The sequence below is a fragment of the Tubulanus polymorphus genome, chromosome 12, assembly GCF_964204645.1.
Source record: "Tubulanus polymorphus chromosome 12, tnTubPoly1.2, whole genome shotgun sequence".
Lineage (NCBI taxonomy): Eukaryota > Metazoa > Nemertea > Palaeonemertea > Tubulaniformes > Tubulanidae > Tubulanus > Tubulanus polymorphus.
In genome coordinates this window covers 9,389,707-9,461,795 of record NC_134036.1, presented here as the reverse complement: position 1 = coordinate 9,461,795, position 72,089 = coordinate 9,389,707, and the positions used below count along the sequence as shown (strand labels likewise).

The 72,089-nt window shown below is 37.1% G+C and overlaps 1 long non-coding RNA gene across 1 annotated transcript; it reads right to left on the bottom strand.

Moving 5' to 3' along the window:
* Positions 1–29,934: 29,934 nt before the first annotated feature.
* On the bottom strand, positions 29,935–45,864 carry LOC141913909 (uncharacterized). Its single transcript, XR_012620664.1, has 3 exons — positions 45,812–45,864; positions 30,033–30,097; positions 29,935–29,954 (listed from the first exon to the last, which is right to left on the bottom strand). It is a non-coding gene; the product is annotated as an uncharacterized LOC141913909 (long non-coding RNA).
* Between the last annotated feature and the right edge of the window lie 26,225 nt (positions 45,865–72,089).

Sequence of the window (72,089 nt, the reverse complement as noted above, 5' to 3'; positions counted from 1 at the left end):
TATGGTACAGCGAGGAAAAAAATATCATTTAAAGAAAAAATGGCTAAGCTTCATAGTAAGTGATTCTGCAGCATTTTGTATTAGATGTTGATATTTTTTTCTATTGTTCATTACATTATGACTCTACCCTGATTATGATTTTGGAAAGTTGCTCTGATAATTAAAAATGACTTATGGCAAAGATTGGCAATGATTTCTTAATTCCGCAATTGGTGGTAACCTTGTGAAATAATGCCAAAAAATCAAGTCAATTGTATTTGAAAGATTGTAAATTCAATGGAACTGTTGTTCTAACAAACTCCGGTGTATAATAGTTTGTGAAAAATATAATTCGCAATAAAAGGAATACTGCTCGTTATAGCAGACAGTCAATTTACCGATCAATTTTGTTAATTGCTGTGAAGTTTATTTTGACAATGTTCCATTGAATGTTTGTTAAAGACTAGTTGATAAAAATTCAAGTTGATCAATTCTCTAATTTTACATATGTTGACTGTTTTTTTTCTTTTATACATCCATCATTTTCAATTCATATTGTTGTTTCAATAAAAACCTTTCAAAAATTATATATGACTGTCTTTCTTAGCCATCTAATTCAAGAAAGGTTACTTGGGGTTCTTGGATCAAATTTATAGCAGGATGGTAATTTTATTCATAAAGAATGTATCTGGATCGAAATATTCCTCTAACATATCGTATATTATGGGTACCCTGTGTATAAATTATTTACAATAAGTGAAAGGAAATGAGTCTCAGGATAAAGTTTTTGTAAAAGAAGTGTGGTTCTGACAGCTGTATTATAAAGGTGAGTTTCTTGACTATTTCAAAGTTCATTTTCAAACTAACTTGAGTCTGTCCTTGAGTGAAATTGAAGTTTGTTACAGGACAATTGTTAGTCAAAATAGGGTTCCAAAAGTGGTAGCATTTGACATGGTGAAATATCGAATTATCACTAACAATTTCTATCTGATGACAGACTGGTTAATTTTTCTTTTGCCTAATTAATCATTTAATTTCCTCTGCATGCAACATACCAACAAATTTAAAACTATTCCATTTTCAGCAAGTGGTAGACATAGAATTTATTGAAATCATTGTTTCACAATAGACAAATTGCGTCAAACTAAATACATGTATTACCTTATATATAATTAATTAAAAGCAAAAAATGCTGATACCTTTATGTTTTAAATTGTAATATTACAAAATGTTAGTTGCATTAACAGTTTTTAAAGTACGCTCGTGCAAGCTGCACCATATAAATTTTATTTACAATAATTACTGGGTTGTACCTTAAGTTTTTATCTAATGAGTTGAATGTTCTTTCAATCAATCTAACAGGCTCTAGGAGAAAATCAGCGAAAAGTGACATGCAGTTGGCAGATGAAAGCAATGAAACACTTTTAACCGCAACCCCTTCTTCGATACCAAAAAATATCGATTTCCTAAAAGGTCACGATGAGTGCGCGAAGCTTATTCTTAGTATTGCTCTAGAGATGTTCGTGAATTGTTCAAATCACGATATCCAACGTACGACACTAGTTCGGCACTTTATGCAACTAATTCGAATAAGCGTAGTCCAACTGTCCGTAAATGCCAGTGCGGATTTTTTTCAAAAATATCGTCTCCGATACGAGGCGGTAAATCTGAAATAACAAGATTTTTCAATAAATAATACACTAAAAAGTCATAAAAATTATTTACAGATATTGTTCTACTTGCGAGCAGGGCTTTCATGCTTGTATTGTTATGAGAATGGCGATCGATTAAACTTACTTGAATAGCTTTGTCTGTCCCCTTTGAAAAACATTTGCTGTCTTAAAAAAAACCTGTAATATATAATATGATAGGGCTTACGAAATGTACTGGAGGCTTTAGGCCTAGATTGACTATAATCGCACGGCGTCGATTGCCACAGATTATCAGATTATCGCCCACTCTCTAGGCCTACCTGACAATATTACAACTCTTACTACAATTCATTGTGGTCACAACCCATCCCTGCTTCGACTGCCCCGAAAAAACAAATAACTGAGGGAATTTACTAGCCTGGGACGGGTCAAATTATCTGAGTTTGCACTCTATACATGAAATAGGCCCATCGATGAGCTAGGCCTGAAGGTGAATGCGGTTAACTGTTGATACGAATCTTTTTTTCATTATGGGTTGACATCTTAACAGAATTACTTCAATATAGGCCGCGGTCTGAGTTAAGAATTTGAAGTGGAAATATTTCCGGGTTTCAGCGAACCCGGAAGTAAGTAAACAAATTCAGTCGTATTTTTACATTTATTGGGTCAACATGCAGCAAACATACACCATTAACGGCCACAAACGTAATTCTTTACTTACATTAACAAATGATACCCATTAAAGCAACTGGAATCGTTTCAAAGACAACCAATTCATGATACACTCCGATATTTTAACTATCGTGTCTAGCGAGGATGATTCCACGTCTTGCTGAAGATCGTGATCGCGCGCAATAGATTTGTTCGCGGCCACCGAATAATATTGATTTCCTTAAAGGTCACAACAATTACGCGAAACTTCAAGGTCTCTTATTCTTAGCATTGTCTGTACGTACGTGAGGAAAAGATCTCTTCGTGGGAACGAAACCACTCGCCCACACCACTTGCTATTCCATCTTAATATTCTCGCTCTACCTCTATACATTTCGTGGACTTGTCTTGGAAAGCCCGTCGCGGAACCTACTTTACTCGTTGTCATGGAAACTCACCAACCTGTCCATTGTTGTGTTGCTATGGCTACAAACATGTCGTCTGCATCTGCAGGTGTTAAGACGGGTGACTGCTTTCACATAATATGAATGTAAACGCCTGACATGCGGCTTCGCTTTCAGATGATGAAAAAACTGGGTTTTTCGGTTACTTGGAAACCTAGCATTACAGGATGCTTTGCAACATAATCTAAGAAACAATGTTAAACGTCAAGTGCCCTCTAATTCCTACTTTAGAGTATAATATGTTGATTGATAAAACATTGAAAATGTTTAGGAACTCTGAAAAGTTCTGTTTAAAGGAAGAGGCAAGTTTAGCTTCTTCCATAGTATTTTAAGTTTATTCAGTTAAGGTTGAGAAAATGTGTACATGAGAATTTCAAGTGGTTATTAGTATTATGTCTATTTATCAGAAGGTATTGCTGTGGTTTCTTAGAATTTGCAGCCTCGTGTTTGCGAAATAATCGCCACGCCAGTTCATTTGACGTTTACATGACTTTTTTGTACTTTTGGCTTTTGTGCAAATCTAACTTGAAAAAACTTTGCTTGTTTGCAGTAACAGACGTAAACCCAAATATTGCGTCGGCACTTGCCAGGCTCGAGGAGCAATATACTAATGGAGACGAGGATCGTAAGTAACATCATATTCCACTGTAGGAACTTACTTTTTTGTAATGCGCTTGAACATAATAAATGGCACTTATTTTCAGTGATGGAGCGAATGCGCGATAAAATGCTGCAAAACGAGTTGATCGGTACGCGAATTGAATGCGATTCTAACACTTTCTCGTTTCATTTTCTGATCTAATAACTATTTGAAGTTTTATGCTTGAAGATTAGTTTGTTAAGTGTTTCCAGCTTGTATTCGTGAATAACCGTTACCTAATATTGCATTATAGAAATCAATTAAGATTATGTAAATACGTTTATAGCCGGACTTTCAAAAATGGTAATAATGACATCCACGCCGAAAAAGCCAGCCGAAAACGAGTCAACAGGGTCGACCAAGAATACGATACAAACCGAAAAAAGGATCAAAAGGCATAAAAGTGCGTAGATATATTATTATTATCCATGGACTGGCCCTCTAATCGTTGAACGTTGTGCACCTCCTAACCCGAAATCCCTACCCTAACTTTGTGCACCTTCTACTTACTGAAACTACTTACCCTAACCTTGTGCACACTCAGTGGACCTTGCGCACCTTTTAATCCAAAACCCCCTACCCCTGTGCACCGTTCACTGATATTAGCCCCCGGCGTTTGTGCACCTTATACTTACATTACCTCACAAACCCCGACCTTGTGCACCTTTTTACCCTAACTCGCTACCCTTGTGCAACGTATACTGATATTAGCTCCCGGCGTTTGTGCACCGTTTACTCCCTAGCCTTATGCACATTCTTTTTGAAACTTGAACTACTAACCCTAACCTTGTGGACACTTAGTGGCCTTTGCGCACCGTTTGACCCTAACCTTGCGCACCATCTACTTAGAAATCTTCCCTAACCCTAACTTTGTGCACCCTCTGCTTATTTTTCATACATTTTCACGTTCTTTATTTCTACAGCGGCGCAAACATGCTTGCCCCGTTTGCACGCGGCCAAAGACACACATGCCACAACACCTCAGGGTCGGCCACAAGTGGGGGCGTGTTCGATCCAGAAACTGGAATCGGAGAATAGAGGAAGACGTCACAAAGACGCAATACAAGACCCTAGCCCCATATAACAAGCGGAGATAAATGGTTCAGTGTAGAAAATGCGGATTTACTTCAAGCCATTCTAAATGTCTATCGCGAGGTAACATCAGATGCTATTGACTTTGCGAATGAACAAGTTATCGAATTACCATGTCTTTCGTTTTTATCTTTAGATCAGAGCAGTGATTCCGTGAAAGATTCAGATTCGGAAGTGAAAGATTCTGATTCAGAAGTGGAAGAAACTAGTCCCAAAGATAGAGATGAAAGCAATGGAGAAGAGAAGGCAGATGAAAGTAATGTGGAGGAGGGTGAGGTGACTGAGGAAAGTGGTGAAGAGGAGGAAGAAGAGAAAGAGGAACACAATGTTAAACGAATGATGAAAGTCCATCCGATGAAAAGGGTAAGTCCTACATATTTTACTCTTGTGTTTTTTCGTGATGACCTATTTCTTATTTGTCTGATAGATTTTGATGAGGAATTCCTACAATGGCTTCGCCCAATGGCTGAGGAGAAGAAAACTTCAGAGGCTTATGTGCGCGATAGTTGCCAGTTGCTAAATTTTTGCAATGGCAAACTAAAGCCTCAAAACGTAGTCGACTTGTTGGAAGCGGAAAAAGACAGCGGTAACACCCCGGGGTCACTGAAGGCCTATGTTCATACCATAAAGAATTGATTAATCCAATTCATTCTCGATGTGAGTATTAATGCATGGACCTCCCTCTACTCCCTCTAGGATGTTGCACCTAAAACCCTTCCCTTGTGCACCGTCTATTTCAATTCCCTTGTGCGCCGTCTACTTCCCATCCCTTGTGCACCGTCTTCTTGGAAAAATTTTCACCCTAGCCCTTCCCTTGTGCACCGTCTACTTTCCTTCCCGTGTGCACTGTCTACTTCCCGTCACGTGTGCACCGTCAAGTAAGAAATCCGGCACACCCGACATAACATGCTACATATTGATGAAACTTTTGATTTCCAGCGTGGACACAAGGTATCGGGTATTCGACAACACACATTGAATCGTGTCGAAATGCGTCTAGCTACGTACACCCAGAAGTTACGAAAGGATTCAAAAGCTAGGCAGCACGAAGTCCATGACAAGCAGCAAAGTGGGCATACATACATACATACATAAATACATACATACGTACATACATACATACATACATTGCATGCAAGAACTAAGGATGAATTTTTCCTGTTAACACATGTTTAATCTTTTTTGTAGAACTACTGCTTGACGGTGACGATGTGAAGAAAATACTGCAATCTGAAACATCGAAAGCGGCAGTAGAACTTTTGCAGAAAGGGACGGCTTCACTGCATGCAGAGGAATACTACACAGTACGGAACTTTCTCTTGTTCGTGGTTACAGCACTAGGAGCGAGCCGCCCTTCGCTTGCCATAGGCATAACATCTAGCACAATAAACGATGGAAAGGAAGATGCTGACCGTACATATACGATCAAAGTATAGCCCATTCATTGTTCAAAGTATCTGAACTATTCAGGGATTATTATCTATTTTCGTTTTCAGGTTTTACCGCACAAGACAACGGCAAAGTACGGAGCCGGTTTGATTCATCTTGAATCCGTACCATTTGCATTTCTTAGATCATTCGCCAAGCGATACGCCAAAGAACCGGACAAAAAGATTTGGCGAAACTACGAGGGAGGTCTTCCACCATCCCATTACCTCAATCGGTCAGTAATTTTATCAATCATTTTAGGAAATGAAATTCAGCAACTAATTATTCATGATATGTTCAGACCATTACATCAGTACGTGAAGTCAACAATTGGCAAAAGACAGGTGACTCCTGCGATCATCCAAAAGTCTATCATGACTGCTATGGCGGACAAGAATCCGGAATTGCGAAAACAATTGTCCCACTATATGCTGCACAGCGAAAAGACCGCATGTAGCTTTTACAACCTGAAGGATGGCCACAAGGGGACCATCGATGTAAGCAAGGCAGTTAAACGGACATTCGGGGTAGGCATATTGGCTGTAATAGACACAATTTTGTTTTACCAAGCATAACCAGTTCTTTCTTTTTGTCAGCTCGAAACAGGTGTGTTAAAGAAAAAGGCTAGAATCGAATCGGAGGCTGGAACGAGTGCCCCCGGTAGACACAGGCACAGATGTCGGCACCAAAGATCTCGAAGTCAACCAACCGAAGATGTCAAACGAGATCAACCAACCGAAGATGTCGAACGAGGTCAACCAACCGAAGATGTCGAACATGACAGTTCAGATGGAGAACAGAATGTAACCGCCTCATCAAGTACAACCGATGTATCGGTGGTAAGTTCATTTTTATTTGTTTTCGCCAACCAAGAAAGTTCCAGGATCATTCTTATCCATTTTATTTTGCAGTGCGTAAGAAAGCGAACCAGATACACGACCGATGAGGTGAAGGCGATTCGCGCCGCATTTAAAACGTACTTACCGGCCTGGAAAATAATGCTAGTCGCTGAGAAAATCAAAGACATACAAAGAATCGTGAAAAAGTATCGTGTTGAAAAATCGAGGCAGTACCTCAGAAATGTTTAAATGAATGAAATAGATATATCGAATTTCACTCTTATTGTTATCACTTTTCGGTCATCAAAGGAGGATTTCTAGCAAAAACCAGGAGACATCTGAAAAATGAGGAATTATAACGATTTTGATCCTAAAAAGAAAATCACTCATCCGGGATTCGAACCGGATTGAATAGGGATACTTCTAATGGGATGGACTTAAGGCACATTCTACTTAGAGGAACTGTCGTCGTTAACTAATCATGTATACTCCACGTAGGAGTACGAGTAAGTATTGTGCGGATAGAAAGGAACCGAATGGAACTTTGCCGCCTTCTGTTGTGCTACGCTTCTCCGTGGCGGTTCCTGAACTTCGCTGAAAAAGCTGAAACACTGAAAAGCTGAAACGCTGAAATAAAAATGCTGAAATTTCAGGGAATTTCCGAAAAACGCCGAAATTTCAGGGAATTCCCGAAAAACGCTGAAATCGTGCTAGGTACCGACAATACACGTTTTGAAATTCTTTCCGGGCCGGTGTCCGCTGCCGAGTCCTGAACCGTCTTTTAGACTCTACCTTCGGTTACAGAGACATGCCTTGAGGTCGTCGTCATGTTCGACTTGATCGATTGCGGATTGCGTGGATTGTTAGATGTGTTTTTTGTTTTATGCGCATATACCGGTACGATCTAACAATGAAATTATCACTTCATTTGAATAAATTCTTAATTACAGTAATATTAATTCTCAATATTTTTTCTTATATTTGGTGATTTCTTCCAACTTATCATTGCCAAGTCTCATACAAAAGTAGTAGCTGAATGAAAGTACAGCTAGTAAGGCTGAACCTGATAACCCAAATTAAGTGCTATCATGGAACTTATGACTACTTTGATTCTATTTTGGTGTGAATAAAGGTTCAACCGTCATAGTATACTGTACTTAGCATTACTACGATTGGGTGCCATATTTCTACAATCTCTTCAAGGAAGGAGTCTTGGAGTGTCTTTCGTTCCCGGGTAGGCATCCTCGCTTGCCAGGAGACCAGTATCGCTCCCAAACTCGCTTCCACCTGCCCCCTGGCCTCACGACGCGCGATTTCATTACCGGCGTTTTAGCGAATGACGTCATATATCAACACGCGACAATACTTCCGTTTTCGCTACGTGTTCGCTGATTGGTCTATTTACCGGGAAATTCCATAGATGCCAAATTTCGTTTGTAACAAGCGCTGTGATTGGCCCGACCTGATTCTGGTCGGCTAGTAACGACTCGAGGTCAAGCGGTTCGGAGAACAGCTTTAGTGTAGTGGGTTCGAATCCCTTGACAGGTGAAGATGCCGGGTAGGGTACGGGGTAAAACCTGGTTTACTTTCTCTGTCTACTTGCTGGAGACTACTATCTGCAATGTATTGCAAGTTTTTGATTTGTCTGGCTTATGAGAGTCGAACAACGTTTTCCCATACACAGGCTTGGCTTTAGTACTAGATGAAGGCTAGGCACTGCACATTGTGGATTGACTGGAACTCTAAACTCACAAAATTAAACGAGTCAACAAGAAAGATCCAATAATTTGACGTTTGTCTAATTATATTATTTAACAGCTTAAAATAATACTTAACACATGATAAGAATACACAAAAGAAATCAGTTCTTACATTATATCAGAATCAATAGTTCGCTTAACTCGGGCTTGAATTCTGGTTCCATTGCTTTATATTCTAATGAAATTCACTAGCATACCTTAGAATATTGCTTAGCATAAGATAAAAAATTTGGTACCAGGAAAACGGGGAAGTAAAGTGGGTGTACTGTACATCCCCAATTGACTTATTTCTCTCTGGTTGAATCAAGTTATTACTGAAATAGCATTCGAATAGCCATTTTGTTTTTAAAAATTGTGTCGTTAAGCTATCCTGCTGCAAATTTCGCAGTTCAAGTTAACTAGTGCCATCTGATTTCTCAGTATCTCAAATTTGCACATTCTTAGCCCGAGTCTAAAAATAGAAAAAAAGTGCATTTAAAGTAGGAAATAAAAGAATAGTGGCTAACACACTCTGGAGATATAGCCTATGGGGTGGGCCTAGTTTGAAAGCACTGAGGTCCGAGGGAACAGCACTTAGTAAATAAATACTGAAATCAAACTTACAAAACACCCAGTACTTGAGATGATGTACTTGACAAGAAGTGTGTCCAGCTGAGCAAATCAACTTTATCCATGACTCCTCCTTTTATAGATACCGTAGTAGTCTAAAAATAAGAATCGGTACATTTTTCTAACAGTTGGTATGTCATTTAAAAAAAAAAACCTATTATTATCACAACACAGCCCCACCAGAATGGTTTGCCCGATTTAGATTAATTGGTTGACGCTAATTAGTATGACCTATAAGTAGGGGCCTACTGCATGTCATTGGCGTCAATCCATTCATTCCACGGTGAATTAAAAAGAAATTTAGTTAGATCCCTTTTGTCCAAAAGCTGCATCATTTATATAACTAGCTGTCAAATTTAATTTACCTCCTTCAGAGAATACCATAGTCCGTCGCCCATCAACGTGTTGACAAAAGAAAAGTTGCTTATAATCCTGTTTTATACATGAACGATAGAAGTAAACCATATTCTTGGAATATTGAGCATAGTGTTTAAGTTGGCTTGCACGGTTTGTGAATGGGTTTTCCTCATCATGCTGCCTGCATGCATTAAAAATCCGGATTTCAAGCGAATTAATTTGTTCAACAAGTGGCCCTCTAGAAGTATACTCCACACATACTGCCCATGCATGTCTCTGTAACCGAAGGTGGAGACTAAAAGACGGTTCAGGACTCGGCAGCGAATACCGGCCCGGAAATTATTTCAAAACGTGTATTGTCGGTACCTAGCACGATTTCAGCGTTTTTCGGGAATTCCCTGAAATTTCGGCGTTTTTCGGAAATTCCCTGAAATTTCAGCGTTTTTATTTCAGCGATTCAGCGTTTCAGTGTTTCAGCTTTTTCAGCGAAGTTCAGGAACTGCAAGGTTGTCACCTGTGATATTTACTACAGCTCCAAAAATCTTCCCATCCCTATAACTGATGCCATTTGTTTCCAGGTCTTTTAAATCATTCACTAAAACACTGAGAACATTATCAAATCCAAACTCTTTTACATTCTTTTCGGTACACAAGAGCACTAATTGCATAGGATCTATCTTAGAATGATGGTGAGGCAAGAAATTTGCTGAGTTGAAATAAACTGCTAAAATTTTGTGCTTGGTCTTTGCACTCCCTAATGGATTAACTACTTCAAATGAATCCTGATATAAGATAATCTTTAGGGAGACTTGCAAACGTTGGAATAGCTCAATGTTTTTGTAAACACTTCCATCAAATATATCTCTATAAGTTTCATTGATTGACTGATGATAATTTTCCAACTGATCAACCACAGTCCTATCACTGAGCATGGCAGATAATTTGTCTTTGATTGGAACATAATGGCAAAATTGTTCTTTGTTATTTGAATTCACACCTAACCGAATTGATACTGGTTCAACATAATTAAAATTTTCTTTGAAAGACTAACAAGTTCAAGTACATCTATACAATTTTGTTCGCAGAAATCGAAAGAGCATATGAGCCTATCTCTTTCACTTCGATCAACACATGACAGTTTAACTCTCCTTCTATACTCAAGGTGATTGGTTGATACATGACTATTGAAAGTTGAATAGTTTCTAAATTCCTGAGAACAGCCTGGTACACCACACGGAAAGAGTAAATTAGGGACATTCCTATGAAGCCTATAATGTTGGACATATCTCTTCAACGAGGCAGACGTGTATGCACATTCTTTACACTGATATCGCATGGGAAAACTGAAAAAATTAATCAAAACTTAGTAAGATTCTCCACTAAGGCACTAGATAAAATATGATCGTCTTCATAAGCTAGGGGTCCAGGGACACCATGTCCACTCGGGAAGTGGTTTGAAATGCCGAACAAACAGAAAATTTCAATATTCAACGCCCCATGATGGTTGGACCATGACATATGCCTACAAGTTCTACAAGGACTAATGACCTTGAAACTCAACATATACAACATGTCATAAGCTACAACTTTGTAATTGATTGTGGTTAGAAAATATTCATAGGTACCAATATAAATAGGCAAATTGTATATAATTCAATATTCAACGCCCCCTGGTGTGGTGGTGAGAGAGTAGAGTTGGTGGTAGCCACGGCAATTTTTTGGGCCTCATTCTTTAACAAGAACTGTTTTATCAAATATATAGAGAATTCAACTAAACTTGTTATCACAACATAGGCCTACATCATATACTTACACTGAGGTTGCTCGATCTATCCTTATTTAATCCAAACGAATGCTAATTCGATCCACTTCACGTTTCCACTTCCACGCTTACCACGCTTTCCAACAGGTGTTTATTCAACGACAGTAGCGAGAGTAAGGTTACTCACTGTGATGTTCGAGTCCCGTAAATAGACGTTCAATATCATTACGTTCGAATCCCAAAATTCATTCAGTATCGTTGTGAGGTTCGAATCCCACGATTAATTCACCGATGTATATTAATCAATTACACTACAATCTTTTTTAAATACCCTCTGTGGCTTTGTATCAAACCATTAAAAATTATTTCTTAAGTAATGGCTCATGGTACCTTAGCCAACACTTGGCCTGTAATCAGTAATGTAACATAACAAGGATTTCTTGTAGATTTACAGAGAATAACAGCATAAACTGTAATTGTCAAATACTATTTTGTAAATTGACAGCGTGATTGTAAATTTTACATAAATTATGTACATTACAAGATATCTTGTTACAATTTTGCTGTAAAATTGCAGTTATTTTTAACAGTGTGGACGGTCCGGCGTTGGCGGCGTCCGCGGCTCTGCGAAGAAAGAACGAACGAAATAGATAGAGACGACGATGAGAGCTAGCGCGGGCAGGCCGGCCGATACTTACTTCTCGAGCGAACGTTTGGCGATGTCCACGGACGTCGATCGTTTTACGTTTTTCAGCGGGTCGGCCAGTTTGTCTAGCTTGGCTTCGTCGACGCCAATCTCTTGCCGGAACTCCGGCCTCCCGGACAGCCACCTGACAAACTTCTCCAGGCCGATCAGGTAAGAACGCACCGTCTCCGGCACCATCCTACACTAGACGAACGGAAAAAGAGAAGAGTTAGTTAGTATCGTACGTTACCGACCGCCGAACGCGCTATATAGATCGCGCCAGACGCACGATCGGTCTTAGCTTCGCTGAAAAGAAAGCAATTCGGTGAGTGAGCGAGTGAGTGATCGAGCTGTGACGGGTGGGAGGGCGGGCAGAGAAACGAGCGAGCGAAGAGATCCTTACCTGTAAGCGAGCAGCGCCTCGTCCAAGAGGTTATTGGTTCGGTCGGCGTCGTCCTCGTCGTCGGGGTCGTCGGCCGCTCATGCATAGCCGGAAGCGTTGCGACCCTCTTCTCAAGGCGTGAGTGGTCGGTCGGGTAAGGTGTATGTCTAGCCTGGTTACCCGAATTCCGCATGGTGGACACTCGCGCGTTTTCGACTTCAGGTTTCGTAAACGATTCTCGCGATAGAACGCCAGGTCGGCCCGCTGATGGACCTGCCTTATATGCCGCGGCACGTCGCTTTTCTCCTCCAGGCAGACCGGACACACGGCGCGTGGACGTCCGCCGGTGGTGATCGACTTGCGGCGGCCCGGGTTGCCTTTCTTGAGAGCCATCTCCTCCGCGTCGCTGATCTCGCCGTCGTCGTCCGGGTGATCGGCGGCTCGCCCGCCTTGCTGTTCGGCGGTACGGTCGGCTTCGACCAGCGCTTCATATTCGCTGGCGAAATAATCGTACTCGTCGTCGGTATCGTCGCTTAGCTCGGCCTCCGATCGAGTACGATGCGGCCTTGGATAATCGGCGATCTGAAACGAGAGAGAGATAGACAGTGATAGAGCAAGCGAACCGTAGTCGCCGTCCGCCGCCCGGCCGGCCATCCGAACGCGGAGTACTTACCGTTAAATCGCCCTCGGGCATGCGCGGCGCGAATAACAAGACATGCGGCGCGTTAAACTCGTTCGAATCGACGCTGCTTTCCCCGCCGCTGCTAAGGCTGCTGCCTCCGTCGTCCGGCGCGTCGACGTCGCTCTGAAAAACAAGGAAACAACGAATCGTTACTACTCGGGAAACGCCCGGCGGCTGACGTACGGGAGGGAGGGAGGGAGGGCCGGCTCGCGACTTACCGATGGTCCGTGGTGGGCGCTCGTCGCGCTCTCGCGGCTTTCTTCGTCGTCAATCGGTCGATAGATCGTCGCGTTCCATACTAGTGGCGGCCGCTCCGGCGATAGAGTCCACTGGATAGAGTCCGGCGGATCGTAAATGGTTTAAGCCGGCGACGGAGTGGCCCGCGGCGGCGGCGGCGGCGGCGGCGGCGGAGTAGTCTCGGCGACGATCGATCGCTGATGCGGCGGCGATGACTGCATCGTCGGCTCGGCCTGGTCTTCCGCTTCGGCTCGCGGCGACAGCTTCGTCGATTTCTTTTTTTTCTTCTGGTGATGCCGGTGCTTCGCCGTATCCGTGAACTGCGGCGGCGGCGGCGGCGGCGGCGGCGGCGGCCGCGGTTCAGACTTCACCGCTTCGGAGTAGAGCGTCTTCTTGTCGTCGTTGGACATCATCGATCGAGAGAGCGTTGGTCGATAATGAATCTGTTTTAGTCAGCCCGGCCTTCATATACGAATCTCGTTCACCGGGCCATTGTTGTATCATGTCGACTGGAACATGAATGCACCGTAAACTTGCCCGACATCTCAATAGACCACCTGCGCGATTCGCACCTCGGGATCAGGCGCGAGAATAATAGCGGCGATAATGCACCTGGACAACGTCACCGACTTTTATAACGTTGAGGAGTTTTCCAGTTGGCATGAAACGTTCTTTCAGACTGATTAAGTATTCACTTGCCCATCTGGCACGGAATCGCTCTAAAAGCGACGATAGAACTTGCGCACGTTTATTATATTCCGTATGGGTGATTCCATGTGTAGGATTACTAGCTCAATTTCGGCGTAGGTAAGCGTTGTCAACATTCGACCGTATAGAAGATGAGGTAACAGATGTAGATAATTGATATTGAAGTGCGTTTCAATAATTTATCAAAAGAAACTCAAGCCCTAGGCAATTAAAAAATGAGAAAATATATACGCTACCATTTGACAAGGTCGAGTCTCATTTATACAAAATGACATTCAGATGAAACTTATTTTTAGAATATTGGAAATTAGAAATTGCGAATGCACATTTTAGATATAATATACTTTTAGATCAATGATTTCCTGTCATTCATAATATCGAATCAACAATTAAATGAATAGTTCATGATTAAGATTTGCCACACCAGTTTATACTATAAACCAAATCAAATAATTTGTGTTTGTTATTATAATTTTGATTATGAATATCAGATGTAGTGAATATTTCCTTGTTTACATCCCTGGCATTTTTACCTCTGGTATTTTATGATGATCCCCTTCACAAGAAAACGATATTTTAAATCACGATATAACCGCTGATGAAGTAATTACAGCTATTTCGTTACTATAAAACATGGCATCTGGTATCTGGTGGCATCTGGTTAGCTGTTTCGGTGAATTATGTACGAATATTCTTGATCAAAAGTTGTGCAACGTTCCTTCTTGATTCGAACATTACAATTTGAGGCACAAAATAGTTTTAGACCTAAATATTTGACTTCTACAGTTAATTAGAGTAGAGTTTGTTCACACTTCTCCAGTAGTGAGCCGTGGTGGTATCCCAGTAGGACGCGATCTTGATGTGTGCACACTGATCAACCTATGACGAGCCTCCCATGATATAGTGAATGTTGACGACCGTAAGTTAACCGCGCTCACTGACGTAGCTTGAGTGCGGGAGGTTTCGAGACACACACACACAATTGACGAATCTGAGTGGATATAATCCACAAACTAAAAAACAACAACAGTTACTGTTACTGACATTTATGAGGGTCATAAACCCTGCAAACCAAACGTGCGTCTCAATGGTAACGTTATTTGATTATAATACGAAGATTTATCCGAAGATAGTACAATACATTGGTTTATCTATCAAGCAATTTGCTTGGAATGATTATTATGAATGAATATTAGAATAGTTTAACTTAGCCCGTGAACAGCATGTGTTAATATATAACACCCAATACGGTGTTCTAACTGCTGGACGGGTTTGTCGTGTCTAGGGGAATGACGCTTAAACCAAATCTTATATAGAATTGACCGCTATGGTTGAATGGTCACATTTAGAAAGGTGCGCTGATCCCAACAAACACACAGCTAGCAAAAAGCTATGCATGCATGCAGAATGCATGAATATTAGAAGCTATGAATGCAAGGTCGTGACAAACAGAAATTAAAGGCGCCGACAGAGCAGCAGAATGTGGTTGCAGCGATGAGGTCAGGAAACTGATTAATGCAATCGAGGCAAATGTACTGTCGTAGATAGGGCAGATGGAGCTGAAATCTTAACAGGTAACTGCTGTACAGAGGTAAGAATTTCTTTCCTCTGTATGGTTGATGAAGTGAAGAACTCCTTTCCACCAATACGCTTTGATTGATCTTTCAATCTCCAATCACCTTGATTCAGATAGGCTTGTTCTACATTAAGTTTTTGCTACTTTACAATTGATTGAAGCTCTGTAACAAACCGGTCAATATCGTTCTGCTTAAAATTAGTGAATCTTCTTAATTTTGCATTCAGAGATTCAACTCTATTGCCATCATAGATAGCATATCCTGAAAATTCAACGTTTTTTGGGACAAGACCATGATCTCTCAATATATTTGCAAAATGAGATTTGAATTGTGGGGAAAAATGTTCGTTCTCTTTCATAGGATAATTGTTCTCTAGTAAAGCTAAGCGTTCAGTGAAATTGATGCTTGTGCTATGAACTAACCCTAACTCTGATTTTGATCCAAAAATATCCTTGAAAATGACCTGCCGTATACTAACAGGCAAAGCAAGTTATGTCATCAACTTTTCAATATTACGTCGTTAATGAACCATACATCTTAAGTGGATCTTAAGTTTTCATCAGTTCTGTCTCATATTCTAAACAAATATTTGATAATTTAAAATCCATATCTTTAACAACGCTAGATAATACAATTTCATAAACAGGAGCAAATATTATTTCGAATATAATATCTTCTTGTATAGCATATTTATACAAAGGTGCATTATTATTTATCAACTCAACGTCTCATGGAATTTTATATTTGCTTCCATAAATAGTTACTACTGCGTTATGTGCTTCAGATCTTAATTTATTTTGGTTTTTTGATTGGATGACTTGAAATATCATATTATTTCTATTTTCTTTTGCTAACCATAAATCTTTGTAATGCTTAAATAAATCATAATCATCTAATGTAAACATTGTCTCCGGACCGATCTTTATTGTTAATTTTGTAATTAAATATCTCCCAACATTATCTACGACATAATTATTATTATTACCAGTTACTGTTATATCAGCTGATAGACAAATACTATTTGAAACATAAAAAGTATTTTGTGTTAATCGAGGAATTCTAACATATAAAGTTTCAACAGGATTAATATTAGATGGATTATGAGTAATTATATGATGAGATCTTTCTGCTTTAATTGCATTAGATATTCTAGAATTCTTAGAAGGATTTATAGCACTTCCACTAGCCATTTATTAAGAAATAAAATTACTTTTCATCAAATTCACGAATCCAAAAATAATTGCGCAAACAACTGTTATTAGAAATAATATTATATGTTCAGCAGCAAAGCTAATAATATTTCCTGCAGACTTCAAAACAAAACTAACAATAATTCCGGGTAATGCTGCAGCAGATTTTTAGATAGTTCCCATAGATATTTTGCTAATTTTTTTAACCATCTTTCACTTTATCTTGTGTAGAATTATGACTTGGAGGTTTATCCGATTTATTTGGGTTCGGTGTAGATTTTAATGAATTTGATATAGCTAAACCTATTGTTGTAAATATCATAGTTACAGCTGTTAGAATTGAAAGAATTGTGATACCTTCTAATTTAGATAATAATTTTATTCTATCTTTTAATGATATTTCAGAATTTGGTTTTATTAACAAATCTTTAAAAATAACGTTTAATCTATTAATATTATAATCATATGATTTTAATGATAAATCTTTTTCTTCTTTCTGTAATTCTAAATTATATTTTAAATCATCAATTTCTTTTTCTAAACGTAATTCATTTGTCTACATTCAATTTCATCAATTACTTGTTGATCTAAATCAGATTTTGATTTTGTTTTAATTCTTAATTTTTCTTTAGATAATTCATCTTCTAAAGTATCAATTTCTTTATCTCTAATCATTTTATTGTGGGCAATTTATCATTTTTTAATTGATCATAAAATTGTTCTTTTAATAATTCTGTTACATTAAAATCATCGTGTGTTTTATAAAATGAATAAGGAATTGCACCTTCATATATCTAAACTGTTTGCAAGATTATCTAATGAACTTGCTAAAAATCTATAAGAATCTAAAAATATCAAACAACCAAATTGAAATGAAATGTAATTTTCAGATGTCTTAGCTAATAGTTTAAAATCATATTTTTTAATATTTGCAAATCACAATCTTCATGAGCAGCTCCACGATATTTTGAATTTAAATGATCGTGATCTTTAAGTTTGTATCAAAGGAATGAAAACGTTTTTCACGATAACAACAATGAGTTGCATGAATTAAATCAACTTCATCTCCTTTAGTCATAATTATTTTTTTATTTTTATTTAATAATCGTGCAAAATCACTTTCTACCTAAATTATTTTTCTACAAAAATCATTAACTACATCTTCACCTCTAAAAGACATATATTGACTTTCATATGATTCAGGATAATTTGATTTTATATAGATTCCATAAGCAGCAGCTCTTTGATGAACTTTTTCAATTGCATTTATAATTGGAGGGTCTTGAATTGTATCTTCGTTTAATTCATTTCCTTTATCCACTGATTTTAAAATTCGCTTTTTGTTGTATATTTCTTTTCTATTTTCTTTTTTGAACAGTTAATTCTTTATTTAACCATTCAAAATCCCCATAAATTACTGTACTATGAAACTATATTTTTAGATTTATGATTAGTAAATTTCAACGTATAATCTTTTTCTGTTGGCATTATTAATTTACAAAAATCTTTATTATCACATAATTCTTTAGGTTTTATGCATTCTCAGTCATAAATTTAGACAAACATTTTCTACATAGATAAATTTTATGATGATTGTTGAAATAACTTTCTGTTCTAAAGAATAAATCTATTTGTTTTAACCACATAATGTTCATTTTCATCTTTTTTGTAATATAATAAATCTATAACATTTTCATCATCATAATATTCTGTTAAATATAAAGCTTCTAATGTATAATCTTTAATATTTTCACCTTTAGTCTCTGGTAATTGCATTAATTCGAATACATTTATTTCTAAGTTATTAACTTTTTCTATTCTAGGAATCATTTTCATAGTTACTGGATATTGATCAATGTTATATAATGTTCCATATCTCTGATAATCTGTTACTCTAAAACTATGCGTAATATCTTCTGTTGGGTGTAAACAACTAATAATTGACCATAGAAAACGTTTATTATCTTCATTTTGAACATTTATTACTGCTTTTGTTGTACGGTAAATGGTAATTTGATATAAGATGATGCTTTATCATCCTTTTCTCTCGAAAATTTTGAATCATTTTTAAAATTGTATTACTTTTAGATGCTTTATTCCTTTAAGTATTACAAATATTTAAATCTAAAAATATAATTTCATTCAATGTTAAACCAGAACCCTCAAAATATCTTTCTTCAATATGACGTTCAAATTCATTAAATATTTTTTTTCTAATTTCTCTTTTGTTTGTGTTTCCGAAATTTTTTCTTCAGAATATGTTTGAAAATTATACTCCATTTTTTCTTCTGATTTTATAAAACTTACTTCTCCAGAAATACAAATTTTTGGATATTCAACATCTGTAACAAAGTCCATTATTTTTTCCTTTATTTCAATATATTTACTATAATCTTCTATTGTTGTACCTTTAAAAAATCGAAATATGATAGCCGCAGGACCAAATTTACTACGTAATGTTTCTAAAATTTTATCTTTTATTTCTAGTGAATGGATATAATTCCTAACATTTTCCATATAAGGTTTATTTTGAATAGATTTAGTTTTTGAAGCTGGTTGTTTTACTGGTTGAGGTTTATCATCAAAATATTCTGTTCCTAAAATATTTTAATTTAAATTGTGTTGGTGTTTTTGTGATTCGAGATGTCTTTCATAATTCCTTTTTGCTATAACTTCATTACAAACATTACAATTTTATCTTTTTTCATATTTTCTAATTGTTCTTTTCTTTCATTTGAATTTTCTGGTGTTTCAAAATCTATAACATTTTTTTTATGATTTGCAGTTTTTTTATGATGAGATTTATTAGATTCATCGATGTACTTTTTTACAATATGGACAATGATATTGATTTCTATTAACATCAATTTTTTCTGTCTGGTACTCACAGTCTCCCATTTATGAGGGAAAAAATTACTAGTGGTGATGAGTGATTTGTCGTACTCTCGTACTCTGGTATGAAAACGCTTTTTTCCAATTCCTGCTGCTTCTTGCCAAAAGTTGAGTGGGAAATCAGACTTAAAGGAATGTCACTTCTTTCTGCAACAAGGTCCGCGGTCTTGAGGGAGCAGAGTTCTATTCGAGATCTCGATTTCCATACATAATAAGTTAGTGTTATTTTTTAGTAAATTGTCAAGGTTTTCATATGATGTAAGAATTGCTGAGGCGGGCCACCAAAATCATGTCCTTTTGGCCCCCCGCAATTCATCCAAACTTACTTAAATTCGAAGTGAGCTCTCAGATGTGTCATGTTCAAATTTTAAATACTCGAGAAATTGAAATAGGAGAATGTTGATTTTTGTTCGGTATTTCAAGAACTTAGGTGTTTAGTTTATCATAAGCGATTGGGCCCGAGTCCCACTATGACCGTTTTCGTGCAGCATACGAATAAGTGCCGGGCAAATTCGGGTGGTTTGAGGAGTATTACCTGGGCGGATACGGGCGGCTTGAGTGCTAACGGGTTTATAATATTTTCAGTCAGATTTCTAAGAGTTCATTTTCTAAGAATTCATTTTCATTTGATGCGAACAATAAATTGTGTGCGTAAATGAATGTACGTCATGGCTTGCACGTAGCGTCAGTCTATTGATTCAATCAGTCCACACACCTCTGACACTTAATCGAATCATGAATTCAACTCAAATGCAGTTTAACAGTTACATCGCTATAATGCGTGTAGTGAACAGATCTGGAGCATACCGAACTGAGTTAATTCTCGTGAATCATGAATTCAACTAAGATTCGAATTGGTCGAACGTATAACAGTTACATCGTTCTAATGTCGGTGGAGAACAGGTCTGGAACTTACCGTACTGTGTCGTTGGTCATTCTGCCTATCGTGTTTCTGTTTGGAGTCTTTGGAAATTCAGCTACTTTTCTTATAATGACAAGTCGCAAATTCCGCAGTTTATCTTACGCTAACTATCTTGTCATTTTGTCAGTCTGTGATTTATTGTACTGCATAGATTTTACACTGATGCCTGTTTTACAGTTTGTTTTATTGAATCTAAACACCAATCCTATATTCATCATGAATTCACTGATCAGTTGTAAGATATATGAAATGTGGATGGCAGTTGCGACTGCTAGCAGTTCATGGTTATTGGTAGCTGTATCTGTAGAACGTGCGGCAGTTGTTCTCTTTCCGTTCACTTCTCGTTTGATATGTTCACCTAGATTTGCTAGATTTACTATATTGATAATTAATACAGTGAGTGCACTGGTTCAACTTCCCGTTGTTTTGTCCATACATTTTGACGACCAGTTTTTCGGATGTTACTATAGATTAATTGAACAAATGAAATTTCTTACTCCACTTGGTGTCTACGTTTTCGTTTTTCCATTATCGTTTATTCTAATATCAAATTCTATTATAATAGTTCAGTTATTCAGAGGTTCAAAAATGGTGTCGTCTGTTCAGAAAAATACAAAATCGAAACGTACAACAATAATGCTTGTAACAGTTTCACTCGCATTTGCAATATTCACACTTCCAACCACTGTTGTTGCATTTTTACCAATCCTTACGGAACAGAAAGAATTTCTATATGGCATTTTTACAGAATTTGTTATGTGTAACTATGTGGTAAATTTCTACATATATCTTTTGCTGGGACGAGAAATTCGAGAATATTTCTGTATGAAAATCCGCTGTAGAAAGTCAATCAAATAACAGCCGATTTCAAATTTAATTCGTTTTGATTCACTTAACATCTTTTATAAGTAGAACATGGTTATAAGCGTTAAATGGTTACTGTGAACCGCAGCCTTTCAATCATTAAATCTACGTTCCTTCCCCCATATCCCCTAACCAACATAGTCATAGCATTTGAAACCTTAGTGTAGTCTGGTAACAGTGTGATATTCAGCTAATGAAATTCGTTTGTTGATCTGTACAGCTGCAAAGATATAATAAAACAGTTTGAACAATCGAAATTTTCTTTCCACATATCGTTGAATATCCTTTTTGCGGCAATGTCTATCAATATGGTCACGCAGTCCAAAGGTATACGAGGATCTAAGGTCAAGTGGGTTTTTTAAAACTTCCTTCGAAACTACTATTAAAACTGTGCCGTCCCGCAAGAACCAGGCGTCAATTCAGATAAAATGCAATGGATGGTAGAAGAGGCACAACGGATGAAAATACCTGGACATGGATACGAGGGTGGAATCGTTATCGAGGTATTGAAGAAACCATACAGACAGTTAATGATGGCTACTGTTTGAAACTTGTTGGTTTTGTTGACATGGGCGACGAATGTCAAAATCTGAAAAGAATAAAGGAGAAAACCACCAAGAGAGAAACTGCAAAGTACGTACTTCAAGTTGAATTTTTGGGGTTTTCTTGATTTCGATTTCCCATTTGCCACTATCCAACAAACCAAGCAAGTGCTATTGATTTATACGTACTACTGAAAAACTGAACGGAGTTATTGAGCTTTTACAACAGTTGTCATTACTAGTTAACATATTTCGCGACCAAAGAATAATACATGAACTCTCGGATAATCGTAATGAGCAACTGAATCATATTTTAGCTTGGTTGGTCCAAAGACTGGGAACATAGCGTTTTTGAATTGAAGGATCTATCGGACGTAAAAAATAGTAAAATGTTGCTAACTAAAGAATGTCGTCAAGATCTTTATTCTTCAATCCTAGGCTTTCTAGCATTGTGCAAAGAAAGGTAAATAAATAAGAAACTTGTTCTGATTCAGAAATAATTATGATTGATATACATCGTTAACAATTTTTCAGATTCAAGAAAACATCTGACATCAATATAAACCCGAGTCGGCTTAACAGCGATTCAGTAGAAAATCATTTTTGTCAGCAACGAGGAATCAACCATGGAAACAAGACCAATCCAACATATTTTGATAATTCGAAGGCCGAAAACACGATCATATTATCTGAACACATTGTTTCCAAGAAGTCAAATCCAGCTGTGAATCATTACAAATCTCAGCCATTCGCATTTTATTCCTCAAAACCTTTAAGGAAAAGAAAGGCATTGGATGATTTGACGAATAAATTACCAGGTAAGTTAGACCACAGGACAGAATCCAGTTCCTCAGTTACGAATTCAGATTTGACTCAGAAAATCAGAAATTAAACATCGAAAATAATTGGAATTCATCAAAAATGAACTAAATTTAACTCATTGAAAAATGAACTCATTTTAACTTAAGAGTATAAATCAATTATTCTTTTCCTCCACATTTAGTTTGTGTGGCAAACATGTGATTCAGATTTTAAACGATAGGGGCAGCACAAGCTTAATGAATTAAAATCTATCGATGAAATCTATGAAACTATGTCATTTTCATACAACTTTTTAACAACTATTACAAATAAATTCTTTGTCTTCATTCTCCTGCAAATACTCCCATTCATCATCATCATCATCAAAAATGTCCGCACAGAGACGATGGAGCCATCTTTTACAAACATTGCACTGAATCCACTGTTCATCCTCACGATAAACTTGTTGGCAATCACGACAAGTGTTCTCATTGCTTCTCGTTCTCTTTCTACGACTTGACGAAGGAACAGCACCGCTAGTAAACACATCAGGTGTTCTCATACTATCGGCGCGATTTATCGAATCCTTCAGTTTTTCATTTAACTTGCGAATGTTATCTCAAGCGAGAAATTTGCAATTATACGCACGACAAAGTGTTTGAAGCTCAAGTTTTGAAAACTTTGGCAAATTATGTGATCAACATAGCTCTTTCATCTATTTATGCGATTCCTGTTTTCCTACGCTTGAGTCATCAATTATTGACTGATATGAAAACTTTTTTCTATTTTCTGTTGAGAAGACTTCGATCCAATTAAAACTTTCTTCCTATGAGCAATCCTTTTTTTTCTTTTTTCTCCTCATTCAGGAAGTCTAATCCTAATGCTTTGTTGCCATTCGTGAATAGAAGTAGTTAGGGTATGTCACTATGGGGCCACAATGGAGGGAGGAGGAGTAGTGAGGGAGGACTTTCTAAGACGTTGTCTTAGAGATTTTTTTCTTAAGATTTTGTGTGTGTGTGTGTGTGTGCGTGTGTGTGTGCGTGTGCGTGTGTGATAATTCCAAGATGGCGTCTTTTAACAGCTATCCTGAAATCGTGAACGAGTTTAGGCGAAAAATATTTCGCAATAACAAGTGAAACCGTAAATCGTGTTCAGGCAAGTCATTTTCGGACAATAAAAACGCGATGTAAATCCATAAATTAATCATTCTGCTCAGAGACTTTGAACAATCAACATCGACCTGTATCAACATACATGATGGATTCGACTAGTGGACAAACTACCTTAGAAATATGTAGTACACCAAAGTCATCTACTCAATCTAGAAAAAGAAAACGCCCTTCGCACAAACTCGACTTTAGTAAGTGTCTACTTAAAAAGAAAAAACTATCTTGTAGCTTAACGTTTCAACTCAATTCTATGAGCCGTTTTCAGAAAATCTACTATTGATATTGGACAGCCACTTGTCTATGGAAACCAAGTTTCTACTTCTTTTCCGTATGTGAGATCGTAGTTTTTTTATAAAGACGCATACCGGTATAGAATATCTTATTGTTTTATAGGTTCAATCGTTAATGACAACGCAGTCACGGGCCCGTCGAAAGTTCAACAGAATACCTGGAACAATGACCCCGAGCCTCATTATCTAGGATTGCTTGTATATGCCAGTGCTAAAACGTGGCAGGGGGCAAAACGTGTAGATGTACGATCTTTCGAATGCTGTGAACGACGAAAACAACTGTACCCCACTAAAAACGGTATTGCTTTGGATCTCCAAGAGTGGGTACATATAGATTATTGTAAAGCCGATATCGAACACGAAATTGCGCGCGTTAAAGAATACATCGATTACGTGGGTGTGATGACCGTTGGTCGTTCGAACATATAGAATATATAGATTTAGATTTGATTTATTTGATGATTATCATGATACAAATATAAATACATAATTGTTACAAAATGTTTATGTATAATGCATGACAATCATCAGGACCTCGGAAATCATTAAGTGATTGTCAAGCCGAGGCCCTGGAGCAAATAGCAATGCAATTATGAAAAGAAGGAACATTGAGAATGATGGAATGATACTATTTGGATAATGAGAAGGATGCAAAATTCTATGTTATAGCATAAACTAGTCATGGGATTAATTGATGGTAGACTGTTATTGATTAATTAACGGGATAATTTAAGAAGAATAGAACTGTACCCTACTAAGAACGGTATTGTTTTGGATCTCCAAGAGTGGGTACATATGGATTATTGTAAAGCCGATATCGAACACGAAATTGCGCGCGTTAAAGAAGACATCGATTACGTGGGTGTGGTGACCGTTGGTTGTTCGGACTTTATCAAAATATATAGATCTAGTCACGATCACCGTATTTACGTAGATATCCAAAAATACGATCTACACGATGAGCTTTGTCGACGTTAATCCGACTAGATGCGGCGTTAAACTAACATTGGAACAATGGAAAAAATTAAAAGACATTAATTTTACAGAAGATATATCCGAACTGGCTAATATTAGACCGTGCTGGTATGATTCGAGTCACTCGAATCAGCAATACAGGTGTCCGTACTGCGCAAAAGACACAAGTGGGGTTAGAAAAGCACTCGAATACGGGATAATGATAACCCAAGTATAATTTCACAGATAATAATTAGATAATATTTATATAAGAGCTTATTAAAATGTTTAATACATAATAAACTTGCAACGGATATAATATTTTATATCTGCCTCATTTTATTCGGATTTACTCTATAATAATCTAGCATTTTGGTCGTTTCACAGACCCTGGATACAATCATCAAAGAATGTAATTAAGTAATTGAGCAACATAAACCATTGACCCGTCGTTACCATCTGCCATCTAAAATATCTGGTCAGTACCCCCCCCCCCCCCCATATGTAACGGAATGGGGGCAGTATGAAAATTACGCAATTAAGTAATTTAGAAACCAAACCGAAAAGATAATTAAGTAGTTATGATTCGTCCACTGCAAAACACCTGCCACGTAAAGTAGCTATTGCGTATAAAATACTCGTCAGAAGATCTCGAAATCCATAACCAAAAATGACTAACAACGGTGGAAGATGGATGGTCATCCCGGACGATATCGAAGCAGTATTGGAGTGCGACATTTGTCTATTTTCCGGACAGCGGGCCTGACTGCTGTGCGAGCGATGCCAATATCGGCATCCACTATGCAATAATTGCAGAGCAAGGCTAATCTGCACCGGCTTGGACTTGGGCCGCGAGAATGCGGAAAATGTGATACATTGCCCGTTCTGTCGAAACGTGATTTATTGGATCCGTGTTATGAATCGGCATAGACGAACGGTACGTAACCGGATAGAGAGGGCCAATTGGCGACGACAACAACAATAGTTGCAGCGCCGATGATAATTAATGACGACGAGGAAAATGATGACCGCGACGACGACGACGACACAGGCAACCCCCACTCCAAACAGTTCTTTTTAGAACTACTTCAATTTCCAAGAAAGAGCCAGTGTTAAAACGCCTCGCCTCGCTTTTTGCTTCAGTTTTTCTCCAAGTTTTAACAAAACTTTTTTTCCTCGGTGTGATTGTAGAAATATAATTTAAAAACGACTAAATTCATATACATAATAGTTCATTATAGAAGTTTAAAATATTTCACGATAAATTTTTTTACAAAATTATCATTATCAGTAGTTTTGTTTGACAATAGTTTTGTAATATCGCGTACATCGTTACCGTGACATAGGTGTAATAGTACAAATATAGCGTAATAACCGCATACATCGGATAATACATTTTGATACATCTTATTATTATATTTCCAGTCTATACAATTTTCATCCAAGTATTTTTCTAATATTATATCATAAGTTCGGGGTAATTGCCTGAAGGAATAAAAAAGATAACCAATTCCGTATCCGTTTATATATATAGCTAACCAGTGTTCGCCAGGCTCGTCGTGATTATCAGTGTTTACTATAAAACCAGCAGGATAGCTCGTTATATTCGGTAGTCTGTCGCATGGGTAAACACCAAAGAAAAACGCTTTCAGACATTCGTCTTTTTTCATAAATTCTAAAATTTGGTTTGTGTACAACATGGTCTCTATATGACGTTCTTTAGTTACTTGTAGTAATTCGTGGAAAACGGCGTAAACAATCGAATTCACGTTATGCGGTAAAGCTTCATCAAATCGCAGTAGCGATGGTGGGGTACTATAGGCCCGTGGTTAAATTGTGGTTGTGGTTAATCCAAGATGGCGGCGGTCATGTGATCCAAGATGGCGTCCGTCCAAGATGGCGGTGGTCACGTGACCCCTATGATTCAAAAATTGCGGTGGATGCTCCCGACAGCTGTTACCCGATTACTCATGCGATAATACGCGTTCGAATAGATTAAACAATACCAATTAACGACAGTTATATATTTCAAACAATGTTATTTATTTCAAACCAAGATATATATGTAATATAGGAATAGCGTTCTATTTTTTACATTTCATGCATTTGTTACGATTGTTGCTGAACGCCTTGACACACACATCGTGAATAACGCATCCACAATATCTCTCAGTTTTGCAATGTTCCATACATATCACGCACAATTTAACGCTGCAAACACGCGATAAACACTTAAAACACATCTGTAAATCAGATGGTTTCGAGGTCACCTTTGCATTTTCTACAAAATGTTCCGGCAATACAGGACTGATGAACGTCAGGCGACTTCCAACTTTTACAGCGCCGACACATTGTTGTTCGGATCCTACGCGTCAAGTTATGAATAGCATAACTATCTTCCATCGGGCAGTTGAAATTCTTTGAGTTAGGTTCACACTTTTTAACTGTTATCTTCCAACATACCGAACAAATACCTTTCTTACAGCATTTCGTCAGTTTTATGTCCGAAATATGTAAGACCAGTCTACAATAACCGTGACAAACTCCATATCCTGGTTCACAGTCGAAACTAATCATCATTATTTCGCTTAATTCTATTTCGCTGCAATCAAAAAATGATTTTTCTAAGGTGATCAAGGAATCCAACTTCTTTGCAAATATTAAGATGATGTTATGAAACAAATCAAGCACATTTACGTCAGGATATTTGTTCGTTGTTAGTTACGAGTTAGTAAAGTTTATGATGACATATGGTAACCAAAGAGTTGACCACACGCAGCACGACCAGTGTACATTTTGTGGGTCTTTTCTCGACCTTACGTGCCGTGTGTGTTTGGAGGTGTGCGTGGACACACCGACATCATGCTGCGGAAAGCAGATCTACGTTTAGTGTATAGAACGCTTATAGAACGCACGAGATTACGAATGTCCGTATTGCCGAAGAGATGACCGCGATCCACTGCCGTCGGAACAATGTCGTTCAATCCCGACGTATATGATTCAGAACGCGTATATATTTTAATATCTGATGTGTACGAAGAAAAACTGTCTTTTTCAAGACCAACCTAAAATTCCAAGAAAGAGTCGGACCGTTGCCTAGCCTCGCTTTGCTTTTTCTTCAAAAAATTTCTTTTTTTACTTCTTTTTTTTCAAAATAATTCCATTCCACAAGTCATTGATAAATATTACGCGTCAGAACTAGTATATCGTCGATATTTCGAGAGCAAAATACGCACAAGTACAACCAAGACGCGTCATTTAAATCATCTTCAACTAAGTCTACAATCAAGTCCTAGGTAAGTGTAAAAAACAAAAACTTTATGTTTTATTCCATTACATCAGTTTGAAATAATTTACATTATCGTCTGTAACAATCTCGTCATTTTCCTTGGTATTTTTCGAAAAATACTTTTCAATTTCATTCAAATCCATTCCGTGACGTAATAATAGTTGTACAAACATCGCGTAATAACCAAAGTATCAGACAAAACATTTTGATATTGGATAGATTTACAATTTTCGTGCATATAATTCGTTAAGATTTCATTATAAAAATTCGGCGTTTTGCCAAAATCCAATTTTAGATCCGTCTAGAAATTTGCTTAACCAATGAGTACCCGGTTCGTACGAATTATCGTTATTTACAATGAAACCATAGGGTTTCAAACCATTTACCGCACGCATCATATCGCATGGAAAAACGCCTTTAAATCGAGGTTTTATACATTCGTCATTTTTCATTAATTCTAAAATCTGATTAGTGTATAACATGATAAAAATGAACTTTAAAAAATCGAACGCCTTTAAAAATCAATGGTAATGTCTCTGTTTTCAGCGACTTGCAAAACTTCGCCAAACACGGCGAGTAAAACTAAATTTACATCGGTCGGTAAATCTTTATCCTATCGTAACTGAATTTTTTATGATGCACGTTGAATAAGCGATAAATGGTTATCGCCCAATACAGGAGATATATTGAAAATACACATGAACATACAGACGCTATCGTACAGTAGAAAATTAACTAATCAATGTTTGTTCAAATTTGGAGGGTACTGGCTTTTAGATTTTAAGGGAATGAAAATCGATTGTGGAAAAAACCCTGCACCGTAAGGGTATTTGCAGAAGCTGGAACTTAGATGACCGCTCCCGAAGCGAGACCTGGCAATTTTTATTTCATTGCAGACGTCTATCAAAATAAATATCAAGGCTTATTTTTAGCGGCTAAGATCGATGTTTTTGTTTTGGCATGCAGGACGTATATGGCAGCAGGTGACGGTCGAGATCGACATGGTGGTTCGCATCGAAAAAAGCAGATTATATTATTCGCTCCTGTTTCACTGGTTCTTTATCATGCATGAACATTCACAACATCACCAGACTCCCTGTTCTCTCATTCTGATTGCTGCTAGTAGTCGTTCTTTTTTCCCAAGTGATCACCCGATACCACAGAGCACTGATTTCTGATTTCCTGCTCGTCTGTTTGAGGTATGGATCAAGTTGCACATTTACTTGCTTGATATCCGGATGTATGATTTAAAAAAAATATCTGAAATGAACTATTCTAAACTCTATATTCAAACTGAATATGGAGCTACGGAGCTAAGGATATGATGAAATTACTTTTTATTGTGTTAACTCTTTATTCGAGCTTATGAATGATTAACATTGTGATACAACATCGAAATTATCAGATGATGGTTCGTGAGGACAACATCTTCCCATCAATCGTGAGCAACATCCACTAAGGGGTCCACCAATCAGCCAGTAGGAACCGAATTTACCGTTACAGAAACATGGCAATCCTCTCCTTTCAATTTCAACTTCTATGATTTAGAAATTGGGAATTTGTTAATAACGAAACCAAACTACAAATCTCGAACCAAATAAACCAAATAAATTACCTTCGACAGCGATGGCTCCAATGGCCATAAACAAGGCCAAGACGATGAGCAGGGTTTTGTACATTCTGAAGAAGGTAAATGATTAATTTGATGGTTAAATATCGAATCACTGATAAGTTGTCCGTAACGATAAGCATTAGTCACGGATAGTTTTCCGTGAATACCCACGACCCAGCGATCATAGTTAGTGTAGTTACGTTCAGGGAAAGGCAACATGTGAAATGAGGTTATAAACAATTCAGTTTATTTCCAATCCACCTTTCCAATGCATTTCTTTGAGAGAATCGAATGATTGAGATTTCATATTTTATTTTCGATCACTCATCATCGTACGATAACTATAATTTCCATTTCAAGCACGAGCGGAGCCGATGGCGCGTGTGCGATCATTTGAAGGCTTTAAGACTTTTTCTTTGATAAAATCCTCCGAAAGTTTATGAGTTGAAATGTATGAATGACATTCGTGGCAAAAAAATCAATACGGTGTTTCAAAATGTTTCATATGTTCAAAGAGGTCCCCCGGTATGCTGGTTAACACGTTGAAACACTAGATACACGATTAGAAAATGTGATAACGGTGTCAGAAATTGGTATTCGAAAAACGCCTTATAAAAATACCGATTTGGAAAACGCATAACGCCTAATTCATAGGAACATCCAAGAAATTTACCTAAATCCCTGCGTGAACTATGTACGCAACGTTACATAGTTCACGAAGGAGTGTGTGGAGCCCCGCTTGATACATCTTCGCTTGTACTATAGTTTCGACCTTCGTTTGGTTACACAACCAAAACACAGGCTTATCTATGTTGTTATTTCATATGAACATTATTATGACAAATATAGCTGCAAAGCAGCGATAACGGGTTTCTGCCTTGCTGGGTAAGGAGCGCCACCTAAGGGTCAGCTGATAACATGGCTATGTTGATCCACATGGGATACTACGGGAAAAGTACTAATGTACCAAGGTTAGGGGAAATGACACCGAGAATAACGAGATACGGTACTTTTACCATGCCCAAGTGGCCGGTAATTTGCCGGTTAGCATACTACTGAATTACAATCGAAATAAATTGCCCATGGGCAAAGCGTGGTTTACCTTGAAAGCTAGATGTTGTTTGGAGTAAGGGCAAGTAATAGGGAATTTGTTGTTCTAGATCAAAGGTCGAAATAAATTGTACCTTTCCAATGTTGAAATATAGATTATATTAGTTAAAAATATATAATCTGATAAATCTGTGAAGATATAGGGTTTATTTCAATTAAGACCCCCTGTGTCTTTATGTCTTTAGTACTTATAGTACATAAAGAATAAATCTTTATATCATTAGTAGTTGAAAAATAAAAATCTAAGTACTAATAAAATAAATATTTATTCCTTATGTACTTAAACTACTAAAGGCAATAAATACATAGGGGGTATTATTTGAAATATTATATATCTTCACAGATTTATGTAATTTCTCAACCACTTAATGAAGATTCAATGTATTGTTCATTATTTGGGTCATTGTTCCATAATTCAATGAATTTCTTTGCGCATAATATGTATTTAATTCATTAATACGTATTTAATACCATTAATACGTATTTGATACGTATCTAATACATTGATACGTATTTAATACGTATCAAATACATTGATACCTAAAACCCCCTTTTTGATTAACTAATAGTTCATACATTTCAGCTAATTTAACAGTCTTATTCGTGATTTATCATTTAGTTTATGAATATACAATCTACGCAATTTAATACTTAAACAGTTTAACAATCTAATGGATTCATTGTAATCCTCTTTAATTAATGATAAATGTAAATGTTTTTAGAATATGCTACTGTACTGGAGGTCCCAGGAGATAATCATTAATATCGGCCTAAATTTTCCTGCTTCGGGGCAGGAGCCCATGAATAAATGTTTAATATGAGGGCTTAATTTTCCTGTGATACATATTGATATAGGGCTTAATTTCCCTGCTTCTAGGCAGGTGCCCATGGGATAATTAATCACGAATATTGGGCTTAATTTTCCTGCTTCTGGGCGGGTTACCACGATATAATCATTAATATTGGGCTTAATTTTCCTGCATCTGGGCAGGTGCCCAGGAAATAATAATTAGTATAAGGGCTTAATTTTCCTGCTTCTGGGCAGGTGCCTACGAATTAATCATCAATATTAGGGCTTAATTTTCCTGCTTCTGGGCAGGTGCCAACGAGATAATCATTAATATTAGGGCTTAATTTTCCTGCTTCTGGGCAGGTGCCCAGGAAAATAATAATTAGTATAAGGGCTTAATTTTCCTGCTTCTGGGCAGGTGCCCACGAAATAATCATTAATATTAGGGCTTAATTTTCCTGCTTCTGGGCAGGTGCCAACGAGATAATCATTAATATTAGGGCTTAATTTTCCTGCTTCTGGGCAGGTGCCCAGGAAATAATAATTAGTATAAGGGCTTAATTTTCCTGCTTCTGGGCAGGTGCCCACGAAATAATCATTAATATTAGGGCTTAATTTTCCTGCTGCCGGCAGTAGGCAGGTCTTATTCATAATACTGATACGGTTAATAACCCGCACGTATTTTGTGTTTTAGTAGTCATATTGAGTAATAATGCAGCGCACCAAGAGAAAACAACGGGCAACCCCAGCCTTAAACAAGCGGAGGAAAGCGCCAGCTGGGGCTATCTCAGAGAAGGAGGCTCGGGCAGACCGCCTGCTGGAGACTCTCGAAAGAGCGGTCTCTTTGTTACCCCAGGTCAACGCCATCCCTGCAAACACCGCTGCAAATACACCTCAGCAGGCTGAAAATACGCCTCAGCAGGGGACCATAACAGTACCGCAGGCCTTGGATGTGGCAGCGCCGGAAGCAGGTAATATCATCCCCGATGGTATGGGTTTTTATCAACAACCACAGTTGAGCGGCCCGGGGTCTTTTCTGCCCTCCGCGGTGGCATTGGATGCGTTAGTGCCGGTTAAGATAAAAGAATCTATTTGGTCAGGAAAATGGCTGGATTTCGCGGTGCTTTTGCGCAAGCCCGATGCGGCGTATTCCTTTAACGTGCTGCCCGCCCCCGGTCAGGAAACGCCTCACGTATCTATAGCGACACCCAGGCTTACAGCCATTAAGTCGATCGAGCAGTGGGTAAGGGCATTCGAAATCGTTTCTACTGTCCTTTGCGTCGTCATCCTCATGACGCCATACCTCTGATCAAGTACGGTCGAAGCGTCCAGAACCTTGCGTCCCAGTGCGGGGATTGGGCGTTTTACGACCAGAATTTTCGTGCGCTCCGTGCGGCTTCAGATGTCGCCGGCAGGTGGGACGCCACCAATTGGGAGCTGTGGTTGGAAGCGAAGACTCGAAATAATAACTTGAAACGGCCCTTTCGAGCATCTTCGGGCCAGGCAGTCAATTTCTGCTACGCGTTTAATAGCGCCGCCTCGTCCTGTCCCCGAAAATCTTGCATATACGCCCACCAATGCAAGTTATGCAGAGGCCCACATTCAGCCGCTCGCTGTCCGCGTCGGAAAACGCCCAGCCCCTCGACTGGATATAAACGTAGCGACCCCACCTACAAATCATAGTTTGCCGACGCCGGTCAAAATTTCCGAACTTAGAAAATACATTTACGATTACAAGGCCGAGGATCGTGACATTATTATTGAAGGTTTTACTTCGGGTTTTCGCTTAGATAGTTTTTTCTCTGGCCCCTCATCTACCAAATGCGTCGATAACCTTAAGTCCGCTAGGGAGCGCCCTGACGTGATACGTGAAATAGTCAACAAAGAGCTTGCAACGGGTAGAGTTCTTGGCCCTTTTCAGACTCCATTCATGCCGGACGGTACCCCAATTCACGTTTCACCCCTAGGGGTAGTTCCTAAAAGCTCCGGGGGTTTTAGGGTTATTCACCATCTATCGTACCCGGAAGGCTCGTCGATAAACGATTTTATTCCCGAGGAGGCATCCACCATTAAATACTCGACAATCCAGGATGCGATTAAAATCATCAAGTCCCTGGGTGACGATGTTTTCCTAGCAAAGACCGACATAGAGTCGGCTTTCAGGATAATCCCTGTACATAAGTTAGACCAACCACTGTTGGGTTTCACTTTAGACGGTCTTTTTTACGTCGACGCAGTTCTGCCCATGGGCGCAGCCAGCTCCTGCGCGATTTTTGACCGGTTCTCGTCGTGTATTAAATGGATTGCGATTAATAAGCTCGGGATTTCCCACATTGTACATATTTTAGATAATTTTTTGATTATTGCTAATGGCAAATCTAAGTGCGACCGCGATCTGATAAATTTTCTTGACCTATGCGAACAGCTCGGCGTACCCATAAAGGAAGTCAAAACTTTTCGCCCGTCGCAAATCCTACCGTTTGCCGGCATCACGCTCGATACTATTTTGCACGAGGCACGTTTGCCGGAAGATAAATTGGCAAAATGCATGGCCCTGGTGGAAACATTCCTGTCTAAACGGAAAGTGACTTGCGAGAGTTACAGTCACTACTAGGGACGTTGAATTTTGCCTGCTCAGTCATTGTACCGGGACGACCGTTTCTCAGGAGGCTGATCGACCTCACCGTGGGCGTGCCTCACCGTTCGTTGCACATTTCACTGACGGCGAGCGCGAAGAATGATCTCCGGGTCTGGAACGTCTTCCTTTCATATTTTAACGGTCGATCATTTTTCATCGATGAGCGTAAGCTCACTAACGATCGTTTGAATTTGTACACTGATTCCGCCGGTGCTTTTGGTTACGGTGCCGTTTACGGCACCCACTGGTTCCACGGTTCGTGGCCTTTAAGCTGGAAGTCTTGTTCGATCGCGGTCCTTGAACTATACCGAATCGTTGCCGCACTATCAATCTGGGGGGCACATTGGAAAAATAAGACTATATGTTTTAATTCCGATAACCAATCGGTGGTCCACGTTATTAATAAACAATCTTCACGGGACAAGGCTATGATGACCCTCGTCCGCAAGATGGTCTCTGTTTGTTTGAAATTTAACATCGTTTTCATTAGCGAACATATACCCGGAAAATATAACATTTTACCCGACCTACTTTCTCGGTTCCAGTTTCGTCGATTTCGCATGGAAGCGCCATGGGCCGACCCTCAACCTACGCCGGTTCCCCAGTCTTGGCTGCCAGCAAATATAAACCTACTATAGACGCCCTGTTAGCAGCGGCTTTGACGACGGAAACCGCGAAGGCCTATGATCGGTCTTGGGGTAAGCTAGTCGCGTTTGGCCAGCAGTTGGGCATCACAATTTTGGTCCCAGTTTCAGAATATTCCATCGTCTTGTTCGTCGCACATTTGCACGAAAAGGGTTTGTCGGCCGCAGCTACTGCGTCGACATTGTCAGCAATTTCATATTTTCACAAGATAAAAGGGGAGGCCGACCCTTGTCGATCATTTATCATTCAGAAAATGTTAGCAGGCGGAAGAAATCTACCGCGGAGTTTCGACGTTCGTCTCCCAATTACCGCAGATGTTTTGGCACGTTTATTTGACTGTCTTGCTGTGACGGAAAGTCTTTCCTACAACCGCCTTTTAGTGAAATCGGTTATGACCATCGCGTTTTGTGGTTATTTCCGCCTAGGGGAGCTCTTACCGAGGACACTCGCCCTAACGCAGAGTGTAGTACAGCTCGAAGACGTGGCACTGACCGCCTTTGGTCTCCAAATAGTCCTAAAGAAGTTTAAGCACAGCGCACGCGTTGGCCCTCAGGTCATACAGGTTGATTTTTCCTCCCTTTCGACCAGGGTTACCGATGCCCGATCGACTATCACCACTTATTTACAGCGCCGAGGCCCGCGTCCAGGCCCGCTTTTTATAGACTGCAGTGGAGCTCCGTGGTTAAGGCGAGCATTCGACCGTCGCCTCGTGTGCCTGCTGGAATGGTGTAAACTGTCACCTAGGGCGTTCAAGGGTCACTCCTTCCGCATCGGCGCTGCAACCGATGCAGCATCGAGGGGAGTCCCCGACGCACAGATTAGGGCAGCAGGCCGGTGGAATTCCGATGCCTTCCGTAAATACATAAGGATTGCGAGGTGATCGTGTGGGCTCAGCCACAGGTGGGTGGCTTTGTGGCATTTTTATAGCCCACTTACGATTAATCGAGGACTTTTTACTCCGAACTAGGTCAAACAGCTGGGGCGTTTGACTTCTTAGTAATAGTGGTGTAGTTACTTGTATTCATAAATAGGTCAAACAGCAGGGGCGTTTGACCGCGTAGTATTTTTTCCGATAATTGTTTAAATCAGAAACTAGGTCAATCCAGCTGGGGCGGGTGACCTAGTTAATTTTTTATGACTTTGTATTTCTTTGTTAGATTGATGATATTGTAATTTTGTACGTGACAGCAAATTAGGTTGTCACGTGTTTTGGTATAATTTTTCAAATAAACGTCAAGCAGCTGGGGCGCTTGGCCTTTTCCATCTAACAATTTGTTCCGACTTATTTTCTGTTGCAAAAATACGTATTTAATACCATTGATACGTATTTGATACGTATCTAATACATTGATACGTATTTAATACGTATCAAATACATTGATACCTAAAACCCCCTTTTTGATTAACTAATAGTTCATACATTTCAGCTAATTTAACAGTCTTATTCGTGATTTATCATTTAGTTTATGAATATACAATCTACGCAATTTAATAATTAAACAGTTTAACAATCTAATGGATTCATTGTAATCCTCTTTAATTAATGATAAATGTAAATATATAATTGAATATGATTTATACTTTTCCAAATATTTATAATAAATCTGTGAGATATATAAATATTGAAACAGAAATATATATGATAAAACTATTTATGATATTTATGTACTAGACGTACGAGTAAGATTCGAAGAATCCAAGAATTCTTACTTTCTTCATTTAGCTCGTGAATATATTTATGATTCCTTAATTATTTTTCATTTTTATATTTTCATTGCATATTTCACAACACTTAATATTATTTATTCGATCTGATAGATAATTTATATTTTCTTTCAATTCTGTATATCTAATTTTACAAGAATCGTAGAATTCTAACGTGGGATCATTACGATCGATACCAGGTATATGCGCCAAAACGTTTTTACTTGAAGACATGAATTTGGTTAAATGAAACCCGCCTTTACCTTTGTTTTATAGTATAAACTGTGAATGAAAATAAACCTGTAAGGTTGATTTAATATTAAATTGATTTAATATTCTGTTGATTTTTATATATTAGATGTAATAAGTTTAATATATTTTCACTCACTCATTTATTTATTTAATTAATTTACTAATCTGATTCAATAATTTTTTAATCTTATTTTAATATATATTAATTATTTTTTGATAATTGATATGTTTAACTGTTTGATAATGTTTTGATTTATGTGATTTTAAGTATTTACCACCGCAATAACAATACACTTTTTCATTAGGATTGAATTTTCTAAATTCATTATCTAAATTACGTTGAACTGAAATGCGAATGAATTCATTATTCCTGAAGATGACAATTAGGATATAGTCGAAACGTTGAAATAAACTACTATCTCGAAGTTTCATTTTCGGACTTTTTATTATCATTGTGGGATTCTCTCCTCATCGCGTCAACACGGATATAGTGTTCTACCAATCGTAATAATAATAATAAATATAGCTGCAAGCAGCGATAACGGGTTTCTGCCTTTCTGGATAGAATGTCGTTCAGGGATGCGAGCCAAGATTTCACACGAAATCCGTTCGTCACATTTCGTTTTTTGAAAGAGTGCCACCTAGGGGTCAACTCACAGCATGGATATGTTGACCCACATGTGCTACTACGCGCATGTGCTACTACGCGCAAAGTACTAATGTGCCAGGTTTTGGGGGAAATAACACCGAGAAGAACAAAGCTACGGTGTTTTTACCATTCGCTAGTGACAGTTTAAGCGCATATTCGGTTATTATTGGTTCCAGAAAAATTCATTGGCCTATAGGGTAAACTATGCAGGAGGGAAGGCCTTATAGTGTTACTATTAGTAGAGGAGTGACTAACAAGTCAGTCAGACAAGTCATCCGATCAGATGGGGACTACAATTCACATATGAAATTGACGTCCAATAACCATTATAAAAACATAATCCCGAACGGAACATCACTCCCCATTACTGACTGTCTGTCACTGACCTCTGGCTTGCTATCATTCTTTATCGGTGCAGTGGGTAGGTATTTTCAACTGACTTTGTTCTTCTATGACAATACCATCGCCGCTGCGTCACGATGTGATGTACATGTACAAGGGACCTCCAATGTGTAATGTATGTGATGTATAAACTGACTTTAGACCGTTTAATATCACCGATAACAAGGTATCACCGACGCTGACATTTTCAGACGCTAACTAGTATGAGCCGCCTTTTGGACCGGAACAATTCAATTCATTTAAGAAAACGCGTACCGGTACAATAAATAAATAAACCGCTGTTGATTTTTCGAAGTATTGATATCCACGAACAAAACTATACTATTATAGAATGTTTAAAAGGAACTGCTTTTAATAACAGTATGAATAAACTTACTTCACAAACAAAGAAGTACATTTTTAACTTGTGAATGGTCGAACCCCAGTTATTCACAGTAACCAGTGATTTGGATATTCTCGGAGCCTTCCTTCTTTATTTATGAAATGACGTCACAAACGTTCAGATTTGCGCCAGTGTGCGCGCCAATGCGCGCCATGATTGATGATTGCTATTTCCACCGGTGTTATCTTTAAGTAACTTCAAGTTTAAAATAGGAAGCACAATACATCCATAGAAACTACGCGCAGCAAGAGACTGTTATATTATTATCAGAGTTTAACATTTCGTTTAAAAGTTGTTAGTAGTCAAATCTAACAGAAGATGATTTTTATGTGACGAAACTCAGTGGAAAATATGTTAAAATAATGATCAGCAGGGACCCTAATAATAATAATCAGCAGAAATACAATAGGGTTTCTGCGAAGGCAGCAGAAACCCTAATAAAAGACATAAATTTTTCAGATGGAACGTATAGTTTCTTATTTTTGTTCAAGGGGCTGGAGATTATTAAGTCTCTCATTGGTTCGGTAGGCCTAATCTATAAGCGTGATTGTGAACCGTTTTGGAAGATAATTAGGGTTTTCTAATTCTTCACAGAAATTGAGATTCGCGTGATTATTATTTTTTTTTCCCCTTTTCCACTCAGTTTTTGTTAAAAGTGCAAAGGCTTCCTTACCTTACCGCTGTTGCCGATACAATCACTGTCGAGCCGTAAACATCGAAAATTTGGCCCCGTTCAATCAGTAGCCATGTTGTGTTTTCTTCCGACATTTCTCTCTTCTTTTTGTTGAAGAGATATCGAATTATTCCCTCTCTTCTCCACAATCAATTTCTCAGTCAATTCTATGAATTTATTGCTCAGCGGGTCCGAGTCAAAGAGTTTACGAGCCCAGTGGTTGCGAGTCCAACAGGTTAACGGGCATTTGTTTGTTACCACTTTTATATTATTGATTTCTTGTTATTCCGGTTATTTCATTTAAGTATATTGCTGATCAGTTCATGTAACCAAAAGCGTCAATAAATTTTGAATTGATCAAGTTTAAATCAAGGTCGTTGGCCTATTATATAGTAGCCAATACCATTTTGAGTACGTAGTTGTACGTGACTGTACAGTGATCTTCATAAATTAACCGTACGTGAGTCCCCTATTAACGCCGTTCGTTAGTTCCTTGTAGCCAATACCATTTTCAGTACGAAGATGTTCCCCGAAAGTGACTGTACGGTGATCTCCACAGGTTAACCGTACGTGAGTTCCCTACAAACGCCGTACGTGAGTTCTTATAATCTGCAAACGCGCATGCGTGAAAGAATAGAGTTTGGGTTAGGTGAGGCTAGGCTATTGGTAAATCAAATTTCAAGCACCCTGCAGTTACGTTATGTGGCATAGTGGGTAAATCACTGGACTACTACTGGATTTTTTTTTCGTTTGGTTTCGAATCCCAATATTGCCAGTCTGAGCGTCAACGTACTCACATACAGCTAACCTGTAGAAATCACCGTACAGCCATGTACAGGTAACAACAGCGTTTTAGGTATTAAGTGAGTACGATAAGCCTACCATGCCTATGTACTACAAACAGAACTTTTTCCCTCTCGTCGGCCCTACAGTGATGTTACTATAACTGGTGCCATTATAACATGGATAGGATTTGGCCAGGAATAGCCTAAAGTCTAATTCAGTCTATTCACTAATTCACTCGATAGGCCTATTTTAGGCCTATTATTACAATACAGTGAAGTATTCACACGCAGAAAGGCTAATTGATTTGAACCATGCAATTGAATTTACGCAGGCCTTCTCGGCCCTGCTGACATTAATAGTCAAACCTAGATCCAAAACGTACATGTGGTCACGGCTTGTATACCAGAAATCATTGTAGGCCTGTACAATTTGCTTAACGTAGGTTTGGTATACCGATTTCTCCAATCTTGACTGATGGTACGTGTACGGTACAGCTGCATGCATTATACAATTGTTCCTATGGGAATATGGCCTATTGATTGGGCTTATTATTTCATGCTTTAGAATACTGAAATAAGCCTAACGTTCATTCAAATATCCAACATCGGTGAAAGTTTGATTATGGTATACATGTACTGTAGGTGTTCATGTTGTACGAATATTTTGCAGTACAAATGGGTATGATGCTGATTCCAATGTAGAATAAACACATGAAGTTTAATTGTCAAGGACAGTCAACACCAAGATATCTCTCTTCGACCAATCAACTCAAGCAAAGTGATTCAACACGATCGACATAACACTGGAATAGGTTTGCAGTGACTAACAGTTCATTTCATTTAGACCTATGTACTTTTTAGCGAATTTGGATTTGATTGTAATTGAAACTCTGGAACTGTGAACAAGAGACAAGTGAAAACACAAGTTATGCATGATTCTCATATTCAAATTTAATTCGAATTAAAATTTTTTTCATTACATCATATTTACAAAGCATATCATTGGTTCATACAGTATTAAAAAAAATTACGATAAAACAAATGTTATTATATAATTTTCAAAAAGGCAATGAATTTCTATAACTAAATGAACATTATCTTTTCCTTAACTCAGATCAAGAGTGACTCTGTTTTTTATGAAACACACGCAACTAGTGGAATAGGTTTGATTTACACACATCTTACAGGTATAAATTGTTTATCACTTTAGAATTTGTAATCCATAAAAGCCAAACATCAGCCGGAAACCCAGACCAAATCAATTCATGATTTATTGATTGAATCTACACTACAATATATGTATTTATTCAAATATTTCAATAAAAAGATTAACTTCTTAAATCTATTCCAAATCATAGTACGTTCTTATCTGTAAATTCACTCAATCTATCGACTCAGCAGGTACTTAAGATGAGTTCTTAATAGGACAGATCCATTTTAAGCATGTTGATAATACAGTATCATGATGTTTGAATGCCAAAATAAATGTCTGGTCGAATAAATTCATATTTGTAGATTGTATGTCCACGTATGACGTTTGCGCAGTGGTTGCATATTAGGTTCGAATCTGTCAATGCATTTTATTCTATGTATCGGTATTTCAATTTACTACAACTCCCATCATTCTGAATGGCTTTGCAGAAAACCCGACATCGCTGCATAGCGGCTATATTTTGAGAAAGGCTATTTTACCAGTCTTTGTGTGCTTTGTACCTACGAGCGTAGGTTGTACCATATCTATGCATTCCGGTTTCAAAATTCAAGAAAGCCCGTTTATAAGCGCGGCGTTTGTTTTCGCGTTTGGAGTTAATTGCTTGAACGGCGGACATTCTATCATCATCCTTTAATGCAGTTTGTAAGAGTAGTGTCTCGTTTCGTGAAGCGTAAAACACATGTATTCTCAAACTGTTCCGTCGATGATTATAATTGAGTTGGATTGTGAGTCTCAGTAGATGATACAGTAACGAAATTAGGTCATTTTATAGGCATTAGGCGTTATACGTTTTCCGATTCGGCACTTTTCGTTAGGCGTTTTTCGAGTACCGGTCAGAAATTGATTCAATCATGTAGATGTAAAATTGTAGAGGAAGGTGCTTAGGTTGGCGGGTTCTGTTGTGATAGCCATTTTCTATTATTGATGTTGAAAGGGGTTACTGTGGTCTAGGCCGGATCTTCGGTCATGGTTCTTGACATCTGAGAATGCTCCCGTATATAACTCGTACAACTTCTCGAGGTATCTATCCCTATTTATTTTCTCTTAACCAGACGTGTACAATCTTTTTCCCTCGTGCGCCCTCCCTTATATGAAAAAGACTCACTCTTTCATTTTTTGTGTTATTTTTCTCTTTAGTAACGTGTGCAGGCCATTTACCAAACATGTCCGCGCCATATTAGGTTTGGTAAACTTGTTTATTTACATTACTTCTATCTTTTGTTTATGTATGACGTGAGCATCACCGCCCGGTTGTCTGGTAATAGCAACACTAGCCATGAACTCCAGCTTCCGTAGATTACTTGTTGCTATAGTTTAACCGCAGATAACTGAAACGTTCTAATATATTCCCTGAAAGCTTGTTATTAATTGGGAATGTCTTGTTTTAACTCAAAGGTCAAAGGTAGGGGGAAAACTTTTAAAAAAAAGATATGAAAAATAATTCTAATTTCGCTTCGTTCCCATATAATTTAATTTCAATATGTTTCAGATTAGAAATTAGAATTATATCATATATTTTTTTTTTCATCTCCCTTAACCTTTGATTTGAAACAAGACATTCCTTATTACTCTGATAATTTCATATATATGAATTTCAAATATATGAATATCATATTTAAAGATATATCGTATTTATTAAAGTTGATATTTCTAAAATTAATTTTAATAAAAAGTTTGTATAATAAATGGGGAGTAAACAAGTACTCAGTGAGAATAACAAATAATTACTACCTAGAATTAAAGATACTACAAGTTTTTAATTTTAATTTAATTACAAATATCGAAACAACTACTAATAGATATAGTAATAAATTACCAAGTAATGAATAAAGAGAATTATGAAATAATTTGGATTTAAGGTGGGACAGTTCATGTATTATCTTTAGCATATACATTTACAAATCAATTGTATATTATTTTTTGTGAAATAAATGGAAGATAAAATGGATGGTGTTGATAATATTCCGCATGATATGAATACATCTAAATTAAATTGTAAATCTAGATCACATTAAGAGGAACAAATATTAAAATTTGAGAGTGATTTGAGAAAGAAAAGAAAAAGATATTTAGAAAATAAAATGGCATATTATTTGATGATAAGTGGATCTGTTACAATTGGATCTGTGATAATATTTTTAGTATTATTCTCACCATTAACACCTTTAGCTATACCAATCGGTGCTTTAGGATAATCTATCAAGTGCACCAACTGGTGTAAGTTCATAGTTTGATATTGAGAAGACTAACGAAAATATTTAGTCTCATATGAAAGATATTATTGAAATAAAAGAATACGCTGGATTATATGATTAGTTTGAATGGATATATTACAACTGGAGATAATTTATTGAAAGAATTAAGAGAATTTATTGATCATAAGTAATTATGACAGATGATTGTCCAAAAGCCTTTCAATATAATAAATTAATCAGATGTAACATTCCAGCAATAGATTTTAATAAAAATATTACATATGGAAATTTAGTTTTGAATTAATTAATTTAGAAATTCATGTTACAGAAACTGATTATTTATTGAAACTTTATTTTTAGAATGGATAATATATTTGATATATACGAAGTAACTTTTACTTGGGATGAATTTATGCTGGCAGAATCAATCAAATTTGGTAGTTCATTGTGCAACAACAGGAAGCGGTAAAAGTTGGAATAATCATTTAGGAAATTTTAACAATCAAAATTAAGACTGCTGGAATAAATAATATATTTAGATTAAATGATATGAATAAAAAAATAATAATTGCGCCAAAATAATGGAAGCATATAAAGATCAAAAACATATTCGATCAACTGAAACTAAAGCTTAAAATATCAAATTAAATAATAATAATTCTAAACCGTATTAATTACTACAGAAAATATTAATACTGGTCATATTCAACATGATATTATTGAAAGTAATAATGATAATAATGATAATATATCGCATGAAAATATTAAATTAGCGGTAACTTGTATAGGAATTATAATAGAAGGAATTATTTTGGATTTTCTGACTTTCGTCTGAAACCCTCTTGCAATTCCGTTGATTGTTATAATTATCGTTGCAGATTTTTCACATTTTTATCGTCACATAGAATTCATCTTCTCTCAGATTCGACTACTTACAGCTTAAATTTTGAAATCTGACAGTAATATAACAGACTTCCTCCTATTTTAAACTTAGAATTACTTTCAGACAGCAAACAGCGGACATATACTACGAGTGATCGGCAATCGGTATGTCCCTTCAGGTGTTCCGTACTCCTGCATACGGTACACCTAAAGGCGCATGTTCCGATAATACGTCCAAAAGAGGAATGCTCCGATATTGGGTCCAAGTCCAAGAGTTTACGAGTCCGGCGTTCGCGAGTCTGACAGATTTGCAGGCATTTGTTTGTTGTTACTTTTTTTGAATTATTGGTTTCCTGTTATTCCGATTATTTATATAAGTTCATTGCTGTTTTCATGTAGTCAAAAGCGCCAATAAATACATTTTGTATTGATCAAGTTGAATCAAGGTCGTTGCGTCGCGGGTGGCTATTAGAATTACGTTCGACTAGGTGTAGACAATTCAGCTTCAGGGAGAAAAGAAACGACATAAAAGTATCAGGTGATTATAGCCTACAACGGAACACACAGTTGACAAAATATGTTAGCCTTGGTCTTGTTTGTGCGTGCTTGGACTAAAATATACTGGTTGGTCAGAGTTGGGTCGGTTGACGTGAGAAGTTTGGAAACTATCAAAGAAACCAACTTTTTTTTCTATAACTTCATTGATTATTATTTTACACTTTCACACCATTTATCAGAATGATAATCTTTATGTGGTTTAGTTTTTATATGTTTTATATGTTTTGACCAATTTGATTTATAATTTTTTCATTTACAACCATCACAATTGTTCATAATACTTTCATTACATTCATTTATTTCTATTTCATCTAATTCTTTATATCGTTCATGTCGATATATCGTTCATGTCTTTGCATCCTCCCTCTGCAGGGACTCGAACCTGATGGCATCGCTACACTCAGCCACGGCACGAACCCCTGCATCAGTAGACCGGGTGCGCAGGTACATGCGCAGCTTTCCGAAAGAAAACTGGCGGCACCAATCAGATTGCTCGTTGTATAATTGTTGCGGCAAATTCCAAGGAAGAACTATAAATGGGAAAACCCGGGCTAAAATAAAAAGGGATTTCTGATTGGCTAAAAATCACACCATCTGAACTGCGCATGTATCTGCGCGCACGGTCGATTATGGCAGGGTTTCGTGCCATGGCAATCTCGATGCCATCAGGTTCGAATCCCTGCCGGGGGAGGATGGTCTCTTTGATTTTTTTAATGCTTTGCCCAATTTTTATATGATATATGTGTCAATATCACAATATTCATTGGTTGTTCATAATTGATATTTTCATTATTTTCCCTTAATAATATTCTTTATATTTATCTATTTCGTTAAATAACATAGGAGCTATAATCTCCTTTATGTTATCATGTGGTTTAACACAATATGAATTATTATCACTTACTTCATTTTCTTGTACTTTGATGATCCTTAATGCAGCTTACCTTCCATTAAGCATTATTTTCTTAATTAGAATTGAACACAACCTCAACGCTTCTGCGCTTCATAAGAATGTATTTATAACATAAACGTCATCTCACCTTATTGTGCAAAACCAGCTGTTACAATATTCACGATAAAAAACACAACACTCAGCTGGTGGTATGTAATACTAATACGATGTTCACAATATATATTTTATGAATCGTCCTGTAGGAATGTACGAGAACGACTACGACTCTTACTTTTTACTTGCACAGGAGGATTTTAAATATATGTATATATGTACGTGTGTACGTGTGCACGCATGTACGCATGTTCCTATGTATGAATGTTTGTACGTATGTATATATCAGTATGTTAGTCCTTTGGATTTTGAGTATGTAATTACAATATGGCGTTTTCATACCAGAGAGCGAGAGCGACTCGTCACCACTCGTAACCACAAGTAATATCTCTCTACATAAGGCTACACCAAAGGTAAACCCTGTTTCTCGGGCCCGACCGACCCGATATTTCCCCATTTCAAATAATCACTTATCAGAATAAAATATAACCGCCTATCGACCCTTTTTAAAAGTTTTGGGTGAAATACTTTTTTTCAAAAATATATATGTGGCCGACCGACCACCACACTCTCCTTTCTCGTAGATATCTTTTTTTACCAAATCGTGATGTCGGCACTGAGATCAACATCATAAAAACATTTTATGATATCGGATTTAAAATTTGATTCTGGAAATGGTGCAGTCATGCTCGGAAAACTTTGCTAATCGGAATTCGATGGCGACCTTGGATTGAAAATTCCAGGAATTATGTGAAATATGTTATAAATACATGTATAGTTTGTTCATAGTTAATTGTACAAACACCTCAATTTCCTTTTATTATTATGGTCTACTAGCTGTTAATCATATTCCTGACTAAAATTTTAGTCCAGTAAAAATTATTTACGGCAAGCTAACCACTGATAGAAGAATAAACGATTTTTTTCTACAAAAAGAACAAAATGACCTACCTACCTACCCATTTTGTTGATTGCGCCGCCCGAGAAACAGGATTTTTTTTTGGTGTGGCCAAAATGGGAGACATAAAAGCATTGTTAGCGTCAATAAATAATGGAATGAAACCAACAAAAAATGAACAATATGAAATAAAAAATCAACCGATATTTCACATGAAATAAACATAGAAAACTAAAATTAGAAAAAATTAAAACTAAATATGATGAACAAATATCAGCAAATTGAAAAATTAAAGTACGTTTAAACATTTGAATAAATCTATCTTTTTGCTTTTCTTACATTTTTTCACTCATACCAGGTTTTGTGATATCTATATTGAAATGGTTGAATTACACTCGATGACGGATGCTAGAATGAGTTTTAAAAATTTACGCCCCTAGTGATGAGAATAGGAACTAATTGTGTGAGGGATTCGTTGTAATTTACATCATGGTACGTGTTAATCAATTTCCATAGAAATCCCTTTATCCGCTTATTAGCTATAAAAAATGCATTTCAGCAACTCGTAGGTGGCGCTACTGGAGAACCATATACCTACCTAAACCATACATCAATACAAGTATCTTTTAAAGGCCTACTGACCATTAACTGCAACCACGATTCTACCGCCAACGAGCGAATTTTGTTGTTTTCACAGTCCTCTGGTGGCAGTTGTATGAACTAATCATGCAGGTTGGCAAACTAGACACGTGTCTATGTACTTATACCAAGTTATGTGATTTTCATTATAAACAGGATGCTGAAATAAGTTTTCAAAATTATCGCCCCCTAGTTGTTAAAATAGGAACTAATTATGTGCGGGGTTTGTTGTATTTAGTAACCAGGTACATGGGTATCAATTTTTATAGAAATCCATTCATACGCTTAGTAGTCGAGGGCTACTGTCATGATCTGGAATTTAGATGATTTACTTTCAACTTCTATCCTTCAACTCCAACTAGAAAACTGTCTGCTTAACAATATTTTCGTTTATATATAATGGAGAGAGTACTACTGTACGAGTACTGCTGACATGTTTTGACACTGATATTACTTTTGAGCACAACTAATTACCTAATCCAATTAATACAAACAACTCATCGATGTTGATGTCCCTTTTCACATATCAATATCGGGGTGATTAATTTACAAGAGAATTATATTAAGCATTATTAAACAATATTGCACCCACAAGAAACGTTAATATACACTCCGATAAAAATCTAAATTAAAACAAAGAAATGTACTGAATGATACACCTCCCTCCGTCGAAAACTTTTGCCCCAAAAGTTGCGGCAGAACTTCTCACTAAGAGTTTAATATTTAAGTCTTGTATCATCAAAACGAATATTATTGGATTATTTTTCTGTATCGTTTCACGTCGTACTCCAAGAAAATTTTACGGTTTTGATTTTTCGGTAAAAAACGAATTGCGAGTTCCTCCGTTAATAGATATGAACGACGAATGCAGAGGAATGAATTCCGAATTGCACTGATAACTCTGTAAGCGCATCAGAAATCAACAGAGATGTTAGCATTTCCCTCAGGAACTCAAATTCACATTCTGAAAAAATGATTTCATACTCATTTCTAAGATCAGAAACAGTGTCTTCTGAAAATGGCTTCAAATTCACCGCAACATAAATATCTCGAATATTTTGTAAGTTTTTGGTTTGAACACTGGAAACATATTACACTCATTCATAAGTTCAAAACGCGAGAATCCCTCTAGGTCGGAGTCTTAGTCTGATTCAGAGGTTGTTTTACATGGTTGTGCACATTGAACTTCCTTAGATTTGTAACAATTCAACTCAGCTTCCGCTTTATCCAATTGTTGCTGCACAAATTTTCATTGACTTTGTTGATCGAGTAACTTCTTTTCCAAAACCGACTGATTTTCTTAAAGTTCCTACAGTTCCCAATTCTTTAATTTACAATCGCATTCAATGTCACACATAACCGCTTTATGTTTAATCTTTTGGAAATCTTTAACCGGCAATGTCTGAACACTAATATTTGGAACCTCCGACTGGCACATTATTTCTTTATCAAATTTTATAACTTCACTTGTCTGGTTTGCCGCATCACATTTCGAAACAGGAAAAATAGTCCGATTTTGTTCGCAATTAACAACACAATTTTGTAACGGAAATTTTGACTTCCTGGTACAGTCCACGCCTTGAGAAAACCAATACCAATACCATATATCCCAGACTCTAAATCCACATGAGAAGCACTTCTTTTTCCTGAAAGTTCTTCTACCATTGATATATAAACAGTTGAAACCGCTATTCTGACGTGATTGGTACATCTTCCTGACTTGGGCAACTTCTAGCTTCGAGAGGTATGGGATCGGGCAGTTACAGTTTTACAACTGCCCACGGGTTCTCCACCAATGTCATGACGTGAATATCTTGTCCTTATCTCATCATCGAAATAACGTCGTGATCTTGAATTTAGATGATTTATTTTCAACTTCTATCTTACAACTCCAACTAGAAAACTGTGTGCTTAAGAATATTTTTGTTTATATATCATGGAGAGAGTACTACTGTATGAGTACTGCTGACATGTTTTGACACTGATATTACTTTTGAGCACAACTAATTACCTAATCCAATTAACACAAACAACTCATCGATGTTGATGCCCATTTTCACATATCAATATCAGGCTGATTGATTTACAAGAGAATTATATTTAGCATTATTAAACAATTTTACATCCACAGAAAACGTTAATATATACTCCGATAAAAATCTAAATGAAAACAAAGAAATTTTCTGCATGATACTACCACATAAAATGTACTGATGTACTAAGTCTATTCAAAATGGCTTAACCGAATATATGGTGCTTTCAATGTCCCCTGGCGGCAGTTGCATGAACTTGGTAAAGTCTTACGTCGAGGCAGGTGGTGGCTAGAAATTTTTCCGGGAAAAGATGCAAGGCAACCACACTTATTGTTCACTCTTTTTTTCTGTCCTTATTTTGAAATTGAATTATTGTAAAACAACAATTAATGCATTTTTTATAATCAATTATTTTTGTTTGTTTTTTTTTGTTTTCTTTCTTAATATACATTTGATTTGGAAGGTCATCTTGCTTAGGAGTCAGATTGTCAAAGCATCGAAGCAATACAGTCTAACTTGTTTATCGGCAGCGGAGTAGGGCGGTCATTATATTGCTGAGTTATCCCAATTACACTTACCTACGAGCAATTATCTTATGTCGACAAGCAACAGGACGCCTACCGACGCAACTGGGTTTATCGCCGATTAGCTGCAACGAGAGGCCGCCAGTTGCAGCTCTATCGGTTCGACATAAGCCGGCTTGCGACGGCAACCCGACGCCTACCGACTCGTCGCAAGCCGTATCCGGCTAGTTGCCCATGTTCTTCTCCGGCCTACGGTAGGCGGACAGTTGCAACCGACATAAGCTCATCCGCGACGCGACGGAACTGAGCGCAAGGGTTCCAGCCAATTAGAGACCGTATATACATAGTAGAAATTATGACCGCTAGTTAGCGTCATTCGTAATTAGTCATAAACTTTCAAATTTAAGGATTTCGAAACGTAAACCAAACCTACAGCATGTCAGATGACTGGACCGAAGATCTAGAAGCGAAATTGGTAAGATTATGGTGTGAGCGGCCATGTTTATATGATGCACATTGTATTCAAAACAGAATCAGAAAGATAAAGATCTTAAAGAGATAGCTTTTCTAATAGAAACATATTTTCCAATCATTCAAAATAAATCTAATTTATCCTCAAAATGCTTATCACGTGACAATCTGAGCCGTTGCAGTTGCCAGTAATCGTAACCGACATAAGCAGGGAAGCAACTGGAAGGATCTCGTATCCCGATAGTCGACCTCAGTTGCTGCGAATCGGAGCGCAGTCGACATAAGCTGGGCTGCGATCGCGGTTACTCTCAGTTGCGTCGGTAGGAGTCGGTAGGCGTCGCGTTGCTTGTCGACATAAGCCAGCCTTTACACTGTGTAAACTCCATCGTACGCATCACAATGAATACTCAGAAATGGTCTCTAGATGACCATTTAAGAAACACTATTCCGTGTTGTAACGATAAAGTAGAGAATCCCACACCGATAAAACGAAAGATGAAGTCCGAAAAATGTTTCCTATATAGCTGATGTGTTTTTATTCATTCGACGTTTCGACTCTAACCTAATTGTCATCTTCAGGAATATTGAAGAATGCATAAGAAGTAGAATTATTCATATATTCCAGCCAGAACATAAAGACAAAATAGTTAAGCTAAGCGAATTAAGCTAAGGTGTATTTAACTAAAACACAGGTGATTCAAAGTTGAGAGAGTGACAATAATTGAGTAACTTGTAACAAAACAAGGAGGAGGAGAAAAAGGGAACACATAGAACATTAAAGTTTAACCAAATTGCAAATGAATTTAGAAATAAGTTGGCCTTCCCGTTCGCTGTTAGTTATATGGTCCTACCAACTTACTTAATAATAATTTAATAATAATTTATTGAGCCTAAAATCCATATAAAATATGCTCATTGGCTTTACAATATAAAGACACAATTTAATCATAAGGATAGAAAAAACAATTTACACCATTAGTTAAAAGCTTTAGTGAACAAATGGGTTTTTAAGTTGCGATTTAAAAACATCATTAGAAGGACTAGATTTAATTGCATCTGGTAAGGAGTTCCAAAGTAGTGGGGCGGAGTAAGAAAAGGCCCTGTGACCCGCAGAGACTAGATTGACACGAGGGATGACTAGAAGTGATTGACTGTTTGATCTTAACACTCTAGAGGATGCCTTGTATTGCACTACTGATTTCAAATATTGTGGGGCCTGACCATTCAAGGATTTATAAGTAAGGATCAAGATTTTAAATTGGATGCGGTATTTGATTGGAAGCCAATGCAGATCGTGTAGAATCGGTGTTATGTGACAAAATTTTCGAGTTTCGAGTCAGGATCCGGGCAGCAGAATTTTGAACACGTTGTAATTTATCTAAAATGTGTCAGGGAGGCCAAAGAGTAAAGAGTTGCAATAGTCAAGGCGAGTTGTCACAAAAGTGTGAATAAGGCGTTCAGCAATTCCTTGATTCAAAAACTGCCTGATCATACTAATGTTTCTAAGGTGATAGAAAGCTACAGAGCATAAGTGGTTTACATGTTTTACCATGGACATGTTCTGATCAAAAATGACGCCGAGATTACGTAAGGAGTAAGATGAGGTAATTACAGCATCATCAAGATTGAGATCAAATGTGCGAAGCTTAGTAAGCTGTGATGGAGAGCCAATTAGGGAGAACTCGGTTTTGTCACCGTTTGCCTGAAGAAAGTTTAAATCCATCCAATGTTTAAGTTCAGTATAGCAAAGTTGGAGTGTATTTTTGGACACCAATTCGTTAACTTTTGGTTTTATCCTGATATACAACTGTGAATCATCTGCATAAAAATGAAAATCTAAATTGAATTTCCTTATGATATCGCCAATAGGAAGAACGTAAATGGTGTACAGCGGTGGACCTAAAACAGACCCCTGCGGTACACCAAATTTGAGTAAACATGGTTCAGACTTGGAGTCGCCTATACAAACAGTTTGATAGCAATCAGTAAGGTAAGATTCTAACCATCGGTAGCAAGTACCTGACAGACCAATTCGGTGTTTAACACGAGTAGAGTATCATGGTCAATAGTGTCGAAGGCGGCGCTCAAATCGAGCATAACCAGCCCAACTACCATACCCTGGTCAATAGATATGAAATGCAGGGTAGACACTGGTCGGTAATTCTTGAGACATTCAACATCAAGACTAGGTTTTTTTTAAAGTGGTTGAATATATGCAACTTTATAAGAGTCCGGAAAAACACCGGACTCGAGACATTTGTTAATCATAACAGTAAAAAACGGAATGAGGTAAGGTAGAGCTGCTTTTAACAGCCCTGTAGGATTGGCATCGAGTTTACAATGCTTAGAAGGAGACTGCATTATAAATTTGGCCAGCTCAGCCTCTGTAACCAACTTAAATTCATCCAAGTGAATACCATTGAATTCGGGTTCGTCCAAGAATGTAGTGGAAGGACTAGGATAATCTGATGTTGGTTATCTTTGCTTGAAAGAAATTAGCAAAGTTGTTGGCGAGTACAGTCTTGGAGGAACACGATGGTAAATGAGTAGTACATTTGCGGTTTAGGAGGTTATCTATAATTTCAGACAACCTCTTAGGATTGTTATAATTACTATTTATCTTATCAGCTAAATGCTGTTTTTAGCTGATAAGATGAGACAATTTACAACATTTCTCTGAGTAAGGAACATTTCTCTATGAATTGAAAGTTTAGTTGCACGCCATTGCTTTTACAATTTACGGCGTAGCTTTTTAGCTATGCGAATGTCATCATTAAACCAAGGAGCGTGGGGACGAAGTATAATTGGCTTTGTAACAACAGGGGCATGTTCGTCCAGTGAAGAGGTCAGAGCGGCGTCTAGCTCCAAGGCCATGACGCGGGGATCGCGTAAATTTAACATATCTACTCTACTCTTGAACGACTCACTGAATTCACAGACATTGATATTTCTAAGTTTTCTGTAAGATATAATTTTAGTTAAAGCACACGGACGTGAGATGTTGACAGTAAAGCTAACTGGAAAATGATCGGAAAGTCCAATATCAGCAGCATTGATAGATCGAACAAATGAATCTTCAGAAAGGCGGGTGATCACTAAATCCAATGTATGGCCCTTCCTGTACTTACAACTACCACGACCGACAACGACATGCAAACAAATGAATTCATAGATTTCTCTTATAAATTGAGAACCGATCAGGTCAGCATAGACTTACAGTAGATCTATAATAATATAGATTTATGCTACTGTCTCTCACACCTGCTCTCGTGCGACCTTTTGGTCCATTATTTCGTTAATGATCGATTGATCCGTGGATGATCCGTGGATACTATGTATCAATTTTACAATAAAATACTCCATTATTCTTATGTTTTTAAAAACTTTATGGTTTCCCTACATAATTAATTGATGTGATTTCACAATAATCACTTTGGATAATCTGTGACTTTACCACGCTACGTGCATCAAAATGACATTATTCTTCATTATTCTTTTAGAAGCAAGCAACATTCATAAAATTCGTGTGATCTTAGTATTTTAGAAGATATCTTCGAAGAAATCTAGTTTAAAAGTAATATCATCTGTTTTTATCTGTTTTTATCTGGGTTCTAAACTTAAGTTTGATATACAACTGAACTTGGGAGGAATTTTACATTCCCCAGGGATATTTAACAGGGAATTGCTACCTACATTCCGGGTATATCCCTTTTTCGCCTCACTGAGTTTAATTGTATAACTAGCATGTGATTTTATGATTATGTTTTTTGTTTTCAATTTTTCTTTGGCAGCGGGTATTGTGTTTCCACAATGAAGCCTATTCTATTTTTAGAATTTGCAACGCTGAGAAATACTATCAAGTCCTATCAGCACTACAAACTAACACAACGGCTGAATCCCACCACCTGTTCATTGTTGTTTGCATAGTAATCTGTAAAATCTGCAACTCCCTGAAATACAGGTCCTCTCCTATTCTTCTATGTTACAATGACTGAATCCCACCACCTGTTCATCATTGTTTGCATTCATAAATTCTTCGCGTTTTGTGTGGCAACCTTTAATGCGAGAGCATGGTACAGACACCTTAGAAAATTAATCCAAGAATCTGTAAAATCAGCAATTCCCAGACAAAGAGGTCGACAAAGAGGTCCTATCTGCATTCTTCAAAAAGACAATGACTGGTTCCCAACAGCTGTTTAACAGTATTTTCTATTCATCAATTCTAGGCGTTTCGTGTAACACAATGACTTTTTCCCATCTGTTTGTCAGCGCTATTTATACTAAGCGGTTCTTCGAATTTAGAAACTGCTTTTGGGCTAATACGATTGCAATTGGTGACACGACTTTGACGACGACGCAAATAATCTTGTAATTCAACAAAAACCATAACAAGGTATGTGATTAATAACTTGTATTTTCTGCCCAATCCGCAGACACTCCTTTTGCTAAAATCAACACAGCGTGTAAAATGCTGCGTTAACTTTCAGCCGGAATCCTTTTTTCTAGATTCGGTATAGACACCTTTGTGCGCGGACGAAATCATTTAAAATATTCACTGCTGAGGTGTACACCTACGCATTCAATTTGGGATCCAAAAGCAATATGTTCGTTCATAAGATAAACTTTTAAAGTCCCTCAGCATTTTTCTATAAATGGAAAAATCCCAGAATTAGGAGTTTTAATTCTACACGTACAAATTTCATACCATCACAGGCTGATAAAGCTATGTTTATTTGTCTTAGTTATACTAACTGAATTTTCTGCGAGTTTAGCTTTGCATCTTTTTGACTGTATGGTTACGGATGTTTTAACGCATTTCAGTTGCGAAATATGGGGATTTTAGATATCTGAATGATTGCAGAAATTCAGATCATAATTTTCAAATACTTTTTAAAACTAAAATGGTCGATTACGAACTTTGTATTTGGGGACTAATGCGTTTAATAAGATAAAAACGTACTATGTCCTAACCAAAAGAATTTTAAAATTGAAAACAGTTATCTATTCATGTAGCATAACAGATACGACGTTTCGATCTCACCCAATATATCATCGTCAGGTTTGAGATTATGACGAAAAACGAGTGATACACATTAAAGGGGAACCGATTGATTGAGTAAATGAGTGAGTGAGTAAGTGACTAGTGTTTGGCTAGGCGTGAAATAATATACTTAGAAACACGTGATTTATGCGGATAAAAGCCATTATTTGAATAGTTGCTAATATCTGAGCGACGGGTAATTATGGACAGACTCAAATAAGTAGCGTTTAGTGTAATTGCTAGTAGTATGAATAATTTTGGCTTCATTCAAAGCAATAACCAGTGTTCCAAACAAGATTGGCTACGCCAATAGCCGGATATTTGATTTGTTATATCGTGTGTGTATTCTGAAATTCTAGTTTTTTAAATCACCAGTTTCTCCAAAATGAATTTTGTCACACCCAAAATAGGGATACCCCATTCAAAAGGTTAAGATTGATTGTTTTAACCAAAGTCTTATTAATTTTGTTCTCTTCCAGATGCATTATTTCATAAAGCTGGTGGCCATTCTGCCGTTAGTGATGTTATGCAGGGCAGCGCAGACTTACGACGGTAAGTTTTAATCTACCGGGCCAGTGTCTAACGCACATTGTAACAATTTCGTTTTAATTGTTGCTATATGATCTATGAGTTATTGTGCCAGTCATCAAAAATGAAATTGAAAATTGAATCGAATTTTCAATTTTAAAAAATCTGGCACTTTTGCTTCTGCGGATCCAGCATTTATTTCACAGAGGAGCAGAATGTTGAATTAGGTAAAAAGAAAAATGAATTAACAAAATGTAGCTGCAAAGCAGCGATAACGGGTTACTGCCTGACTGGCTTCAATGTTGCACCGGAAAGTGTAACAAGATTTCATCGAAATCAATCCCATCAGTTGATAACATATGGCTATTTAAAAGGAGCACAACGTAGTATCAACATATCTTGGATATGTAGAGCCATAAGGGCTACTACGTAAGACGTGGTGATGTAACAAGTATTGTCAAAATTGCTTTGAGGGTACTGAAAAAATAGTGCTTTCATTGTCCCCCGATGGCAGTTTCATAAACTTATCGTTGGCATATTGCACATATGTTTTCTTATCTACAATAGCTTTGGAAGTAAACCACGAATACTCAATAAAAACATCACTTGATTCCGACAGCCATTTATTGTGGCTTTCATTAACCATTTTAAGATTACGTATGTGAAGTCCAAAACGAAATACGTAAAGAAATTACGAAATGGCCATTCTTTCTGCTAAAGTTTGAATTGAAATACGACGAAATTGTCAATTTTTTGACGCCTTATAAAACATTACCATTATAAAACCTAAACAATGTTAACCATTCAGCGTCATTTTACAAACGACAACCGTAAATCGATGTGCAAAACGTCACAGGTCTATGTGTACACGTACAAGCTATCTGGCAAAATATTATTGACACAGATGTAGAATGGATTCCTGTGATTATATAATGAGCTCTATTTGAACGTGGAAATGTTATATTGCATTGAATATCATTAGAAGACGTATTGTAATAGTAAAGGATGTATGATCATATCAGAAGCGGCAGGCATAAATAGAAATGATAAGTAAATCGGATTATTCGGTTAAATGGCGGATGTATATACGATACGGGAGTCTAATATAAAAGTCAGACCCTGACATGGGGTTGCTGTTGGAATGATGAAGCTATCTACAATCTGTATAGAGCCGGCGTGAATTTCATCAGCGGCTACAAGCGGTCTATATAAAAATGTGTAAACATATAATTTAAATATTCAAATGTTTTAGAAAATATGTTCGATATTAGGGGTATGTAGGATTCATGAGATTAGCAATGTATAATAGCATAGCTGTCATATACGGCCCCGCGTCCTCTAATGGCATGTGTATTAGGTGACAATTCAATTCAATTCTTTATTGATCCTTATTATATTGAAATTCCGGGATAAAATTCCCAAATTTAATAAAGTTACAAATTTTAAAATAAGAAAATACAACATACAAGACACACGTGTAATTCATACAGAATAACATAAACAATTTATTTCAAATGACAATGTCTACTTCAACCCAGACTCAAGATAAGATATCGAGTGACAGCCAAACCGGGCCCGCGGGACCGGGCCGGCTGGCTAGGCCACACGGTATGCTCAAAGTCATGATGAAGCAGACATCAGTAGAGCTCTTTCTTCAACCATTGAGGCAATGAAGTTGTATTGACAATTTTCAATAAAAAAATCAAACCACTACTCAGTACAGTCCAAGACCTGTATCATCTACCCAATCGCCAAATCTCATAATTGCCCAAATTTCTTAAAATTCGATTTCAAATTTGCAATTCCACATTAGATTATCCCAGAAATTCTACATCTTTACGCAGGCGTCAAAATTAATTTTCTTGTTGACAATTTCGTCGTTTTCACATTGTAGAGGTCTGATAAAGCTGGCTTAAAACCTGCGCACCCGGTCGAGTGTGCCATGGCCATCAGGCTCGAATCCCTATCGGGGGGAGTGATCCGCGAATGCCTATATACAACTTGATGGGACAAATTGATTAATTACGGGTTACAGAAGAAACTGTGCTTTAAAACATATCCTGCAGTGTTTAGGCTTTTCTATTGGTTTCCTACACTCATTTTGAATTAATGCTACCCAGGCCACTTCAGGTTTCTAAGCAAATCATGTTGTTTGAGCCCAAAAAGAGTGGAAATATAACAACCACCCACTACAGATTCCGAATTCTTATCATGTAAACAATGGAACCGTCCATGAATTTGACCCTTGTCAACAGTTAATTTGCTGTACCACGTCTGAGTTCGTAGAGATGGCTCAGCGTATTTGTCATTTGGGTCTGAGAAAATCCTACAAACGTTTCTACTCGGCCTAATTGTAGGATACTCTAAAAACCCTTCAATTTCAGAAAAAATACTCTCAAACGATCATAAACATGTGCCGCTAAAATGTTGACGGTCCATTCCGTGGCTGGTATCATAACGAGCTAAGGTTGTAGTATGTGTGTGAAATATGGCTATTTTGTTTCGTACCCACACTCGTAGCAAATGTCCATTCATTATTTAATTTCGTTATTTCGTTTCGTTATTTCGTAATTTCATCGGTTCGTACTTAAGTAGAACCCGGGCGTTTGCTGTAGTGCTTCATAGACGAAGGAATATGACTTAAGAGAACAATATATTTCTCGGATGTGAATGCTTCGGTCAGCGATTGCTACCTTGGGAGTAAGGGCAGTCGGAATTCGCTTTAGCGCGGATAAAATTAACCCATTAGCACTCAAGCCACCCGTATCCGCCCTGCTTATTACTGTAGAGAGAATCCCACAATGATAAGAAAAAGTCCGAAAATGTTACTTCGAGATAGTAGTTTATTTCAACGTTTCGACTATATCCTAAAAGTCATCTTCAGGAATAATGAGATACTACGAAATTAGTAGAAATGAGGGGTCTCATTATTTCTGAAGATGACTATTAGGATATAGTCGAAACGTTGAAATAAGCTACTATCTCGAAGATACATTTTCGGACTTTTTCTTATCATTGTGGGATTCTCTCTACATCGCGTCAACACGGATATAGTGTTCTATCAATCGTGATCTGCTTACTCCTCAAACACCCCGAATCTGCCAAGGTACTTTTTTTCGTCCGTTGCACGGAAACGGTTATAGTGGGATTCGAACCCGATAGCTTACGATACACTACACATATGCCATCGAAATACCAAACATAAATCAACATAAGGGGCCAAAAGGACACGATTTTTGTGGCCCACCTCATCAAATCTTATATCATATGAAAGCCTCGACTATTTACTACACTAACTTGTACTGCATGGAAATAAACCGCAAATGAGCTATTCGGTATCGTGATGAATTTGGATTTTACCTTGAATTTTCTAAGGAGTAATTGACACTACATAGTGCAATTCCTGTGTGCTAATGGGTTAAGGTGAAATACGTTTCATTAGTCCACGAAAAATGGATGCATGGCTCCAAGAGCAATTCATTTTTTTAAACGGGGGACACACACTGAGTGGCGAAATCGCCGTTAAAATCACTTGTGTGTCAGTGTCTGCGATTGATGATCACCTCAACCTTGAGTCGATCGCGGTAATCGCCGGAATCGAACATGTTAGATTTCGTCGCTGATGACGAAATCGCCTAGTGTGCCTGCTACTCCAGGCAATCACATCGGTGAGGAAATCATCGGGCGATTGAGTCGGCCGAATAAATCGCCCAGTGTGTCTGAGCCTTTACGACGTTATTTATATAATAGTGCCCGTTAATGGTAACATTCTCTTTATATCATGTTGCATGATAGTGTGTGTCATTCGATAACCCGTTGTTACCTTTATTATTTTAGTGACCCGAGCATCATGCGGTAAGTAAGAATAAAATACATTACTATTTCAAAATTGTTTGTTTAGTAAAATTCCGTATTTCTGGCTCTATATACATGCTTATGTTTAAGTTAAACCAATTGTACTAATTGGCGAATCTACGTACGGTGATGACCCTTGGAGACTGGTGTTTGTTGCCAGTGAAGGCACTAATAAAGGTGTTTATAATGCGTGGGTGGAACCATACAATGCACAATGCCCTCCCAGTAGACCCGAGCCGTGGATAAAATGTAACTGTGTTTGGAAAAGTCCCGATGTTGATGCATGGAACAAAATGGTTGTTAATGAAGTGAGCAACTCCATTATTTGGTGTCGGTGAAATTTCTGTAGCACCATTTGGATTTACATATATAAGATAAACATCAATTAATAAACTATTAAATGATTGCAATGATACTTACACTAAAACTACATCTATCTAGGTACAAGTAGAATTCTATCAGGCTGGAAAAACAGTTGCCTATGTCAGATTTAATGGAACAGGTTCCTCAATGACCGATTGGTTCAACAAGGAGCGATTGATAGGAAGTGGTTGGACCGATTTAACAAAGGAATCAACAACTCATTATTTTTCGATTCGAGGAGAGTGAGTAATTTCCCTGCTTGTCAATGAATACGCTTATTACTATATTTGCACTACATGTTCGTCACCATATGTTTTTCTGTTGTGATCTCCATCTCGCCTCACTCGCGAGTTATAGCAGGGAATAATGGTGAATTTGTATGTGAAAATGATATTCTGAAACTATAGTATTGCACGCATTGTGAATGTTTAGTAGTATATATTTAGGCCTATTTGTGTATTTACATGCATTACTCATATTTATATCGTAGGATTGTTGCATTGTCACGGCCACGGAAATAATTTGTCGTTGTAGCAATAAAGTTTTTAGTTTACCTTATCTACAGGTTGTGTGTGTTTCCTGTCGGTGCTGTTGTCGGTTGGTGGTGTGCATAGGTCGTTACAGTGGACACTCCATAAAGGAATTTTATTTACGTTAGGAAATAAAATGTTTTATGAGAGCCAGCGTAGTTTATCTATTACGTGATCTAACACGTGTCTTATCACTTGTTGAACTCCGCCCACTGAGTAACCTCGTGGCGATTCAGTCCGTCTGAGTTTCCTAGACGCATATGTTTTATTAAATAACCCACCCTTATGTCCCATCCTTTTTTTGGAATTCGATGTGTAAACTGCTTTCCGAGACTTTCGCGGTGGATTCTATAACATTTATTGTGACTCTGTATTATTATTCTCTGTATTATGTGGCACTTTTTGGCCACCCTTTTTGCAAAATCTTGTTTTAATCTGGAATATTCGCATTTCCGTCATTTATGTAAATAAATGACCTTTCATCAATCAATCACACAATCTTCTTTATTTTGCTGCAAACCTAGTTCGGTGTTTTATTCTCACGGAGCATGGGGTATCATAAAACATATTGTACAGCCCTGATAGGTTGTCTTGTAATAGGCTGTGTAGTTATATAAAACACTTAACTAAATTTATGTATTTCAGTGTTAGGACATATTTGAATAGACGATTTTTCATTAATCGTAATTACGGAGGGTGTGAGAATGATCGTCTGTGGATGGTAGTTGCCGACGTCCATGATGATTCAAATGACGGTTGCTCATACGACCAGGCTAACGGAAGGCCAAATTTCTACTACGCGCCAAATTCCGAAGTGTCACGTAAGCATTTCACAACTAGAATCTCATGATAGTATCTAAATTCGGTTTATCCAATAAAAGCCAGTCATTTGTCTGAAAATATTTGCAAATATGTATTAAGATTAGGTAACTGTTGAATCGATTTCAGCAAATGATGATTTGCAGGAAGCTGAGCAGATTGCAATATTCGTCCGATAAAAACATCATTAAATGCAGAAGTTGTATCATGTGTTATGGCAACATAAGCAATGGTTAAGTTAAATGGAGTGAATAAATAAAATCTCATGCAAAAATCGATCAGCGTCGAATTATTCTTCCTTGTGAGGAATGTAGAATTTCGTCATTCATAATTTTCGTTGGTCCGGAAACTTTACTGAAACATCCAACAGCCGTTTCACACGGATACTTCTTTTGCTATGAAATTAATTCGTTCATGGTTGTCAGAGATATTCTGAGAAAACAATCCGAATAGAAATCAGAACGCTTTAACCATTCGAATGATGATTGATAAAAAAAGAATATTTGAGATGAATTGTTCGTTAGAATATATTTTGGAACTTCTTGCAGGAGCCAGGATGTAATTTTAGGAATTATTTCATAAGAAAATACAATGTCAGATTCCGATTGTCGAGAAATACCAAGACATTTGCCATGTCTATTATCTTTCAGAGTATATAGATAATACATACATGATTTTAAACGGATCAAGCTAACTGATATCACAAACATATGAACTTCATTACGCAATGTAAGAAGCCACATTGGTATAATCTACTCCTAGCCTATAACTACAAGTGCCTTTCAGTCATCTCTGTTGTAAAACACAGTAAACTATTTTTATCACTGGACATATCGGCCCCACTCCGCGCGGTTGCGCCACCGCGCGGGATTTACGCGAAGCAGCAGAACACAAACTCGGCCACTCTCTCAATTTTTAATGGTAGAAATCGTGTGTGCATTTCAATTATTTCCGCTGTTAGGGTTTTAAGGCACAATATAAGTTGATGATGTGGTATGGCGATGTTAATTAATGATAATTCCGCAGTGAAGCTAGTCACGAACGGTGCCGATTGAGTGTACAGCTGCCAAAAACATTGAAATGTGCGTAGTTGCGTAACTATTTGCAGTGAATTGCAGACGAAACATGAAGCCTTAACGGCCGTTTAAAAAATCGCAATTGTAAAATAAAAAAATGAGATAGAACCTTAGTTAAAATTCTGGCCATTTCTAAAATGTTATTAATTATTATTACTAATTTTTAGTCAGTGCGGAACGTTTACTTATCCAACAATAATGAGGGGTGGTAGGTAGTCATGCAATTCAAGTCATCATTTATTACACGTTACTTCCGTGTTGTTGAAAATCTCGCGAGTCCTGGACTAAACCCCAATGAACAATGTGATCTGTGTGCTGGCCACAAATGCACACAGATCACACTACACTACCCATTACACACTCCAGTACCCACAGCTTTCATATATCCATCCAAATATTTAGTGGCTTTCTTCCTGGATGTATCGGCCAAACTCCGATGGCGAAACCGCGCGGGACCTACGCGAAGTCGCAGAACGCAAACGTGAATATGTTGTGTGATTGTGTTTTGTGATTGTTGTATGGCAGTGAAAACATGGCTTGGGGAAGGGTTTAGGGTCTTACAAGCTTCGGCTTTTTACTGTTCCACCCACTCTATTTATGTTACACATGGTGTGAAATAAATACATTTAGTGATCTATTGATATTCATCTATTCACATGTACTGAAATATGTATTCATGTAAACCTGTGTTATGTAGATCAGTGTATAAGCGGTAATGATGATATTTCAGTATATGAAAATTGAAAAGAAAAATATGAAGGTGATATTATGATATGATAACCATGGCCACACTTTGTATATTGACAATTTCAATCATTTCAGCTGTTTATATATATTTTATTCGTAAACAAAGTTTACAATGCAAAATTCAAAAATTTATAGTATCCACTGACCAGTTACATTATATACATATCAGGTAATTATTAGTTCGTAAATAATGTCACGCGTTACTGCAAGAATCGAACCACAGGTTGAGACGGGTGCATGATGTCGATAATTGCTGCGGCCCTTCTCATTGTATTTTCTTCTGACTGATCTCGATAGATTTGTGGCCTCGGATGTAGAAAAAATGCAAACAAAAGGATTTAGGTATGCATTCTTTATCCGACTATCCCTACCTACATACAGCTACTTTTTCAATGGTTTCTAAACTACGTTATTTTCTCAAAAGTCAGTACTTAATAAGTAATGTAGAATCGCAAATCTATATTAAGGAGTAGTAAGTGATAGGAGAATGTGACTGATGCCGTTGTAACTATAATTTCTGACGCTCTCACATACCGCAAATAAACATTCTGTGCCCTGTAGCCCATGTTAAATACCTTACTCTCCTGCAGCAATAGACTCTTGTGAGCTTGGGTAAACATCCACCAATACGGTCACTTTGTGACGCCTTATAAAACGTTACCATTATGAATCCTAAGCAATGTTAACAATCTAGCGTCAAATCACAACCGTAAATCAATGTGCAGAACGTCACAGGTCTATGTGTGCACATTCAAGCTATTTGGCAAAATGTTATTGAGAAAGATGCAGAATGTCATCCTGTGATTATATAATGACCTATATTTGAACTTCGAAATATTATATTGCATTGAATATCAGCAGAAGACGTATTGTAATAGTAAAGGATGTATGATCATATCAGAAGCGGCCAGCACAAAAATAAGTGATAAGTAAATCGGATTATTCGGTCAAAATGGCGGATGTATACACGGTGTGGAAGTCTCATATAAAAGTAAGACCCTGGCATGGGGATGCTGGTGGAATGACGAGGCTATTTAATGCGGAGGTTTTTGGGATGAACCACCGCGGTTATAATTATGTTTTGTGATCCTGAAATTCCTGAAAATCCAATGAAAATACGAGTGTGAATCTTTAATTGCAGATTGGGTTCATTTGATGAAATCCAAAGTCAGAATAACAGATATTAAAAGTCATAGTTCATACATTTCAATATACATGATTATAATAATAATTAATGAGATTATATGTCATATCGTCATTACACCTTGTTGACTTATTATATAAATATATATATATATATATATATATATATATATATATATATATATATATATATATATATATATATATATATATATATATATATACTAAGATAATGTACGATTAACGGGGCGTTTGTCTTTTTAATTTCCTTGTTGCGGGGTGGTGAAAAATTACGGGGCATACAAAGTGTCCCGTAATTGTTACACCTTGCAAACGCTCAGAAAATTGTTCAATCACCCACTTGCAGTCGTAGGCGTAATCGGGTCTGACAAAGATATTTATATATAAAGCAATACAGCAGCCCCATCTGACGGTTAGAACAGATAAGCTCCGCCCCTTTTTCTACGTCAGAAGTTAGGAGAAACCATCACCTGGCAGAACTCCGGAAGTTCGGGAGAGCCCATACAGAGCAGAGCAGGGTGTACGGCTGTGTAGTGTGTATATGATTTACACTTACAAACTGCAAGAATCTTCAAGAACATTAAGATATATTTTTTTCCAAAAACGCGTGTTCTCAACACATTGTTCATATGAAATTCATTGGGCAATTAAAATAATCCTTTGCTTCGAGGTTCGGTAGGGTTCATCTCCTACAGCAAACAATGAACTCGACCGATAGGTCAATGCGCATGTCCAGTTACTATTCGCGGTGATGCGAGAACATTGAGTCTAAGCCTAGCCAAAAAGGAAAAAGGTAAGCTTTCTTTATTAGTTTGCCGATCTTGCATGTCCTTTTTACATGTAACATCATTGGAGACATTTATCCATAGGCCAAATGCAGTATATTTCAACTTTTTTAAATGGACGAAGGGTACCATTATGTACTCTGCTTTAGAGGTACATGCCTTAAAACGACCAGCACGTGCTTTGAACTTAACCGTCGATTCTTTATTCGTTTTACATACACTGCATTGAAGGAATTCTTTTTTATGTAAATCGAATAGAGATGGACTTCATTCTTTGATTAGATCAATACAAGTGTATCATTACTGTTTATTGTCCGAAGTATGTATTGCATTGATATTTTGAAATCATCAAAACCATGGTTTGCCGACTTGATAAACTCAAAAGTAGTTGTCATTGTCAGAAACCATTTATGGGATATTTAATGATACAAACAAATACGCTTGATATGCTTAATAGAATTGTAGGCCATATTGCATAATCATGAAAATCATTTTGTTATCAGGCAGTATTCAGATAGGAAGGTTTTTTCCTTATCTGTAGTTAGTACCAGGGAACAAATAGAATACAGTCAACCTCGGCTATGCCATCCCCGCTTTATCATTATAAGTGCTTGTTCTTACAATATATTGCTTCCATTCCCTGTGTGTCTAATTTGTACTCAATAATTCGTAGACCCATTCTCCATTTCTATGTTAGACTATGTATGTAACCCGTATCAGTTGTCGGGAACGTAGACCTACATCTGTAGTGAAAAGAATATTAACAACTAATTTAGTAATTGAGGTCAGTGGGAAATATGAGTAACTTAGAAGTAATCGCTCAATGTCTAAGTCTAAAGCTTCTCCATTTAATGATGGCTGGTATTTCGTATTGCTTTCAAGTGTGATAGTAGTTTAAGTTCAAGAGTTTACGTAGACAATCTAAACATCTGTAAACCGGCTATTGTACTGGTTATGCACTTAAATCAGTTTATATGGTTGATAATTCATTAGTAGAACTATGGGTTATCTTGTATCCGTACATCACCTAATCTATACTAAAAAGCCGAGTCCTGAGTGATAGGCAAACACCAAGATTGACTGTAGTAAAATCACGTCATGATTACGTAGTGTCTTGATATAATTGATTTTATATGCCACTTAAATGAATGCATAATTGGGGGACATGAATATTATAATAACTCTGTGACTAGGTAGTGTCCAGATATGAATAGTTTTATATGCCAATAAACTGAATGTAGATGTGTAGATACAATTAGTAAAATCACTTCATAATTAGGTAGTGTGTAATATGAATATTATAATAACTCTATGATTAGGTAGTGTCCAGATATGAATAGTTTTATATGCCAATAAACTGAATGTAGATGTGTAGATACAATTAGTAAAATCACTTCATAATTAGGTAGTGTGTGATATGATGGGTTTTATATGCTATTTTACTGCATGTAGAATTGTAGGACATATATAAATAGTAAAATCACTTCATCATTAGGGAGTGTCCAGATATGGTGGGTTTTATATGCCACTTTACTGAATGTAGAATTGCGGGACATAATGAATAGTAAAATAACGTCGCGATTATCTAGTGGGCTGATACGAAGGGTTTTTATACGCCACTTAAATGTATGTAAATTTGTAGGACATATATGAATAGTAAAATCATTTCATGATTAGGCAGTGTCCTGATATGCTTTTGTATGCCACGCAGCGTAATGTAGAATTACAGGACATATATAAATAATATTAGTTCTTAGGTAGAGGGTCAAGATAATTAAAAATCCATAGGAGCAAAAACCATACAAATCGCATTTTGTAATGAGTAATATATATTTATTGTAGCGAACGTTTTCCGGAGTAACATTATCCCCTCTTCAGGCATAGCGCGCAAGTGATTAAATGTTCATATCATACTGGTATTTATATAGAATAGGACGAAGCTAATTACAAACAATTTCAATTAACTGAGTGACAAGATGATTACAATATAAAGATAATTAATTATACACAATCTAAATTACTGAGTGAATATATTTGACTAGTAGTTAATTATCTAAAAACGTATTATATGAAAATTTAATCACTTGCGCGCTATGCCTGAAGAGGGGATAATGTAACTCCCGAAAACGTTTACTATAATAAATATATATTACTCATTAGAAAATGAGATTTGTATTGTTTTTGCTCCTATGGATTTTTGATAAATAATATTACTGCATGATTGGGTAGTGTCCGGATTTTAATGTTTTTATATGCCACTTACTTGAATGTAGAATTGCAGGGCATATTTAAATAGTGAAATAACGCCATGATTATCTAGTGTCCTGACACTAATGGTTTTATACGCAACTTAAATGTATGTAGAATTGTAGGACATATACGAATAGTAAAATCACTTCATAATTAGAGAGTGTCCCAATAGGTATGAACGATTTTTTTCATATGACATTTAACTGGATGTAGAATTGTAAGACATATATAAATAGTGAAATCACTTCACGATTAGGCAGTGTCCCGATATATGTGCCACTTAATTGGATGTAGAATTGCAGGACATAATCAAATAGTAAAATAATGGCATGATTATCCATTGTCCTAATATGGATGGTTTTATACGCCACTTAAAATGTATGTAGATTTGTAGGACATGTACGAATAGTAAAATCATTAGGCAGTGTCCTGATGCCGTAGGTTTTATATGCCACGCAACTGATCATGTACAATTGTAGGACCTACACAAATAGTAAAATCATTTCAGGATTCGGTAGTGTCCTGACATGAATAGTTTTAAATACCCCCTAAATGAATATAAATTTGATGATGAGTTCTATATGTTGCGAAACTGATTAAAGAATTGTAGGGCATACATAAATAGTAAAATCACTTCATAATTAGAGTGTCCCAATATAAAGGGTTTTATATTCCACTTAACTGAAGGTAGAATTGTAGGACATATATAAATAGTAAAATCACTTCATCATTAGAGAGTGTCCCAATATAAAGGGTTTTATATTCCACTTAACTGAAGGTAGAATTGTAGGACATATATAAATAGTAAAATCACTTCATCATTAGAGAGTGTCCCAATATAAAGGGCTTTATATGCCACTTAACTGAAGGTAGAATTGTAGGACATATATAAATAGTAAAATCACTTCATCATTAGAGAGTGTCCCAATATAAAGGGTTTTATATTCCACTTAACTGAATGTAGAATTGTAGGACATATATAAATAGTAAAATCACTTCATCATTAGAGAGTGTCCCAATATAAAGGGTTTTATATGCCACTTAACTGAATGTAGAATTGTAGGACATATATGAATAGTAAAATCACTTCATAATTAGAGAGTGTCCCAATATAAAGGGTTTTATATTCCACTTAACTGAAGGTAGAATTGTAGGACATATATAAATAGTAAAATCACTTCATCATTAGAGAGTGTCCCAATATAAAGGGTTTTATATTCCACTTAACTGAAGGTAGAATTGTAGGACATATATAAATAGTAAAATCACTTCATCATTAGAGAGTGTCCCAATATAAAGGGTTTTATATGCCACTTAACTGAAGGTAGAATTGTAGGACATATATAAATAGTAAAATCACTTCATAATTAGAGAGTGTCCATTGTCCTAATATGAATGGTTTTATACGCCACTTAAAATGTATGTAGATTTGTAGGAAATATACGAATAGTAAAATTATCAGGCAGTGTCCTGATGCCGTGGGTTTATATGCCACGCAACTGAATGTAGAATTGTAAGACATCCACAAATAGCGCCCTGATATGATAGTTTTATATGCCACCTAACTGAATATAAATTTGTACTGCACTTAGCTGATGCAGTATTGTAAGACATATATAAATAGTAAAATGCTTTATGATTACCGTAGGTAGTTTCTTACGAGTCGAGTTTTCTATGCTGCCTAACTAATTATAGATTTGTAGGACATATAAAAATAGTAAAATCACTTCATCATTACGAAATGTGCCAATATGAAGGGTTTTATATGCCAGCGATATAGAATTGTATATATAGAATTGTAGGACATATGTAGTAATAGACATAAATAGTAAAATCATTTTATGATTAGGTAGTGTCCAGATATGATGGGTTTTATATGCCACATAACTGAATGTAGAATTGTAGGACATGACTAGTACAATCAATGCAAGATTAGATATTGCCCTGATGTAATTATGATCTTTCAAGAACCGGTGCGATTCGTGAAGTCTCTTTTCTCTGTCATAAATAAGTTTAAGAAGACTTTTTAACAATCCTTCAATACAGTGTTTAAGATGGATACAAAAACGATGTCCGACTGCACAGTTCTGGCTTGAATGGCATTAGTTTGAAGTATTTGCTCACAAAAGTTACAAATTATCTCGAGAAAACTGATGAAACACAAAAGTGAATAGACTAGCAGTGTATGCCTGACATATCTGCATGTCCGTTCCTAAATTCTAATTTTTTTTTGGTCTGACATCGATTTTTTGAGTTCCCTATAAACTAAACTTTTCAACACATACCGGGTACCTCAATTAGGTCTTAATACGACCAGTGAAACTGTAAGTAAATCATCGTTTTATCCATTTTAAACTGTTTTGCATTGGAGGATTACTAAAAAAAAGTCTTCTTTAACTCATTTCAATTAGAGAAAATAGACCCCATTTAATGAACTACCGTTACGTAAATCAATTTTAACAATATTTTTCTATGCCTAGGCCCTTGCCATTTGAAAATGTTTGCAAATTATTCAAAGAAAATCATGGTTCGTAGGCACGGAAACACAAGAAACATCTTAGAATTTCAAAAAATGGCTGATCTTTTCTGTTTTCGACACGAGAAAATGAAAACCCTTTGGCAATAATTCAATACAGTCTAAAATGGCTATAAAACGAGGATTTATTCAGGCTGCACAGTTACCGTACACTGGTCGTTAAGACCAATTTAGGGTATGTGTTCAAAAAGTTAAGCGAAATATCCCAAAAAGATCGATTTCACACGAAAATAAATTAGCCTTATGCCCGCATCTAAAATTGATTAGTGACATAAAGTCGGTATTTAACGGTTTTGTTCGGTATTTAGGGCTACCGGTTAGTTCGTTGCTGCGTTGAAGGTAGTCTAGTACCTAGCCGTCGTTCTAGGGAACCGGTAACAACGACCGGTATTCAGACTACGTTGAAGGTCGTTGCTGCGTTGTAAACAACCGGTGGACGTGCAATATTTTCATTACTACATTTACGCCCGTTTCATTAAAATTCTGGCTACAAAATTTCTTATATTGACATACATTGTACCGCATTTCTAATCAGGATTGCAGAAAACGCTAAATTCATTTACACACACATTCAACTATACTTATAGGCCTATAGTACACCAGCACTAGCACATTGGATGTGAGTAACCTGTCCTTGTTAGTATTTAGTAATCGGTTGGTGGTAAGCTATTATCTAATAAAATAAAGGCCTCCTCCCAGCTAATCCCTGATGGCCTGAATACCATCTGACCTAGTACTAGTCTGAACAGACTGTAACAACTGCTGTTCAACAGTTGTTGTTACGGTTCCCTACCTACAACCTGTTTGGAAAACAACGGCTAGGTACTAGACTACATCTGACCTTACTAGTAGTATTAGGCCCTATCTCTAGTCTTGACCGAGTCATCTCAGATAGGCTTGTAATTTGTACTTTTACTGCTAACGTTGATAATATCCAGAACTTAGAGAGGCCCTAGAGTATATACAAATAGGCCTACAAATACCTACCGGTATAGGAATTGTCGTGGTTTGTAAAACAGTCCGATCATCATAGAAACCAAACCTGATGTGCTGACTGATATTCCGCGCTACAGGCTGATACTTTTACCACTGCACAGTAGGCTACAGCTAACCTGCTGAATCAGCCTAGATTATAATCCAAATACCGGTACCAACCTGTCATTGTTACAGGTTCATTGTAGGACATGGACCGGCCTATAGCCATGCCTGCTTACTAATTAGTTTCACTTATTTAGGCCCCCTAGTAGTAGATACAGAATTCTAGCATATTTAGGCCTTGAAGCTTGGAACTAAGCACCGGTGTTGCACAATGAATTTTTTCTTTATTGTATATTTTTGACAGCCAATTTTTGTAATTTATATCAAGTGCTACTGCTATTGATATGATATGCAGTGACGTGGCCGTTGGTCTAAATGGTTTTTTTTTTGCAAAAATCAATCGCTTAATTCTTTTTTATTTTTTTTATGTTTCAAGGTGAGGATTTGTGTTCTGCCCAATTTGCAGTATTAATATCTCGGTTAATAGGGCAAAGATACAAATAAGCCTGCCCATTATCATAGCACCTTATTCTTGGTTGTATTTTTCAGGTGAGATGCCGAGACGCATGACACCAAGTCAGGTGGCTCTTGAATTTATTAAATTTGGCAAAGATCCAGAAGAGGCATTCGAAAAAAAAGTTGTCAATAGCGAAATAGGTAGGCTAAATTATACCTAAATGGAATGTTTTAACCCTATCAAACCCTAACCCTCCTGACCTTCTAGACCCCAACCCTATCCTAAACCTAATGAGGCCTATAGGCCGAGAAGTGTTTTTGATATATAATGAGGACAACATAATCTTTAGCCCACTTGGGACTTAAGTCCCAGTGGACTATTGCGTTCACTTTTCATCTGTCGTCCGTTTGTCCATAGACGGA